Source organism: Electrona antarctica (genome assembly GCF_951216825.1).
Source record: "Electrona antarctica genome assembly, chromosome: 16".
NCBI lineage: Eukaryota > Metazoa > Chordata > Actinopteri > Myctophiformes > Myctophidae > Electrona > Electrona antarctica.
This window is the reverse complement of record NC_136797.1, coordinates 35368530-35437011: the sequence shown is the minus strand read 5'-3', so window position 1 is coordinate 35437011 and position 68482 is coordinate 35368530. Positions and strand designations below refer to the sequence as shown.

The 68482-nt window shown below is 41.8% G+C and overlaps 3 protein-coding genes across 6 annotated transcripts in view; 1 reads left to right on the top strand and 2 right to left on the bottom strand.

Annotated features, from left to right (window-relative positions):
- Window positions 1–8875, top strand: part of onecut2 (one cut homeobox 2) — a gene marked incomplete at both ends in the record, with an annotated part of 34369 nt that extends 25494 nt beyond the window's left edge. Inside the window, one exon of the mRNA XM_079524623.1 lies at window positions 8583–8875. Coding sequence (XP_079380749.1) covers window positions 8583–8875 — 293 coding nt within the window. The remainder of the gene's footprint in view (window positions 1–8582) is intronic.
- A 20566-nt stretch (window positions 8876–29441) lies between these two features.
- On the bottom strand, window positions 29442–55839 carry fech (ferrochelatase). Of its 3 annotated transcripts, none has more exons than XR_013791890.1 (12): window positions 55600–55839; window positions 52255–52348; window positions 46885–47004; window positions 46032–46180; window positions 43647–43781; window positions 43397–43503; window positions 41367–41465; window positions 40839–40946; window positions 39822–39986; window positions 37848–37907; window positions 31869–33301; window positions 29442–31686 (listed from the first exon to the last, which is right to left on the bottom strand). XR_013791890.1 is itself a non-coding variant. In XM_079524182.1 (12 exons), exons 1-11 carry the CDS (start codon window positions 55646–55648, stop codon window positions 33167–33169), a joined length of 1221 nt encoding a protein of 406 aa, XP_079380308.1. In that variant the 5' UTR covers window positions 55649–55839; the 3' UTR covers window positions 29442–31368; window positions 33140–33166. The 3 variants fall into 3 exon arrangements, 2 of the variants coding, with proteins under 2 accessions (XP_079380308.1, XP_079380307.1); XM_079524182.1 differs by having other exon boundaries at window positions 29442–31368; window positions 33140–33301; XM_079524181.1 differs by having other exon boundaries at window positions 29442–33301.
- Window positions 55840–60056: 4217 nt separating this feature from the next.
- The window catches only part of LOC306939863 (asparagine--tRNA ligase, cytoplasmic-like), a 16494-nt gene continuing 8068 nt past the window's right edge, over window positions 60057–68482 (bottom strand). For both annotated transcript variants that reach the window (XM_079524625.1, XM_079524624.1), the window contains exons 7-15: window positions 68398–68468; window positions 67885–67971; window positions 67324–67545; window positions 66541–66740; window positions 66029–66164; window positions 65538–65651; window positions 63825–63956; window positions 61981–62112; window positions 60057–61221 (exon numbers count right to left, since the gene is read on the bottom strand). In XM_079524625.1, the coding sequence (XP_079380751.1) occupies window positions 61090–61221; window positions 61981–62112; window positions 63825–63956; window positions 65538–65651; window positions 66029–66164; window positions 66541–66740; window positions 67324–67545; window positions 67885–67971; window positions 68398–68468 (1226 nt within the window). In that variant the 3' untranslated portion in view covers window positions 60057–61089. The remainder of the gene's footprint in view (window positions 61222–61980; window positions 62113–63824; window positions 63957–65537; window positions 65652–66028; window positions 66165–66540; window positions 66741–67323; window positions 67546–67884; window positions 67972–68397; window positions 68469–68482) is intronic.

Sequence of the window (68482 nt, the reverse complement as noted above, 5' to 3'; positions counted from 1 at the left end):
CAATGTTTAATATCACAATAAACGATAATAACGATTATCGCGCCATACTGTACCTATAGGTGCTATATGTTCTCCCGGTGGGGGCTCCTCACTGGCACGTGGGGTACAACAGTAGTGGCAACGCAGAAAAGGGGACAGAATTAATTGGTATAACAAGTAAATTGGGAGGAAAAAAAGGGGGTAAGAATAATTCACTTGAAGTATGTAAATAGGTCGGAGAGGCCACTCTAAATAAATAAAAAGTAGATTATAACCGTTTCCCTTCCCATCCTATCAGCATGCTAGTCGAATGGTGCTGAGTAATCATATTAGCATGCATGGGAACTCACTCTATCGGTTGGGCTCGCTTCATGGCGAGGTACACGAGAACAGGGAAAATGTAAGAATGAATGATGGGTGCATGAATGAATGAGAGAGAGACACACACACACACACACACACGCACATGCACGCACGCACACACACACGTAGACAAAAGGGCGGGAGAGACAGAGAGAGAGAAATATGTATTCATAACATGTATGTCAATGCCATCAAAGCTCATTAAAATTGAGAAAGAGAGAGACAGATAAACAGACAGACACAGAATGTATCCAGTTTAACTGATAGTGTGCAAATGTACATTGATTCAGATGCTTACAAACACACACGCTCACACTCATGCGCACGCACGCACGCACGCACGCACGCACGCACGCACGGAGAAGTGTTTCCAGTTCATGGCTCTCTCCAGCCCCAGTGTGGTTAGCGCTTTTAAGCCCATGTCTTTAAGTGTCCTTTGACAAAAGCCTGTCTGACTGTGTGAGGCAGCATTGTCCTCCCGCTAGACGCCAGGGAAGTGTGTGTTCCCAGAGAGTTGCCTCTCATGTGGACGTCACATGAGAAACAAGCAACCAGGTCTATGAAAACGAGCCCACAAAGAAGCGACTATAAGCCACATGAGCACTTCAAACAAACTGTACGTTGTGAAATAAAATGTGGAATATTCTTGAATAATACAAATCTGCTACAGGGCTCCCTGGGCAGTGGGCACACACTCGTTTCAAATGGGGGTTAGGAACAAATACATATTAAAATGTTTGAGAACCACTGCTTTAAACAACATCAGGAAGCAAGCCCAAATAAGCAAAGCTACACATTAGAAACTAAGCTACAGAAAAACAAGCCCAAAGTCGCTTATAATAACCGGACATGGCAACACTGATGATCACAGCTTATATGGGTTTATGTGACTCTCTCTCTCTCTCTCTCTCTCTCTCTCTCTCTCTCTCTCTCTCTCTCTCTCTCTCTCTCTCTCTCTCTCTCTCTCTCTCTCTCTCTCTCTCTCTCTCTCCAGTCATTGTTCAGTAACCTTGGAGTCACAGGCAGAGATAAAGAGGCAATGGAGAAAAGTGTTTTGGTGAAAGCGTTATTTTGTCTAGTGTTCTTTAGGGGGGTGGGGGGGGGATACCTGCTCTTGGAAAAGGTTTGAGAGATGACTGTGGCACGGCTGTATTCCACCGACAATACCAAAATATATTTCTACAAATGCTACAAATTGCTACGCACCTGTGATAGCCAGTCATTTGGGGGATAAACAAGAAGTTTGGGGATAAATCAAAGTCTATATAAATCGCATAAACCAGCAGATATACAGCATGTACCTACTGTATATATACTGTACATGAGGTTAGACATAAGGTGCGGAAGGTTAGATGGAGTTTTTTGTCACCCGCAACTGCAAATTCATTATCCGCCCGTTATCCAACCGCATTAATTATATCATCCTATTTGTATTAACCGCACCATCCGCCAACCGCGAGCAGCGCAGGGAAGCACATGGGATTATATACTGTACACCGATATTTTGTGCGTTTTAAAAGCTATAATAAGCCTATAAATAGATTAAATTAATTTATTTCCCGCATTATTTAACTCCTTCACCGCCACCAGGGGGCGCCAAAAGTCCCAGACCGCCACCATATATATTTTATTTTATTTTATATATTTTTATTTTTTTCAAAATGTTAAAAAACACGAAAAACACGTCCTTGGCGCTCCAGGACATCATGAAAAAGAAGTTAAATAAGTCCTTGGCGACTTAACCTGCGGTTTATACAATATTAACTAATGATATATTTGATTCACCCAAATCCATCTGCAACTGCAGTTACCCACGGCAACCGTGGCTAAATCCGCCATCCGCAGGTCTCTAGTATGATATGTATGTACACATGGAATCCTTTCAGATGGGTGTCCGTGGCCAATCAATACAATCAATTTAGGGGTCCTTGACATGAATATCACCTGTCGGGTGGGAACCTCATATGTCCATTATTATAAGCGGACGTGGCAACTCTTGCACCACATGTTGTGTTCTGTGGGAGCAGCACTTCCAGGGCTTAGAGCAGTGGTTTTCAACCCTTTTCATATTGTTTATTCTGCATTTGAGCCACAGACCACCATTTGATGAGATTTGGCCTCTCAGACCCAAGACTTATAGAATATTTTGTTGTCGTTGGATAAGAGTTTGTCCACAATTCCATGTTGTATTGATTGAGAGATGACAGGCAAATGTTGTTCAAAATAACAATTCTTCTACATTCTCTAATTGTGTAGACTTCTTGTAAATTAAGTAATGGGTTATTTAACAATAATGTAACTCTTGAGAGGGTCCATTTGGTTTCATTCTGCGCTCTCAAGAGTTAAAGATCTAGGGTGCATTTGGTTACCAACTCTCCATCGTTTAGCTGGGAACCACCTGGAACCCCCTCAAGGACCACTGGTTGAGAACCACTGGCTTAGAGCCTGGCACGGGGATATGGCGGTGCTCTCCATGGGTGACGCCAGTCGCCAGCTGGTGTCGGCAGATGTGTTTTAGGAAGTTTTATCGTCTCTGTCAGGTGGAAACCTCATTATGTTCAAAACTGTTACCTTTCAGGATTCAAGCTTGTACATGTGCTATACTTTACTATACTTTTGTGTGACTCTGTCACGTGGTCGTGTGGTCAAGTAGGAAGTTAGGAAAAACCAAAAAAAGTATAGAAATGGTGATAAGAGGTTTCTTATCATTATGTTATTTTATGCATTGATCCTAGTTATTTTATAGTTTTATCTTTTATGGTTATAATCATGCTGTTTTAGGTTGGCTTTTAGTTTTACCTTACACCCTGTAACGCACCCTGTAATGTGTATTGTCGTTATTATCATTATTGCTCATAGTGCGTCACATTGCTCCGTACCGTGGGCTTGTAGGCCAGATATTTAGGGGGTATAAGAAAAAGAGAGAGGGGAATAGGGAAGGATTGAGACAAATGGTATTTTTTTTTAAATCATAATATCGAATCGGTATGCGAATAGGTATTGAGATTGAATCGGGAGGTAATTCCATTGTCCCACCCCTAACAAATACATTCTCCTTTATTTTCTCTGATAGTGATGTCCCGATCACGTTTTTTTTCTTCCAATCCGATTCAGATCATTTGATTTTGAGTATCTTCCGATACCGATTTTTACCAATCCGAAATTTATATTTTTATCGAACACTTACAGTATGACATATCACAATAGTACAAAATCCCAAATCACAGACATTATCCAGTCTAATATCATGATATGGATATAATGTTGATACTATAGGGATGTCCCCATCACGTTTTTTTTTTTGCTCCCGATCCGATTCCGATCATTTGAAAATGACAATTTCCAGCCCCGATTTCCAATCACGTGATCGGACCTGGACAACTCTAGTTGTATTCTTATAGTAGAAGATTGGTATAGCAGGCAGGCAGGCACCAAAGAGACGGAGGACAACACAGAGGATCCATTTGAACACTCTTGGGGTAACACTCAGGATTTTGCAGTGTGATGGAAGGCAGGGGGACCAACCTGTCTTATTGATGAAATTGATTGAGCTTTAGCTTTCCCACCATCTTCTCCTGAACGCTGTAAACCCCCTAAGAGTAATATCATTGCGTTTGGGATCCTTACACTGTACACACACACACACACACACACACACACACAAGCTGTGTGTGTGTGTGTGTGTGTGTGTGTGTGTGTGTGTGTGTGTGTGTGTGTGTGTGTGTGTGTGTGTGTGTGTGTGTGTGTGTGTGAGTGTCTGCTTGGGTGATCTTGATTTTGCCCTTTTACACGTAGATGTGTCTGCACCTTTTTCTCATTTGAAGTAAATTGCTGTACCTCGATCTTTTGGCCACAGTAAGCAATATTGAGAGAGAGAGAGAGAGAGAGAGAGAGAGAGAGAGAGAGAGAGAGAGAGAGCGAGAGAGAGAGAGAGAGAGAGAGAGAGCGAGAGAGAGAGGGAGGGGGAGAGAGAGAAATAGTGCGAGAGAATTGGTATTTCTGCAAGTAATTTAGGTCAATAGTTCAGACAAATTTAACCACATGAACCCCCATAGACATAAATAGGTATACGGCTCATTGGCCACTGGGCCACACGTCAACATGTTCCGCAGGGCAGCTTGCCATAACTCCACTGAGTCCAATATAGATGCCTGAGAGTAAAACGCCTTTCTGGAAATCCTGTACAAATACATAACCACAACGTTTCAAACAAACCAAACTGCTTGTACACACCGGTCGAGAATTCAGCGACATTAACAAGTTTGTCGACAGTACAATATGTAGAGTTGAAGGTTATGCCAAAAGGATCATTTAGTGGAGTACAGTACATTTACTCCACTACATTTATTTGAAAACATACATTAACCACTTCATTTCGGCCATTTGAAATTATCCGATCTACAAGCTCACAATTGTGAGCGACGCATTGTGAGCTATTTTCATTTTGATACCAATACTTTGGTATTGGTACTTTTACTCAAGTACATTTTGAATTCCAGACTTTTACTTGTTACAGTAAAAGTAATTTATATATTGCAGTATTGAGACTTTTACTTGTAAATTGTGAGTACTTTTTCCACCAGTGTCACTAGTACACCAAGACTGAGCATTATATCCTAATCATATTGTGATATGACACACTATTTGGATATTATAATATTGTGATTGTGATATGGCATGCTTGTTGTCTTGTCCTAGTTCCTGGTTCACATACGCTTTATTTTATAATTTAAATAATTGTAAAACATTTTAAGTATTTGGTCAAGAATATTGTTATGTGTGATTGTTTCCATATATATCGCCCCAGTCTCCTATAGGCTATGTCTGAGACATTCCTGAGAATATACAAATGTAACCAAATGGACCCGTAAAGGCATCATCATTTTTGTATATTATTAATATTTTTTAAATTATTACTACCACGACCAGTTGTATTAATATTGTCATTATTGTATCGCCGATATTCTCTCCACCTGGCCGGGTTCTTGCTGTGTTGCAAGAAATGAGACCTTTGAGTTACTGTGAATGATTTGCTGTCATGTCATTGATGAAATCATATCTGACCTGCTGTTTACAGTATGGTAAACACAGGGGTCCACAGGGCAGACACATTAGTCTATAAAACCAGGCTCACATAGTATACATTTGTAACTCTGAGAGTGTACAAATGTGAGCAAATGGACCCAATTCTCTTTCAGAGAAGTGTTTTGACAGCCTCCATTATGCATTCGGAGGACAACTGTGCCCCCATTTGGCAACAAGATGTAACTGCAGCTAGACTGCCCATGGGCGTAGAAGGGAAAGAGTCATTTGTAAATGTGTCAGTGCATGTACAGTAGCGAAATGTGATGCATATATTAGAAATAAAATTCCTTCTCCCTTTCCAATTTCTTTTTACGGCATTACCACTAGCCCACCCATCAGCACCACGGACAGCTACAATACACTGCAACTGATCAGAGAGCAAGAACATGGTGTCAAATCAAATCTTAAATCCACCACTCTCTAAATTATTATAAAGGTTGATACTTATTGGTACTTGGTACTTATATATTGGCTTGTAATTGCACAACCCTTTCAAATTGATGCTTGACAAAAGATGTATTTTCAACACAAGATATCCATAACCTTATTTTACGGAGAGTGGGGTGACTACATATAATAACAACATAGATGTTGAGTATGTTCACTCAATAAATTGTGTTGTTGATATTATTGCCTGCTGATCATCTACGATGATGAGCGGATATGATACTGGTGTCTGCATTGTGGGGTAAAGTATTAGCCTATCCCTCATATCAAATCCTATTTCTCCTATAGGGAGATTTTGTTTGGTTAGATGTATAGAATTAGCAGAATATGTTCCACACTGTGTGTAGTATAATGGCTATATGATGTAGAGAAATGCTAATTAAATTATCTTTAGTCTGCCGTCCTATCTGTCTTCTGTGTCACTTAAACGCTTCGATAAGAAGCTGAGAGGAGAAGAGATACGTCGATGGCACTAAAAGCTGTGTGTGTGTGTGTGTGTGTGTGTGTGTGTGTGTGTGTGTGTGTGTGTGTGTGTGTGCGCGTGCGCGCGTGCACGTGCACGTGCGTGTGCGTGTGTGTGTGTTTACGGCGGGGGCTCCGGGATAGTTTCCTCTTACATAATAGTTTGTACTCGATTGAGTTCTTAACCTGATTCCCATCGATCGGGCGGGGTCTGAGTTGTGCATACTTAATTCAGGGCGGTAATCAAATCAAACGCAGCGCAGACTCGCTGCCCGGCGCGTTGACTGACTGAGACATAACAGCAGCAGCAGGCTCCATCAAAAGAGCACTTGTTTATTTGCCCCACCGTCTTGTTACAGATGCTTCTCATAAACACAGTGGTGTAAAGCAGTGGTTATCAAAGTGGGGTCCGGGGACATCCAGGGGCCCTCAGGGGAGGTTCCACGGGGTCCCCAGCAAAAATGAGTTAATTATGTTATCATCAAAATGGAACCGTGGGCACAGTATTTTAAATCCTCAGTGGAGGAGTGTACAACATGGAACCAAATGTAAGGGTCACTTTGTCACCTAGTTTAAAAACAATTAATTAATTATTTTAAAACACAATATATAAACATCGGGTGACCTGATGAAGGCCAGTAATCGGCCGAAACGTCGTGTTTATGTCGGTGTTTTAAAATAATAACAGCACTGTGGAGCAGAAACTGTTGTGCGGACTTCCCTTCCTTCTTCACTTTGTCACCTAATCATACATTACTTTCGCATTTATATTGATTGTAAACATAGAAAACATGGCGTTACATTAGAAAGCATAGAAAATACTGAAGGATTCAAAAGGTCTGTTTTTGACAAGGGGGCAGGCAGGCTTTCCAACGTTGAAGCTCTGGGTCCTAGTGGTAGGAGGAGGGACTACAGGCGGACCCGTGGATTCATGACCGGGAAACCCCATGCAGCTGGGCTTTAACGTTGAGCGCTCGGTTGCCCTACGTCACCCAGGACCTCAAAGTTGAGGTCCGGGGAGGGACTTCCGGCAGTCTTCCGGGTGCTTCAAAACGCCACTGAGCAACTTCCACTGACATGAATAGCTGGGGGGGCGGAGCTTCGCGCCAGTTCAGTCTCTATTATATATATACTCTATGGTTTTTGAGCATGGGACTAATAGGCTACTGGGGCTTCAGTGCTCTGTGACATAATGATGCGTTTGGAGGTGGCAGTTTTGAATTTGTACACGTGCACCAAGAAGATGCTTTTTACAGACTAATCTGTAATATAGAAAGAGCTTCTGAATGACAGAACAATAGATTATCTTTGCCGTCTCTGTTATGCCTTTTACTACGATTTTATTTTGTCATTAATAATGGTGCTGTCAGTGACAGTGTAGGAGACAGACAGTAGGAAAGGCTGAAAGACAGACGTGTGGGAGAGACAGACAGTAGGAAAGGCTGAAAGACTGACGTGTGGGAGAGACAGACAGTAGGAAAGGCTGAAAGACTGACCGTGTGGGAGAGACAGACAGTAGGAAAGGCTGAAAGACTGACCGTGTGGGAGAGACAGACAATAGGAAAGGCTGAAAGACTGACCGTGTGGGAGAGACAGACAGTAGGAAAGGCTGAAAGACTGACGTGTGGGAGGGACAGACAGTAGGAAAGGCTGAAAGACTGACCGTGTGGGAGAGACAGACAGTAGGAAAGGCTGAAAGACTGACCGTGTGGGAGAGACAGACAGTAGGAAAGGCTGAAAGACTGACCGTGTGGGAGAGACAGACAGTAGGAAAGGCTGAAAGACTGACCGTGTGGGAGAGACAGACAGTAGGAAAGGCTGAAAGACTGACCGTGTGGGAGAGACAGACAGTAGGAAAGGCTGAAAGACTGACGTGTGGGAGAGACAGACAGTAGGAAAGGCTGAAAGACTGACCGTGTGGGAGAGACAGACAGTAGGAAAGGCTGAAAGACTGACCGTGTGGGAGAGACAGACAGTAGGAAAGGCTGAAAGACTGACCGTGTGGGAGATACAGACAGTAGGGACAGATGAGGAGATACATTTCATCATATCGTATGTGACTGATCTTCAGCCTTCAATCAGTCACATCACATTATAGTTTTTTCTTCCGTCACAAACGTGTTGATATTGTTGTCAAAATAAGAAAATATTAAGAGATTTCTCTGTCTCTCTGTTCCTCCCTTCCCCTTCTCTGCTCTCCCTTCCTTCCTTCTTTCTCCGCGCGGCGCATTCTGACATCGCTGCAGCGTGCAAGCGGAAGGAGCAGGACCCGAGCAGGGAACGAGGAGGCAGCACACCAAAGAAGTCGCGGCTGGTCTTCACCGACCTGCAGCGGCGCACCCTACTGGCCATCTTCAAGGAGAACAAGCGGCCGTCCAAGGAGATGCAGCTGACCATCTCCCAGCAGCTGGGCCTGGAGCTCACCACCGTCAGCAACTTCTTCATGAATGCCCGGCGCCGGAGCCTGGACAAATGGATGGACGAGGGCTGCAGTCCCGGAGGCCAGTCCTCGGCCTCCAGCACTTGTACCAAAGCATGATAGATGAATAGCAAGCAAAGGGATTTTCTCTTTTTTTTTTCAGGAGATGCGGTGTCGGATGGGTGGGCGGGTAGGGAAAGGGGGAGGGTGGAATGAAGATAGAAAAGGGGGGTGGGGCAACTGTGGGAGATCAGGAAAGGAATGGGAGCCGGGGTCGACAGCAGAGAGAAGTTGTGGGAGATTGGTGAATTTGGGGAAGGTTTGGTGGACATTCGGCTCGTGGCGCACCCAGGTATGGGATGGATCCATGACTGTCGGAGTAAGAAAAACCAAAATGTTTTGTTTTGTTTTGTTTTTTGTTGCTTTTGTTTTTTAGGATGATAAACGGAGAGGGGCTGCTCACTGCGTGCAAACATGTCTATTGCAAAAATCACCATTGTTTTCAAAAATCCATCCATTCCAACCCTGTGAAAGTAGAGGGTGTAAACAATCTTACACAAGCAAACCTCTCTGAAACCACACAGCCTCAATCACAAAGAATTCACGCCCAGTTTCCTCTCGTAAAATCCAGTCATTCAAATCTATTCCAAAGCTATACACAATAATGCTTTATTTCTTCTAAGTAGGATAACACTAGCCCAAATACCAAAGACTATGAGAATATGTATATTTTCTATTATGCAATATAAGCTGAATGACAAAAAAAACGAACAAAAATAATAATAATAATTAACCAACCAATGAAAGCTTTACGACAGCAGAATGTTCAAGAACCTGAATCAAGATTTTTCATTCATAAAATAATAATTTCCCAATTACAGTGGTGCAGCTGTGTTGACTCGCCCACACAAAGAGGGCTTGGGAGATTGCACAACCAAATTATGAAAATCACCCTATGTTGAATTCCATGTGTTAAGAACACTGTGGGCGCTGTGGAGAGGAAGTGAATTATGTCAAGCCTGCCGGCTATCCATCAGTTTTTATAGGAATTTATTTGAATCAGACTTACTCAAGTCTTGTCCAGGCATGACAAATTAAAACTTCACAAAGCTACAAAAAGCCACCTCATTGAAGAAATAGAAGCTAAAGACCATGAACATCCGGGGTTCCAACATTGACTTGTTTTAGGAATGGCAGAACATAATTAAGACTGAGCTTCACAGGGGACAGCGAGGTTATGAGCCAGACATTGTTAGACTTCGGGGATGGCAAATATGCAAGCACAAACACACACGCACACGCACACGCACACACACACACACACACACACACACACACACACACACACACACACACACACACACACACACACACACACACACACACACACACACACACACATCACACGCTCCTGGATCCAATATACACCAACTTACACATCTGTCTTTGTAGTTTGAGGCCAGAACTAAAAGCTTTCTCAGTGTATTTAGCCGTTAGCGATGAATTGTTATATATATCTATAGATATAAATATATACGTGTATATATAAATGTATGTGAGCACAATCTTGAAGCACATTTTCTTTGCAATAGAACCGGGGTTTTCCAGCAAAAAGCCAAGTGGTCTTCACATCTTAGAAAACTCAGGATGCCATTTTTTCTAAACAGCGGTTGAAGAACACACTTATACATACTTGCCCAGTGTCTGTCCTTAGTAGTAGTAGCATGCACGCATGTGCACACACTTGCGCACACTTGCTCACTGGCACACTTTTACTGCACGTGTGTGTGCATGCATACAAACACACACACTCACGAGTACACTCAATTTCAAATAATTTTTATGTACAGAGCAAAGGACAGTGACCAATACAAATACACAGCTTCTTGAAAACACATGCTCACACACAGCGCACGCGCGCACACACACACACACACACACACACACACACACACACACACACACACACACACACACACACACACACACACACACACACACACACACACAGACACACACAGACACACACACAGACAGAGAGAGTCATTTCCCAGACTTCCTAGACATTTCAGACTTCCCTCTGACTAAACCAAAGCTGATCTCCAGTGTTGCCTATAGTTTTACTCATAGACACTTTGATCAGGCAGCATCCTAGCATTAAGATCATCTGCGTTTCTCTTTATCTAAATTGGAACAAAAACTGGTTTTGTTGAATGTGTCACATTCCAGAGAGCTCAATAATCAATCATCTCTCTCTTTCAGGTCTCATATTAGAAGAGGCAGTTACAAAAACACACAAAACACACCCAGTATCTCTGAAAATGCTGTCATCTAAAAATAAGGTACCCTGGTGAACACAATTTGCCACAAAACCAGATATTTATTTCCAGTGCAGCGCCAACATCAATCTAAAAATACCTCCTACTACACACGCTAGCCCTGACCTGACCTCCATTCACCAGACACCCAGAGAGTTTTGTTTTCCCTCTATACCGGTGGTAACATGGGCTCCCAGGGACCCCCAGTTGTCCCTGGGCAGGTTGGTTGGACCAGGGGGTCCCCAGCTAAATCATTGATAACTATAGCAACCAAATGGACACTTGAAGGTCTGTAACTCAGAGAATGTACAAATGGAACCAAAATAATGGACCCGTTCCATTTGCACACGCCGAGAGTTAAATTAACTCCAAAGGATCCTCGTCTTCTGTTTAGACTGGGGTCCCGGAGTCCCTATTGAATATCAAAGTGGGGGTCCTTGAAATGGAAAATGTTGAGAATCACATGCTCTATACCAACGACAGCATTAGTCTGTATTGGTGTGACAGCATTACCTGCTGATTATTCCAGCTGGGTGTGGAATTGCGGAGCGGGTGTGGGTGTGAGAGGTCCGGGGTTGCGGGACGGGTGGTGGAGGGCGGAGCTGTCCAGGCTGATCAGGGCCTTTGTTATAGTTGAGGACAATCTAAAGACGATGCCTGTGGCAGCTTCACTCCTACCAGGGGTCACCACAAGAGGCTGGGTGATGAGCTCCTACACTGCAAACAAGTCCATTTGGGAAGATTTCTAAGCTTGTATTCGGGCTTGGAAAAAGAGTCTCAATCTGCTGGGTGTTTTTTTTGTTTTTGTTTTTTTGCAGTGTAGGAGAAATGATGTGGATGGGGCAGATGGACAGACACACAGACGATGAGTCAGGCAAAGATGTAATAATAATGCAAGGTTTCTGTGTCTGTCTGTCAGTCTGTCTGTCTCTCCAATACACCCTGCCTAGCCCTGATACCTCACACTCTCCCACCAGGACCCTCTTAACAATCATAGTCATGCTATCAGCATCACATTATGATATAAACACACACCCCTCCATGGAGCCCACCCACCCAACTATCCACCTTTTCAAATCCACAATCATCCCATAAATCACCTCCGTCAGCTATTGAACCAAAAAAAATTAAACCAAAAAACCAAAGGAAAGACGTCGGTCAGCAGCCCCTGCTCCTGCTTTAGGGAAACCCCAGGCCTTGGCCTGGTTCAGACGCAAGCCAAAGGCTCTAAGAACGATAACAAAAATGGACACTTGAGACTTTTTCTATTTATTGACAAATCGAAACCAAAGAAAAACTTTTTCTGCACCTAACTGTTCTAACAAAAGGAGAAAAAAAGAAAAGAAAGAAAGAATGAAAGAACTCTGAAAGATGGGAAAATTATTACGGGGGGAAAAAAAGATAGGTGGCGATGACATTAAGAATGATGGAGGAGGAGGAACAGGGGAAAGAAGAAATAAAGGAAAGACAGATGACAAGAGGACATCAATGGAGCGGAGAAGTTCAGTAGCTTTGTTTTGCTTGATGTCGCATCAGGCTGTTTTTTTATGAGGAAGCAGGCTGGGGACAGAAAGGGTTAAAAGGGGGGGAGGGGGGAGGGGGAAGGTTGGGGGAAAAGTAAGTGAGCAAGGAATGAAGGAAGGAAGTTACTGCTTCAAACGTTGACCATTTTCTTCCCTCCAAAAACCCCACGAGGCAGAACATAACGTGTCTCTCACAGTTGAGGAGTGTCTTTAACGTGTGCCTATGCAGTTTTTCAACGTCAAAATGGTAAAAGAACAACGACGACCTCATCAGCTAACAAACCAAAGATACACCGTAAATGCAGTAGCAGAGCCTCCCCCCACATACATACTGTACTCTCTCTCTCTCGCTCTCTCTCAGTACATATACAGTACAATGTCACGTTAAGATGTATACTCAATTCTCACCCCAAAATATTGACTTTTGATGTCCTATTGCAATAATTGGCTGCAATTGTTTTTCTGAAAGCACAACATTCGTTTTTGGAAAGTCTCCATAAACGAGGCATTGTATAGAATAGATCACCATTGTACCAACATGTATAAGTTAACAAAATTGAAATGGAACAAATTCTTTGAGAAACCCAAACCAGACATCTTGCTGTGTATACAGTGTCTGATCTTTCAAAACGTGTTAACCCTCTCAGCGTGGCATTTTTGATGAGCTCAATGCCCTTCAGTGGCACTGTAGCTCTTCCCGAGAAGCGGAATTGTTTGTAAAAATCCCCATCAGGATCGATTCAGGGTGAGAAGAGGATACTGACTTTCACTCTGCACCCAAACACGCAAAAGTAGCACCTAAATGTAGAAACTTCATTTTAGAACCCAGATTGGTTCTATAATCTAGAATTTAGACCACTCTGTGTTCACAGACACGGCCATGCACCTGCGTGTAACAGTCGCGGCGACCTTGTACTTCTGCTATTATCAGATATACAGTCATTCAATTCAATTCTATCACTATGTCAAGACACTATACGGTACATTCTCCATCATTCTGAATCTATTCTAGGCGCCCTGCCATGGCCCTGAGAGCGTGTGACCACAGAGAAAGCAATGTAACATAACAGGACATCCCAACTGTCCCATTTAGCCACCCAATCCACTCTTAGCTCATCCTTTAAGGAAGGGGGAGGGGGCACTGCTACTCCATACGTACAACAACAATAAAATAAAGCTGAAAAAAAAAAAGAAAAAGGAAAAAAAAATGTACGGTTCAACACCCGCTGAGAGAAACTGCTCAATATCGGTCGAATAGCTTTATCTCTTTAGTTTCCTCTCTCTCTTTCTGTCTGTAAAAGCTTCTAGGCCAAAGAAGCCCCCACTGACCTGACCCTCCCATTGGCCACGCACACTGGTGGGGCGGGGCTCAGGGATCAGGAAGTGGAGGCCATTTCCATTCCCATTGCAGTTCTGTCTGAATCTAAAGCCCAGTTCGTACTTTGTCGCACGGTGGTGGCGTGCTTCAAAAATAGCGTACCAGCTACAGTATTTAGGGCGCGTGACACAACAGCGCCGTGCGACAGAGCATACATTAGGCATTACACAGGCTAAACCTGCCAAACCAAACCAAAAAGTAATGCATACAAACCAAAAAGTTCACGAGATCCAAAGAGGTTTTCATTGCCTGTCTTTTTAGTACTTAAAAAAGATTGCCAATGCCCATGTTGTACTACTACTACTACTACTACTACTACTATGATTATGTTCCTTTCTAGGTTCGTTTGCAATATATGATTTGTATTTAATGTAATTTATGTTTTTTGTTTTTAATTGAGAATTAATTTAAAACATTTTTTGTTGCCAAATCTTCATCAGAACCCTTTTTACCAGTAATGATGATTAGCTTTGCCAAAGTTTACATGGTTTGTTCCTTCTTCTTTTTTTCTATTTTATTGTATTTATTTAAGAGATGTTTTAGAACACATTAGTTTTGTACTTAATTTAATGCTATTTAATTAGGTGTAATTTTGTTTTCTCAATGAATATTTATGGGTATTTAAGAATGTTAGTTGCATCCAAGATGCAGTGCTTATGCCAGACATTGTTTAATTTATTCTTAGCTTTGTAACGTTTTATTGAAAGCGAACGAATGTTGTGTTGATTGTCTAGACTTAAATAACAGATCAATGTAGGAATGTCTTATAGATGTACTTTTGAATGTTGACACAATGCTACTCTCAACCTTTTTTAGCGATCAATTTTTTGTCCTGCAATGATTTGTATTTCTTGTTCTTTTCTTCTCCTTTCTGAAATGCCTTCTGTTCCCAAAATGAAAACAATCTCTTTATGAAGAATAATAGGCCTACGAGCAATGAGCACTGCATCGTTTTTGCTTTTTGTTTTTTCCTTTTCTTCAATGTAATTTTACTGAATCATTTACAAGAGAGTTTGCTTTCTACTGCAGTGGTTCTCAAAGTGGGGCCCGGGAACCCCCCGTTCCAGGGGGTCCCCAGCAAAATGTGTTACTATAGCATCAACATAAATTTAACTAATTTAACCCGAATGTACACCGGTTATATGGAAATATAGGCGATCTACAAGCTCACACTACACTACATTGCAATGCTATGCGACAATTTTCAAAGAATCTTGAAAAAGATAGATTAAAGATTAAAGCATAATGGGTGTCCCTGGCACAAAATCGTTTTTCAGATGTGGGTGAGCCCAGATACTTAATTCGGGGCTCCTTGACATGAAAAGGTTTGAGAACCACTGATTTACAAGAGAGTTTGCTTTCTATACCGACCATAGTTGGACAAGCAATGAATTTCAGACTGATATTAGTGACACTTCACCGGGAGGATCGAGGGCCACACGTTGATAGATGTATCGATTGTCGCAGACTACTCACCAAAGATAACTGGAATCCTTGAGAGGCTGGAAATGTGGGCGTGTTTACATGCAAACACACCGCACAATCCTCAGTGTTAAATTACCCTAAGGATTTTGCCGTTTGCCGTATTCCAGATAAGACTGGGATACACTGGGTTTAGGTGCACCTCTATGTTCACAATCAGAAGAAAAAAAACAGATCCCTGCTTTATAAATGAAAAGAATGTCTTAAAGTTAAAATGCTAACCTTTTTGTAATGAGAGAATTAGAATTTGGGCCAACTCAACTGTCTATGCGATGTATTGATGGTTCCACTTTAACCCGGATAATGTTGGTTCATCCCATGAACCTTATCTTGGATCTTCTGTATTTGGATTAAACAGGTCTATGGCATTTACACGATACAGGACATGGGTGCACCAGTGAAGGCTGGAATACGCGAGTGTCTTGAAAGGAGTGTTGGTTAACACGCTCACATGGTTTATTTGTTACGAAGTAGAAGTGAGGAGTCCCTTAAAGCTAGCTGCTTCCAAGACTGACTTTGTGTGTGTGTGTGTATAAAAAAAAGAAAAACCTTTCTATTTCAATAGTGAGAACCAGAGAGGCTACCTCACTGACTTTCCATTTGTCCTTTTAATCGTGTTGATGAAAACCAAAGAAACCAAAGATTTTTTTCTATCAGTGCGGTCTGCGCTATAGGAACCCATGCCTGTCCTACTTACAGTTATTTGTTTTTCGCAAATTTTATAACGCCACACACTTTCATGATCCTTTCTACACCCTCTCTCTCTCTTCCACTCTGTCTATTTATCTTTCTCTTCTATCCGGCTTATACTCCTAAAATAATGGATGTGAAAGGAGGACGAGACACACTTATAGGGTTGAGTTGCAGTTGGATGCAGAATGTCAGGGGCCATAGACAGCCAAATATCTATTTTTACATTCACATTTCAGCCCATTATCTGATGCCCTTATATAAAGGGACTCAACAGCGGGAAAAGCTTCTTATATCACCGCCGTTTACACATGATTTATAGTAAAGAGTCTAACGCCTAAATTAGGCTCGGCAAGCATTATTTATGACGAAGCATAACTTAGGCAAAGCCACAGTAGCCACTACTCAACTTATCCCTAAAATGATTGAATGTATTGTGTAATGAATTCTTAAAGTCATTTACCGTCCCTACGGCTACTGAACATTCATATTATCGTCAAGGAAAGTTTGATTGTTTCCTTACCATTGTCTTTGACCTGAATCTATTGATAGCTCTTGGGTCTGACCTGCAGTGACGTGATTTACTGAATCATGATGAATTTAAGAACAGCCTGAATCTCAAATTATGCTGTTTTGCACTGAACCCTTCCGTAAAGAATAACAGTGGCATACTCTGATGACACCAGCGCAGTGACCTTGTGGTTAGACACGCGTCCGCTCTGACACTGAGCAGTCGGGGGTTCAATCCCCGGCCAAGTCATACCAAAGAATATAAAAACACAAATGGTACCCAAAGCCTCCCTGCTTGGCCCTCAGCATCAAGGAGTACACACTAGTAGTACACACTAGTGTCATGTCCGAGGGGTGTACTTGTACATCAGGCTATCTCACACTACGGAAACAGGAGAAAGGCTACTGATTTATGGGCCACATGGGCCACTTACTTACACTGATGACAAATACTATTGAGGGGATAAACGTATTGGCCTTCGAAGGACATGGAAAACTTGTACAAAACCTAATACACCCACAGGGACATGATGCGAGCATCGGCTGATTGCATTGTCACTGTATTTAGCTTACTGGTGTAAGAAAACAATGCCAAGAAATAACAATATGCTGGATCAGATGAAATTATATTGTCTCCTTAAATGAGGGTGAAGAGCAACCTTGAGCTGCCCACATAATATAACCAAAGAAACAACCTCAAGGAACCAAAGTCCTGAATCTTAAGGGTTGTTCTGTTTTCTTCGGTTCAGTTCTGTGGGCCCCTGTCTGCATCCAAGTGGCAAAATAAACACCCTGACACAGACAATTGTATGAATTGAAATTACTCCATGGAGCTTGCCTTAATTGTACTGATCAACTATACAGAACCTATTTGGAAAAGCAACGTGTTGAAAATCAGCTTAGGATAATAAGAAAGGTTATGAAAGATGCAAAAATAGGACTAGCAATGGTGTAACGTAACTAATAATAATATTAAAATTGATACTTTTTCCACCACTTGCTTGTGTGCCTGACACCGGTGCACAACTATAAATCAGGCTTAACCTTCTCAGCTGTGAGGAAATTGGGCTAAACTGGGTCTGTGGACCATGAATATTTGAAACCGTACACCAAGGTTTGAACAGATGACGTGGTTTTCCCGTGAGACTACTGATACAGTATGTAAAATGGGCAGAAGTCCACGGGAGGCCACAGCTCCCTCTCTTTGATCATTGTGACATCATTGCAATGAGACTGAATCCTTTGCCCCCTGCATGAGGTCAATGGCCAGCGGTCCATAAAAAGTATATTGTCATCTGCGTTTGGCTGTTATTATGTTGCTTTTCCAAGATAAAGTTGCTGTTACAAAGTAGAGAGTACAGTAGAGACTAGAGAGCGCTTTTTTTTTGCAAAGTACGAGATAACCCTGGATGAGTGCCTTGCTTGAACCAAAGCGAAGTATAGAAAACCCTTGAGATAAAACTTTCTATTTCTGTGACTAATAATGTACCTCAGCACCTCAAGCCATTACCAATCTCTCTCTCTCTCTTTGTTTCCTCCTCTGTTCTCTGGTGCTTTGCTTCGCAATCAACGCAAAGAAACTCAGAGAGATTTACCAAAGGCTTTACTATGCTGTTTTTTCTCCCAGTTTTCTTTCTTTCTCTTTTTCTTTCTTTTGTCTTTCTGTCCTCTGAGGCATTGCAACAGGCACAAAATATGTAGTTTTGAATTCTTCGTGGTGCAGAGCGTGATGCTCTAACGACGGCCACATGTCAAAATCTGAATAGAAGCTCATGGGAAGATACGGCTGCTCCTGTGCGAATAGCATTCCTGGGGAAGATGGCGTTTGCAGCATCGTTTGTTTTGGACCACATGTGGAGTACAAAGGGGTGAGGTTTACAACACTTAGTGGAAGAAATGTATCCGATTTGTCATGTATATTGTCCCCTCAATATATCCCCTCTGGCACTACAAGTGGGCCAAACCAAACATTTTGAAGTGTTTGCAAAATGCGCCTTCTATCCAGGTGTGATGGAGACGAAGTTCTTTGCCCACTCTCTTCATTTCTCTCTTCAATTCCATTCTTTTCTTTGTCCCTTTCTCCCTTAAAACGGTTGAAAAGCTTTGTACGACGACAAAAAGAGACAAACGTTTGTGGCATGTTGAGTGTTCAGCGCAGACCGTGCTCTCCTTACCAAACTGTTGCAGATATACCTCATAGACACTAGTTGTTAGGATGATGTTATTATAGCGTATGTCATAAATTATTCACTTCCTCTTCTTCATCATTATTATTATTTTTATTAACTGTGACTTTAAAATGAAAACAAGCAAGCGTGGGTAACAAAAGAAGCTTTATACGGTTTTCATTTATGATTCTCTGTTTTGTAATATTTTAAGAAATGCGCTAAAACCAAAAATTCTCTTATGCTCTCTCTCTCTCTCTCTCTCTCTCTCTCTCTTTCTTGTTGATGTATAACTATCCCTCTCTTCATCTCATCTGCTGAGAATGGAGGTTTTGTTTTATTTATTTAATTTCTTTTTCCTTTTTCCTTTGGTCACACTGGTCTTAAGGGCATTGGGAACACTGGTGGTACAAGGCCTAACCTATACTTTACTTCTGCCTGGAATAACGCCGCCATCTTCATTCCACTGGCTTTACTTTTTGTATACCTTAATTCAACCATGTGTGAATCAATTTACATGCATCATTTTTTATATATATATAAAAAAAAGAAAAAGTCCCTTCTATTATTATTTTTTTTAACCTCTCCTGTGTTTCGGTGTAGCATTTTCAGTGAACACAAAGCTATAGCCCAGATTTTATGCATGACTATATTTACAGTTAGCTAGCTCTGTGTAATGCATTGTGATTATGGTTATGGTTACTATGATTATATTATGATTATGAAAATAACTTCCCCGCCATTTAAAAGTCCATGCACTACACCGTTCAAAGATAACTGCATGGCATCTCCCACTTTGTGTGATAGGCTATTTGATCAGTTGTCATACAAACCGTATAATCTGCTAACACGGAAACAACTTCATGAAATTGGCTGCTTACACCGTGAACGTGTTATCTCTTTATTAACTCTGGGAGAGTACAAAGTATGACCCTTACGCGTCCATTTGGTTATGCTTGTACTCTCTCAGAGTTATATTACAAATATTTTCTGTGTGATTCTTGCTCCCTAGAAATTAGAACATTAATTTGTATACGCTAGATACCGGAGGCAAGTTTTATCGGTTGTAAATAAATACCAAACAGATCCTCCCAGATCAATTGAGATCATTTTTAATAAGTATTATGTCCCCAACTATATCACATAAACCCATTGACCCCAAACCCCAAGAACTGAGGACTATTTTACAAATGTATTCTAAATCAGCGAAAACAGTTTTCTGAAAAAGGGTTGCTATATCAGTGGTGCTCAAAACCTTTTCATGTCAAGGACCCCCAAACATTATATGCAATTGGCCACAGACCCCCATCTCAAAATATCCCAAATTATATGAATTCAAAGATTTGCACATGTTTTTAAGATCTTTGAATAGCCAGAGTATAAAATATGGTTTATTGATTAAAATCTAAAATTACACCCGGTTTTATTGGATTAAATTACTACAATGTGCCCAACTATATTATTGCAAAGTCAATGACATGATCAAGAACACACACTCAGAATTGCATTATGTTCAACTAGCACTATTCACACACGCGTTTGATGTAACTTGCTGAATACACATTGATGGCTTACAGTGTTGGGTGTTGTGACAGTCAATGCCACCCCATATCAAACACGGAACTGTGAAGGTTCCCCCTGCACAATCAATACTGCATACTGATACAGTAGGCCTACAGCAGTGCAGGGTGGTCCCCAGTTCCCCACATGATTTTTTTGTTTGTTTTGTTTAGTTTTTGATGACAGTGAAGGGACAATTTATGGCTTTTAAAACTTTTTTCAATACTGTACCTCAACAAAAAACTAAGAAATAAAATAAAAAGACCATTACTGCATCAAAAGTAATCAACAAAGTATACTATAAAAACTGCCAAAACATTGCCCAAATTGTCAAATAATATAAGAAAGAGGCAGAAATTGTGGGAAATATCCAAACTACATGCATTGCGAGGCGTTGTGAGCTTGTAGATCAGCTATTTTCACAATATTTATCTGTAGAACCGAGTTAAACAAAATTGAATGCCTGGGGGTTCCCAGTTCAAATATGATCATTTTGGGGGGTCACGGCCTGAAAAGGTTGAGAGTGGTTGCAGTACAGGATATTGATATATCTCGGTAGAGTCGGTGTAAATTCTACAAGTATGCAGCCTGATAGTCTGAGACATGTACTAGTGTACTAGTGTACTAGTGTACTAGCCTGGCTTTGGCCAGACTCATATCCTCCCGGAAGCGTCAGGGAATCCACGTTATGAGTCTGGCCAAAGCCAGACTACTATAGTGCAGGGGTTCTCAACCCGTGGGTCGCGACCCCTCGGGGGGTCGCCAAATTATTTTAGGGGGTCCCCAAATTATTAAAAAAAAAAAAAAAAAAAGATTTTTTTTTTAAATTTTATTTTCACGATTTAAAAAAAATAGCAGACCTACAAGCTCGTAGCGCGCCACTCGGTGGCGCGCTATGAGCTTGTAGATCTGCTATTTTTCAATAGCTAAATTATAACAATGCTTAAAACACCAAAAGGGTTTCCCGCCCAAAATGGTTTAAGGTTATTGTAGCAGTCAATTTATATTGGGGGTCGGGAGGGGGCGGGGCGGGGGTCCCGAGACGTTGCCAAAGCATTTCCGGGGGTCCCCGGCCAAAAACGTTGAGAACCCCTACTATAGTGTACCTGTAGTGTGTCTTGGCTCAGCGTCCTGACGCCGTGGCTGAGTGGGCAGAGAGGCAGTCTGGTGATCAGAAGGTCACCGATTCGCCTCCCGGACTGTCCATCCTTGAAATAAAAATAAAAAAGTTTGAGAAGCACTGAAATCCAAAGGAGGCGTGTGTTTGATCACATTGCAATCTTTTTGAGTTGTTGTGTGCTGTCAACTCATAACGCCGGAGTTGATTCAAAGGCACACAGTCCAATCAGGTGTGACGTCGATTGTGAGTTGATTCATTGGGGTTTAAGCCACATGAAATGTAAACAATTCACCAGCCACCGTCACTTGCTTTTGACAAAACAGATGAAGGAAGGGCCAAAATATTAATACCTTCTGACATTCTTAATTGATGGAATACTTATTTTTAAACTTTTCGTTTTTTAAAGGTGCCAAAGAACTTGAGTCAAATCACCATTTGGGGGAGCGGGGAATCACTTTCTTTTTCTTTCCTTTTATGTTTACATGCCTCCAAAAGCCGCCAAAGTACACAATTCTTCTAAACGAACTGCCCCACTACTGCGGATGCAACTGAATAACTGTGAAGATAGCGCTTTTTTTATTATACGCCAAAAAGAAGCTTTATTCCAAAGACCAACAACTTTGACCAAATATCCAATAGTACACTGTCCCCTTAAGACCCCAACTATCCTTTCATTTATTTCTGCTTTGATTTTTTTTGTTTTGTTTTGTTATCTTCTTCTCAATCTTGCTTTCTTTCAAAGTTGTCGTAATCATGTCTTAATAAAATGATGCTTTTTTTGTTGCATTGGTTGGAACAGGAAAAAGGGAAGTGATTGAATACCTGTGATGTGGAATTAAACGATGATCAAAAACCAGAAGGCGATACCTGGAGAATTCATGTTGTTCCACTCTGTGTATAAATAAAGAACAAAAATAAAGAAGTCACAATGGTCTTATCCATGTACCACTTGTTCCCCTGTCTCATTCAATCCTGAATCCGTCCACTTCCATTATACGCGCAGTCTAGTAGGCCTAACTAAAGTTTTCAAATAATTGTAGTGGAGTAAAAAGTACAATATTTGTCACTGAGATGGAGTGGAGTAGAAGTATAGAAAATTGGAAATAAAAGTAGGCCTTTACCTCAAAATGAACTAGGCCTAGATGGACCTTGAGTCTGCAGTAATATTCATTCATTTACAAACACCACTGTAAATAGCTGCAGCCCCTTTCTGTTCCTGGACACCAGAGGTTCGCAAGATTTTTCAGATCGAGTCCCAAAACGTACATTTAGTGACTCCTCTGGACACAAACGTACACAAATACAGTATGAATAGCTGCACTATGTGACCTTTCCTCTTCTACCCCGGATTTCAACCCCACGCAGGGCTGTGCAAAGAGCACTGAGGCGGCAGGGGCTCAAACCCCAGAAAAGGTGTGTGTCTTGAAGGGCCAATGGCCCTTATTGGCCTTCCACATAAGCACATAATATGTGCCAATATTATTGGCCCCCCACATAAGCCTTATTGGACCCCCACATAAGCCCTTATTGTCCCCCCACATGCCCTTATGTGGACAGAAGAATATAAAAATAAATTATGATTTTTAGGGAAGGGGCACTTTGAGTAACCTGTGAGGTTAGATTTGTGTGGGGAAATAAAACATTCACTTTTTACTCCATGTAAATACATTAATATGTAGGCCCAAATCATTTATTTTTCGTTAATCAGCCATTGTTAGGACCTACATGTACTCATTTGGCAATTGGCTCAAAATGGAAGGCCAATAGGCCATAAGATAAAGGATGAACACCACAAAAAGGAAAAGGTTTAAGGGGTTTTATTTTCTTACCCCCACAGGAAGTAAGGCAAACCAGGACGATTCAAACTGAGATCAATCGCTTCAACGGAATAAACTGGAACTCAGATCAATAAGATACCAGCTCAGGAATGGATGAAAATCAACCTAGAAACCTGGAGATCCTGGCCAGGGCAAATTGAAAATAAAACAAGTCCAACCCCTATAAAGGCTGTCAAACCAGCCCCCCTACTTAAAAAACAAACAAAAACAACCTCTAACTAAAATCTACCGAACAAAAATGACAGGATTATCGGTCATCCTCACGTCAAACTACGATAAGACTGTGAGCCGTAGCCCTGGCTGGATTTATGTCTGACTGTATACTGAACTGAGCAGCTTTTAAAGTTTGGTGGGGTGGCAGCAATCAGAGATGAGATGCAGGTGTGCCAGCCTGGTGAGAGAGGAGAGCAGTGTTGCCAGACCGGGTCTATGAAAACCAGCCCAAAAGAAGAGATTAACACATAAGCACTACCTAATATATTATTTAAAAATAGCTGAAAAATATCTTGCGTAAAAAGTGAATCTGCATGGTATGGAGTCCCTGGCACAAAATGTGCCAGCAGGGATGGGGATACGTGTACAATTACATATTCATTTTGTGGTCCTTCACCTTGATATGAAAATGTTTGAGTCACTGGTTTAAACAACATTTAGGAAACAAGCCCAAATAAGCAACTACACTTTAGAAACATGTCAAAAAAAGAAAAGCAACACGCAAACTAGAAACTATACCAATATTTACAAACAACTTTAAGGAAAAACAAGCTCAAAGTCGCTTATAATAACATGGCAACACTGGAGGAGAGGCAATTAAATAATTAAAGACAGACCTGTGTCACATGATCTTTGACACAATATAAATGTAGACTGCAGTCACATCCAGTCAAATTCAATTCAAATGTATTTCTCAAATCTGATCTTTTGGCCCGGTCGTTGGGGACTGCATAAGTCCGACATCCCGTTAGTCCGGTCGACCTAGCGGACGGTTAATACTTACTGAAGTTAAGGTTAGGGTTTGGGAGAGTGTTAGTAATCGGTCGGACTAACGGTAAATCAGATTTGACTCGGATTTGAAACCACCTCTGAATTAGGCTCAAGTCACATTAAAAATCAGATTCCATGGGAGTTGTTTGTTTAGACTTATTTAAACAAATCAGATTCAAATCTGGCACAGATCTGATTCAGGCTGGATTTGGCTGCCAGTGTAAATGGGGTATTAACATTCTCTACCATACAGATTGGACAAAATTACATTTTATTAATTAGGTAAAAGTTATATAGTGCCACTTTAAAATAAAGAAATTCACATCCATAGCTATGTAAAATAGGAATACCAGGTTGAAAGTTGTATATTCTTTGAGACCCACATACGGGTATTTTGGGGCGTGTCCAAATTTGCCATGGGGTGAAAACAAGTTAAACAACACGACATTAGAGAACGTACACTTGGTGCAACTTAACCACCGATGCAGTGGAAAATTAAAACGGGACCTTGATCCCTTTCCCTATTCGCTCATTGGACACGACGTATGTGTAGTCAGACAGACAGACAGACAGACAGACAGACAGGCAGGCAGGCAGGCAGGCAGACAGGCAGGCAGGCAGGCAGGCAGGCAGGCAGGCAGACAGACAGACAGACAGACAGACAGACAGACAGACAGACAGACAATTTCATAACCTTCTGTATAGTGTAGACAGTTGTATATATTGTGGTTGTCATATGAAATCCTACGGCACACCTGGACTTGCGTGTCTTGGCAGTGGGCACACCGTTTGAGAACCACTGCCAGCTTCTTCAAAGTCGTGTTCATGTGTACTTTGGCAGGGAGTGCAGTGTGGTGCTGTGTTGCTCTCAGCAGTGAGTTAGCTTCACACTGTGGTGGCGTATTGCTGGATCAAAGTCTTATTGATGGTTCCCACTGAAGCAGCCTGGTCTCCTGAAGCGCTTTTTGGTGAGATATGATGTTGACACCTCAAAGAGACACACGCACGCACGCACGCACGCACGCACGCACGCACGCACGCACGCACGCACGCACGCACGCACGCACGCACAAAGAAGTATAAGAAAGAGAGAGAGAGGTAGGTGACAGATCAGTCAGCTTGTTAGCGCCTGTCTCTCTCTCTCTCTCTCTCAAGCTCATTTATTGCTCCAGTCTCATTGACAGTGTCGCGCCTAAATAGCAGACCTACAAGCTCACAATGTGATCATGCATGCCAAGCATTGCGAGCTTGTAGTTGTGGCACGTGACACATACAGTACCGTCAAATCGGGCATCACACCTAGCTCACATCCCTCTCTCTCGCCATCTTTTCTCCCCCTCGCTCCCTGTCTGTCTCCCTCCCCCTAGCTCCCCTTTGCTCCCTCTGTCTCCCTCATCCCTCTGTCATGCAGAAATCAATGGTGGTCTTCTCTATTAGAGGTCACAGGGTGAGGGGTGCCGCTGTCCCCAGCTTTTCAATTACCAGCAGGAGCCTGCAGTCTGCTGCTGCTGAGAACACACGCACGCACGCACACACGCACTCTCTCTCTCACACTCACACACACACACACACACACACACACACACACACACACACACACACACACACACACACACACACACACACACACACACACACACACACAGAGAGAGAGAGAGGAGGAACATGTCATACAAATACAGGGGCATGATGTATATATAGATACAGTAAATGTGCACACAGCCACACACTGTCTCTCACACACACACACACTGTATCTTGTACGGACAAATATCTGCACATACTGTACATGCACTTTGCACACACACACACACACCACCACACAGGAGGAGAGGAGAGGAGAGGAGAGGAGAAGAGAAGAGAAGAGAAGAGAAGAGAAGAGAAGAGAAGAGAAGAGAAGAGAAGAGAAGTCGAGAGGAGAAAAAAGAAAAGAGAAAAACAGAAAAGAGATTAGCAGAGTGGAGTGGAGTACAGAATCACAGGGAAGAGAAGAGAGCAGAGGCCGTGCGCCCCCCAGGGGGCTGTGGGGGTCGCAGACAGCCAATCTCTCTCAGCTTAATCAACACAAGCAAGAGGTGATTGGAACACTGCGGGGGATGGGCAGAGAGGGGGGCAAACGGAGAGGGGGAGGAAGATGGGATGGGGGGCAGGTGGGGTGCAGGAGAGATGGGAATGGATAGCGGGAGAGGTAGAGGATGGGCAGTAGATTGGAAAAAAGATACGAAAAGTGGTTGAGGAAAAGAGGGATGGGAAGCGGGCGAGGGAGGGAGGAAGGAGAGCGGGACGGCTGGAGGGGAGGTGAAGGGGGAGGGGGTGAGAGGGGAGAAGAGGGAGGGATGTGTGTGAACCACTGGAGGCACAGAGAGAAAGACAAGAGAGAGAGAGAGAGGCCAATGGAAAGATGAGAGGAGGATCTCAGGAATGGAGGAGATGGAGAGAATGAGGAAGAGATGGATGAGGCAGAGAGAGCTGGGATACCATGCTGACAGTCATACTGCACTGTCTGTACATGTATAGGCCTTCTGTACATACAAATAGAGAAGTTACCATTAAATAAACACACAGAAAAATTGCTGCTACGTTGTTCTTTGTTCTCTCCCTCTCTGGCTTTCACTCGCACACGCACGCACGCACGCACGCACAGTATTAATTTATATACTTATTTATATCAATAAATATAGTTTTGTAACCTATATACCTGGCTTCAAAGTTGTAATGTAAATAAGCTCTGTGTATTTCCTTATGCTAGAGGGTTGTGTATTTTACTGCACACACATTTCTTATTTTGTAGTATATATATATTTGACGCTTTCTCGGGCAATGAAAAACGCATGTTTCCCATACAAAAAAAATGAATTGAATTGGGTGTGTGTGGGGTGGGGGCAGTGGGAACCAGTGGTCCAGAGAAGGGAAGGTAGGTATAGAAGATTGGAAAAAAAAAGATGGAAGGAGGAGGAGACAGGAGAGAAGAGGGGGGAAAAGCAAGGGAGAGGGGGGAGGGGTGGAATTGGGGAGAGAGGACAAGGAACGAATATGAGGTCAGTTGGGGGGGGGGGGGGGGGGGGGGGGGGGGGGGGGGGGGGGGGGGTACTGTAGGAAAGGAGGGAGGACAGGAGGAGAATTTGGGTGTGTGTGTGGGGGGGGGGGGGAACTAGACTAGAGGGAATGCAGAAGATTGGTTGAGGATGAGAAATGTGTAGGGTAACAGAAAACAAGAGCCAGGGATGGGAGGGGTGGAGGAAGGGAAAGAGAGAAACGGGTATAGACGCCAAAAAAGTGAAACAACAAAAGAAAAAAAGACATCGTTTGCGAGGGGCTAATAGAAGCAGAACTAAACTGGGGAATGCGATAGGAAAAATAAATAAAAGGTTTGGCCTCCGACAGGGCCTGCGCATTGTCACCCGTCGTGTTTCTGATTTTCATGGACAGGATCTCGAGACGCAGTCGTGGAGGAGAGGCTAGGTGGGCTGAGGATTGCATCGCTGCTTTTTTGCAGATGCTGTGCTCCTGATGGCATCATCGGCCTGTGACCCTCCAGCTCTCACTGGATCAGTTCGCAGCCGAGTGTGTAGCAGCCGGGATGAGGATCTCCAAATCTGAGGCCATGGTTCTCAGCAGGAAACCCGGTGGATTGCTCGCCCCAGGTATAGTTAATGAGGTCTTGCCCCAGGTGAAGGAGTTCAAGTATCTCAGGGTCTTGTTCACGAGCGAGGGGAGGACGGAGCGGGAGATCAGCGAATAAGAGAATCTGAGCAGCGGGAGCGGTTTTGCGGTCGATGTACCGCACTGCTTTGACCAAGAGAACCGAGCCATGAAGGCAAAGCTCTCGACACTCCAGTCAATCTTCATTTCTATACTCTCACCTGTGGTCATGAAGTGTTGAGTCATGGGTTAGACTAAGATTGCAGATACAGGCGGCCGACATGTGTTTTCTCAGATGGGTGGCTCATTTGGTTGAGGACTTAGTTCAGTCATTCAGGAGTGTCAAAAGTAGAGCCGCTGCTCCTTCACGTGGAAAGGAGCCAGTCAAGGTGGTTGGGGTTAGTCAGGAGTAAAGGACACTTCCTCTAGTCTGGACACGTCTCACTGTGAGGCCACAAGGCAGACCAAGCACCAGATGACCGGATTATGATCTCCACGCTGGCCTTGGAATGCCTCGGGGATCCCCCAGGATAAAGTTGTTAATGTGCAGTGGTGGAGAACGTTTTACCTAAGTAAAAGTATCAATACTGCCATAGAAATTCTCTGTTACAAGTAAATGTCTGGAATTCAAAATGTACTTGAGTAAAAGTACAAAAAGTACCGAAAGTAAAAGTGCTCATTGTGAAGAATGTCTCATTTCAAGTTTTAAAATGTCTAACGTGTCTAATGGTGTTTAATTGTGCCGAGCAGGGAGAAAAATGTAGCAGTCGAACACCAAGATGAAATATTATGCACTTATAATAAATATTGGTTAAATCTATTCGTGAGTTATCCGACTAAAATGCATACAACGCTGTAAGTGGTTACTGTATGTGTTGTAATAATACCGGCAATAGAAATCTACAATGTAACTAATAACCAAAGTTTTCAAATAAATGTAGTGGAGTAAACTAGAAGATTTGTCCCAAATCATAATAACCTTAACCTCTTAAAGGAGCATTCAGTGATTTGGGCGATTTGGAAAAAAAAAACGGTCCACCCGGTAACAAGATGTGCACATGCACACGCTCTACAGTGGGGGAAGTACAACAGACCAACAGCACGTGCACCAATGCCCGCCCCACTCGATCATGATTGGAAGAAGGCCCCTCTCATCCTGATTGGATGAAGGCTTTGCCACCCAAAGCCCAAACCGAAACTAGGGTTTTTTGACCCCAGGGGCTCACTGGGGACAGGGAGGAACTCCTATGGTCAGCACACTTTATAGTAGGGAGGATTATCCAAAAAATAAGAAAAAATAAGTGATATTTGAATTAAGTGAAATCACTGAATATACCTTTAAACCCTATTATGCCTTGTCTTTGTTGTACATCAAATAGCGGAAATAGCCAATATAAGAACTCACAATGTGACGCGTTTGGAGCTTGTAGATCTGCTGGTTTCTCCACATTAAAATAAATGACACAAACAGTTTAATTATTTTCACTGTAGCCACTTTAATCTCTCAAAAGGAAGACTTATGCTGTGTAATTCCACTGATACTACCAGAGATATCAAATGTAAAAAGGAGACATGGTTTGTGAATTCTAAACAAAACGAAAAGGAATAAATAAATAAATTCTCAAAAAAAGTTATAATTATGCTAATCTGTAACACAGTGGTAGCATGTCTTTATGGTTATATGTACAAACAAAGCACTTTATACATGACAAACCCAAAACCTAGTACAGAGAAAAGCTGGTTAAAAAATAAATTAGAAAACAATGTTAAGTTTACATAGTCCTTGGTGTTCATTTCAGTCTGAATAGAGAACAAATGGAACCAATGATTTTGCTGTGTGTAGAGGGTATAGTCAGTTAAAAGGACGTGGAAATGTCTCCTTGTTTGGAAATGTAGGCATTTATGCATTTGTAAATCCCAAACCCTGTACAAAAAGTCAGCCCAACCCATTCATTATCAATGGGACAACTCCAATGAGAAAACCTTTGATATGATAGTAGCCTGGCCCAGCCTGTGTGCTTTCTGGTCTAGAGGGGCGGGTGCCGGTCGAAAACAGGCAGTGAATCCTATTGGTTCACCCATCTGAGCATGTGACACGTTGCAAGCTTGTAGATGTGCTATTTTCATTTCATCGTTCCATTTCAAGGATTCACCCGACACATTATCCACACGGCCACAGTGTTTAAGCAGGAAGGGCTGCCTTGCTCAGAGGCACGCGTGATTGACCACTGCTGTGGGCATTGAACCTTTGACTTTACAGTTACAGTTACTGTATGTGGCCACCATATGGTATATCATACCATACTGCCAGGCTCTTATCTCCATATTTGAACTTGTTTTTCTTTTTTCACTAAACAGATTTTAGCCACAGATGGGGTGATTTAAGCTTGTTTCAGGAAATGAAATGAAATGATTACTATATTTACCCAGGGTATCTGGGCTAAGCTCAAGAACTTGTTTCCAGCCAGGCCCTGCTCATAGAACACATTTCATCGTAGTGGTTCAATGCCTTGTTCAAGGGCACTTCAGCGGTGGTAATTTTATCGTGTCGGACCGCTGATTCGAACTGGCGACCTTCCGGTATCAAGACCGCTCCGCAATCCGTTCTGCCACCGCTGCCACTAGGACAAGATGAAGTTTCAAAAAGCAACCCAGATTACCTGATTCAGCAAACTACACTAGGCTATTTCACATTGTTAATTTTGTCTCATGTGTATTTGTAACCAACAACTGAATTTGTGGCAGTTAATATTGCAGAAGCTATCAATATATTCAGCCACACTAGCCAATCCAACTTATCTTTCATCTTAACGCCAACTGCTTAATATACTTTAACCAAATTCCAGTGAAATCACCAGCTGAAGCCATTTAAAAACAAAGGAAGTGGTGCCGCGGGTTTGATTTCTAAACGAAAGGAGACAGCTCAGAAAGCAAACCCTGGCACTCATCCAGAGAGGAGAACACACATTCAGCAGTTTAGTTGTAAAGACAACGGCTTATGAGCAGCAAAGACCTCCCAACACAGCACGGTTACAAGAGGTGGGGCAGGAATTATTTAACTTCCAGAGGGCTAATGCTATGAATGATGATGTAAGGTGAAACAAAGTCTCACTGCTTCCCTTAATTCCGTCTCTGTGTTAATTAAGCAGTGTTTCCTATGCAAAGTGCAAACTGGGTTTCCTATGCATGCTTACACAGGCAGAGCATAAAGGAATGTAAGCAAGGGTGTAGAAAAAAAACGAAAACTGAACAAATATAAATAGTGCAATGTATTTTTTCCTGTAGCTTTGATGAAATTGTGAAATCTGTGTTTGTTTGTTAAAATATTCTTGTCCTAATGGAGGGGTGGGTCGACGTAGGACCAGGGACGAAGGCCATGGCTACACGACACTGGGCTGGCCATCTGACCATACATGAAAGAAAGAAGAAAGGGGTGGGGTTTACAATTAGGGCTGCAACAGTTCAAGGTAGGGTAAGTGATATTTTTTTGGTTAAAACAAAACTTTTTTTTTTTGTTAAAAGTTTAAATCACTATATTCTGATGAGTGTCTGTTCAATAACAGCGGTCTCACTGTCTCTCCAGCTCTTTAGTAAACAGAAAATAAATTTGAGGTAGATGGCAAAATTTCAGCCAATCAGGAGAAAGTAGCCATTTATCAGCTCAATTGTTCCAGATCCAAATTTGTCTGCTCATTTCTTAGAGTCATTACTTAAAATTCCACTTGTTTAATCTGTATCCTGACTGCGTTCTCCATCCTGAAAATGTGGTATCCAGACCTGAAAATGATTTTCTGTTTAATAAAAAGCTGGCGACATGGAGACATGTTACTGAACAAACTCTATAGCAATGAGTACTATCACAATATAGAGCTATTTAACACTTATTTAACCAAAGAAAATCACTTACCCTACCTTTAACCAAACAAATCGATTTAATCAATAAAAAAAAACATTGATAATCGATCATTTAATAAAATAATCAGTCCCAATTTTGGCCAAATATGTGAAAATCTGTTGCGCAAAAATAGTGAAAATAGCAGATCTAGAAGCTCGTAGTTGCGATTCGTTGCATCGACGCATTGTGACCTATTTTCAAAATGTTTCCACGACACCATTGTATGAAATAGGGCATAAGTCGTTAATCGGTTTTCTGAAATATACCGTATATATATATTTCTTTAAAGATTATTAGAAGAAAAAAATGCTGCTTCCAAGTAATCTACAGAATAATCTCTAAGGAAATAATCGATAGTTGCAGCCCTATTTGCAATTCAGCCCAGAGCCGGTAAGAGGTGTGTAAGTCGATGTACAGATTGTACAGTTAAAGCAGACGGGAAGAATGGGATTCCACTTGGCGGCGATGCAGCGGGTCATTTATAACACTCTCAAACAGCACATGACAAGATGCTTTCCAGCCTCCGGCCTTCCTCAGCCAAAATGGATCTATGATTCACTCCACCACTAAGCAGGGTACAGTGCACTGCAAAATCCCAGTGCTTCTCAATGCGGGGGTGCAACATATTTTCAAATGGGGGTCCGCAGCAAAATACAAATTTAATCTGGGTGATTAATCCAGACATGAAAAGCGGTTGAGAACCACTGGTTTTATGTGGTTAACTCTCAGAGTGTTAAATTACCACTCTGGATTAAGCAGGGTATGTCAAAAGTGAAGGCAGAGGGAGGGAGAGAGGGGAAAAACACGGAGCAAATGTCTACACATATCTGCCATCTACATAAAGAAATGTGCATCATCATGAAGTCGTTGAATAATGGTTTTGTTTTGATTTTAAAGGGAGGGTTGTCAGTTGTGAGTCGTGTGTCTCGGTCTGTGTTGCTTACATATGTTAGTCTGTTTGGCGGGCACGGCAGTATATGCATGAGCTTGAATGTGTAAAAGTGTTTGGGTGTGTGTGTGTGTGTGTGTGTCTACTGTATATTAGAGCAGTGGTTCTCAAAGTGGGGACCAGGGACCCTCTGTGTTGCTTGAGGAGGAAAGGTCTGCAACTCTGAGAAGGTACAAATGGAACCAACACAGGTCCATTTAGGTTCCATTTGCACACTCTCAAGAGTTATGGAGGGTCATTGAAATTTAAAAAAAGGTTTAAACCTGGAAAGCATCCGTGCCATTTTTTATTTTATTTGTACATCTGCTACTTTTTTTTTGTTTTTTTAACCTTGAAAGTGTGAGAAGACCTAGTGCGTTAGAGTTTCTGGTTGGCGAAGAAGGCCTTGGCAGCTCCACAGGTGGGGTTGGTGCACAGCGGGCAGCGCAGCGTCAGCTGGCGAGAGCACGGCTCGTTGGCGCTCAGGTGCGTCTGGACCAGGTCTGCCAACGCCTGCAGGGACCACAACAAAGACTCATGATGATGACACTTGAGGTCTTTCTGACCCGTGAAGCTCTCAGAAGGTTCGCCTTCCATGACTTTTCCTAAACATTCGATTCAAATCATCTGTTGGGTTTTTTTAATTTTTTTATCTGAAACATTTTCTAAATATGAATTTACTACATACTGTACCATCTCCACGGAGTGGACTTCACTCCTCCAGACAGCCCATTGGTCAATTTAAATTTAACTTTATTTATTTATTTAAGCAATATTACACAAGAGGGTGTGCTATACTGTCAAGGGTCGGAACTTGCCGACCCTTGAGTGTAATATTGCGATTAAACAACAGTTTTTTTTTTGTTTAAAAAAAACAAAAAAACATGTCAACTTAATTTCATTATAACTAATATATTCGCTAAAAAAACAATATTTTTTAATGATGTTGTAGTCACTAGACCAACAATGTTCCAAGAAAATCGCTAGCATAGCAACCCAGTCGACTCCGCTCTGGGACATCAGCACAGCTGATTTTTATGTTTTGACTATGTGGCCCATCGTACTCGTTTAAGCACGGCTAGATGGCTACTTCAACCAATCCAATGTATAATGCTAGTTTGACCACTTCAAATATTCTTTAGTTTAACCAATACCATAGCCAAGAGCCAGACACCTATAGAAATAGTGCAACGGTAGTACTAGTAATCAGTAATAGAGTAACAGGAATGTGTGTAATCAGTAACAGGGTAACAGTATTAGATTAACAGTAGTAATACTGTAGTAATGTGTGTAATAATCAGCAATGGTGTCAAGAGTGTTGCTGACAGCTGTAGATTGATGAGTTTCACAGAGACAACAGAAGCTCAAACCTCACCAGGAAACAATCCCTCAGTAACTACCAACTAATCATCCCCACCATATTGATTTGCACGCACGCAGGCAGGCGCACACACACACACACACACACAGGCGCACACACAGGCGCACACACACACACACACACACACAGGCGCGCGCGCACACACACACACACACACACACACACACACACACACACACACACACACACACACACACACACACACACACACACACACACACACACACACACACACACACACACACACACACACACACACACACACACACACACACACACACACACACACACACACACACACACACACACACCAAGCAGTTCAGTTCTACTGTAGTCAGCTCAAAGATTTCCATTGATCTGGAACCTTCCTTTAATAAACTACACGTGCGTGCGTGCACACACACACACACACAGTTACTGACTGTGAAGAAGCAGACCGGTGGTGGGAGAGGTTTCAGGGTTGAAAATAGAGAGAAAGATGGCTGAATGGATGGAGAGAGAAGAGTGGAGTGGAGGCACAGCAGGATGGAGGGATGGATAGAGACAAGATGAGGTAGAGAAGGATGGAGGGACGGAGAGGAATGGAGGTAGAGAAGGGTGGATGGACCTCCATCATAGGGTTTTCCGGAAGATTGAACATGTATTTTATTTAAGCAATATTACACGAGAGGGTGAGCTTTAGCGTCATTAATGCACTTCTGCGCTGCTTACGGAACTCGCCGACCCTTGAGTGTAATATTGCGACTATACAACAGTTACCCTTAAAAAAACCCACATCAACTCAATTTCATTATAACGAAGATATTCGCTAAAAAAAAAATCATATATTTTGTAATGACGATGTAGTCTCTAAACCAACAATGTTCCAAGAAAATCGCTAGCATAGCAACCCAGTCGGCTCAAATGGAAGAGTGCCGGTAGAGAGGGGGCTCCGCATTTATTGACAAGCTCCTTCTTCTCTAGAGCTTTACATCCTTCTGAGCAACACATCCACTCACCTGTCTGTCTGTCTGTCTGTCTGTCTGTCTGTCTGTCTGTCTGTCTGTCTGTCTGTCTGTCTGTCTGTCTGTCTGTCAGTCGGGAGTCATGGATAAAGGTGAACGTTTCCATCATACACATGATGAAGCCACGTCGGTAGGAAGGGAAACTAATATTTGTAAACTACTGATAGAACAGGCTTTTTTTCCCTAACAGTATGAAAATCAACCGATAATCACTTGCATGTTACTTAGTATCATCACTTGAATGCAATCGAGCCAGCAGGCTCGCCTGGAGCCTACGGGCTGCGATTAGGAAACGTGGAAACACGTCAATAGCATACATGCAGTAGGCTCCAGGCCAGCCTGCTGGCTCAATAGCATTCGAGTGATAATTAACCTACTGGTGATTATCAGTTGATAAGTGATAACATTCGAAGCGGGTGTTCCTTTTTTCCCGTCCCTTGGAAATGCAGGTGCCACAGAGATTGCAGACTAATATCTACACCAGGGGTTCTCAACCCGTGGGTCGCGACCCCTCGGGGGGTCGCCAAATTATTTTAGGGGGTCCCCAAATTATTTTCAAAAAAAAAAGAAAAAAAAAGGGGGGGGGGGTTTTCACGATTTTTCAAAAATAGCAGACCTACAAGCTCGTAGCGCGCCACTCGGTGGCGCGCTATGAGCTTGTAGATCTGCTATTTTTCAATAGCTAAATTATAACAATGCTTAAAACACCAAAAGGGGTTCCCGCCCAAAATGGTTTAAGGTTATTGTAGCAGTCAATTTATATTGGGGGTCGGGAGGGGGCGGGGCGGGGGTCCCGAGACATTGCCAAAGCATTTCCGGGGGTCCCCGGCCAAAAACGTTGAGAACCCCTGATCTACACAGTGATAGTAGTCTGGCCATGCCAGGATGCTTTTCAATGTGTTATGGATGAAATAAATATCCAATGAAAAAGTGAACACACACTTGTAATTCTGGTGCAGTGCTGAACACGGGCTACTAGTACAAAATCATTGTCCAGCGGAAACCTTGCATGTCCAATTATCTGAACAAAAATCTTTTAACCCTAGAACACTAAACACGGGTGATTTTCACCCAGACAATTATATTTTTGTAATTTTCATAATGTTGCTGATGTCTGAGGTGGGACTGGGTGGGTCTTTCAGTACCTTCATGATGCTCAGTGACATCATAGAAGGTAGGTTTGTTTCCCTGGGAATAGAATTCAAAAGGAAGTACGCCGGTTCTGAACAAAAAGATACGTACAGGGAAAAGGAAGGTATGGGTACACAAAACAAACAAGGTTTGTTACCCCCCCCCCCCCCCCGTGTTTAGTGATGGTTTGACAAAAGTTATGTTTAGTGTTCTAGGGTTAAAATAATGAAAATAGCCAATCTACAAGCTCACGACGACAGATCGGCTATTTGTTTCCACTACGTTTGGGCGACACTCTTGTATGATGAAGTGGGGACATCAACTTACAACAAAAACAATGAAAGATTGTGCTCTTTTTGGGGAATGTTTTTTGAAAATGTTTTGAAAGAATAAATTAAAAACAAATTGTAGGAAACAAAAAAAATAAAGGGACCCATAAAATTGTGTCTGTGACCCACAAATGGGTCCCGACCCAGGGTTTGGGAATCGCTGCTCTAACCCAGTGGTTCTCAAACATTCTTGGCTCAGCTCACCCGGACACGAGTCCACTGCACCGCTGAACTGCATTGTTACTTCATAGCACCTTTTGTCATATTAATGGTACAGTAGATATGTCAATCTTTCCCCCAAAGATAGCTCAAAGATAGATGTTATGAGGAAAACTGGAGAGAATATATTTTTTTCCATTAGGACAGACTGAAAATAACTTTTATAACTTGGCGTTGCAATTAAACCCCAGCATTCCAATACTGGGGGAACATTCACCAAAAATAGCCGATCTACAACCTCATAACGCAATCTGCTATTTATGGTGAAGAGACTGTACTGTAGGCTGAAAAAAGAAAAGAAGAAAGAAAAGTATAGGCTACAGTTTAACTCAAAGTTTTACAAAGTACAGGTATAGAGGGTCTAAACTGGTGGTTAAACTGATACAATGCAAATATGATCACAGTATTCTGAGGCACCCCTGGTGCCACGGCACACACCTGCTCTAACCCAGGGGTTCTCAACGTTTTTGGCCGGGGTCCCCCGAAAATGCTTTGGCAACGTCTCGGGACCCCCGCCCCGCCCCCTCCCGACCCCCAATATAAATTGACTGCTACAATAACCTTAAACCATTTTGGGCGGGAACCCCTTTTGGTGTTTTAAGCATTGTTATAATTTAGCTATTGAAAAATAGCAGATCTACAAGCTCATAGCGCCACCGAGTGGCGCGCTACGAGCTTGTAGGTCTGCTATTTTTGAAAAACCGTGAAAAAAAAAAAAAAAAAAAAAATCTTTTTTTATTTATTTTTTTTGAAAATAATTTGGGGACGCCCTAAAATAATTTGGCGACCCCCCGAGGGGTCGCGACCCACGGGTTGAGAACCCCTGCTCTAACCCAGTGGTTCCTAAAGTTTGTCATGTCAAGGACCCCCAAATTGACACTAACCACTGCTCTCTAACCAACACAACTGGCCATGTTCATGATGCTGCAATAGTGACTCCTAGTGGTGTGTGTGTGTGTGTGTGTGTGTGTGTGTGTGTGTGCGTGTCATCATACCCTCATGAAGAGAGGGTCCCCGTTCAGTGACTCTGCTCTCCGAATATTTTCCACCCCACACTGAAAAGAAAAAGAGAGATTAAAGAGATTACATTTTTATGAATACATATTATCACTATTATCCACTTCAAACTAGAAGCATAAGAGTTTAAATTGAACACCTTACACTTTACAGTGTAAGGTTCCTGTTGTGTATTATTTTATACTTTGGCCATATAAAAATAGCAGCTATACAAGCTCACTTCAATTCGTGCCACGCTATGAGCTTGTAGATCTGCTATTATTTAAAGATTCGTGAACATTTGTTCTGGGGGCGACTGTGGCTCAAGAGGTAGAGCAGGTCGTCCAATGATCCATGGGTCGGTGGTTCGAATCCCGGCTCCTCCTGTCTACATGTCGAAGTGTCCTTGGGCAAGACACTGAACCCCAAATTGCTCCCGATGTGCTGGTTGGTACCTTGCATGGCTTCCGCCGCAATCGGTGTATGAATGGGTGAATGGATAAAGGCGCTATATAAATGCACCATTTACCATTTATTTTTTATTTACCATTTTTGTACAAATGTTTGAATATATATTTTGTAAAGCGGGGCGGGGGGGGGTCTTAATGGGCTAATGGAGTTTGAGCGGACTCTCTGATAGGTATAATGGATAGTTCTACTGTCTACATACAGGTTCTACATACGAGCACTAGGGAAGTGGAGTAGACACTGTGTGTGCGTGCATGTGTGTGTGTGTGTGTGTGTACTGGCTAGGCACCAGCATAATTGATCTGATTCTGTGGTCACCCCACCGGTGCCCTCAGACTGTCTGACACACGGACGGACGGACGGACGGACGGACGGACGGACGGACGGACGGACGGACGGACGGACGGACGGACGGACGGACGGACGGACGGACAGACAGACAGACAGACAGACAGACAGACAGACAGACAGACAGACAGACAGACAGACAGACAGACAGACAGACAGACAGACAGACAGGGCACTGGACTGGAGCTGATGCAGCTGCAGTGTTGATTTCGTCGACTACCTATTTTCACTGAGGAACGCTAAATAAAAACCATCTAAAAACTATGACTAAATTTGACAATTGAATGCCACAGTCAATTTTGACAACAAATAAAAACTAGACTAAAATGTTAGGGAGGGACTAGTGGAGTTCTACTGGATCTCTTTGGTTGCGCTCTAAAAATAGCAGATCTATCAGATCTACAAGTGAGCTTGTAGATCGGCTATTTTCAGCATAGCCTCGGTACCCAGGCTTTTATTTTCGTTCGTAACGGCTCAGAAAATGATAGCCTGGGGGAACGTGAAACATTTCCTGGTCTAGTAGTGGGAGTGAACTACAGTGCAGAGGGGCGTCGCTCTCAATATAGTGACGTCAGTTTCTTCCGCTGTCTTCTACCAGGGAGGGGAGGGCGGAGGAGGGCAGGGGGGTGAGGCTCTGATCAGTGAACCAATATTTCTCCCCTCTAGACGAGAAAGCACTTTTCAGCATGCAACCAAGTCATACATTTTAGTCGACCAAATCAACTTTATATTTAGTCAACTAAAATTAGACAAAAAGGAAAACATCCAGCAGTTTGACTGCGGATCAGGACATTCCCAACTTAATCACCACATTCCCGTCTTTTGTTTTCATTGTTTAATTTGCTGTTTTTGATCACTTTTAAGAGATACATGGTTTCCAGCGGACACAGTAGGACACGCCACACGTTTGGATCACGTGACCGGAAAAACAAAATCAGTCAGGGCTTCTGGGAAACTGTGGAGCAATGCAAAGTCAACGGGTGGGCAATGGCCGCGGCACCTTCTCCTCCACAAAGACAAACTACCTATAACAGCCGAAACAGAGCAGTATTTGACAAGTTGGTTGGCTCTGCTCTTTGTCATGCCAGCTATTGATAGGCCACTAGCTCGTGGTGTCACACACGCACGCACACACACACGCACACAGGCTGACTCACCTCTTCCCCCAGCACCTGGCTGTATTCTATGTCCAGTTCGTGCAGTGTCTCGATGTGGTCGGACGTGAAGGCGATGGGCACCAGCAGCAGGTTCTTCTTCCCACGCTCACACAGGCCCTTGATGACATCGTCTGTCTGTGGTCCAAGCCACGGCAAGGGGCCCACCTGGAGGACCGAGGCAGGGGGCGGGAGACAAGAGGAGATTCAACTCTGTTCTTCAACAAACAGCCTGCAGTGTGCTACACCGGCAGAAGGAGAGCACTGCCCCCTTGTGGTGATGTAAAGTAAAACAAAGCCCAAAGAACCAAATGGACCCTTATGGGTCTGTAACTCTGAGTGTACAAATGGATCCATTTGTACACTCTCAGAGTTACAATGACATTGATTTTACGATATAAATTGGGGTCTCAGAGATAGAAATGTCATTAAATGGGGGTCCGTAGACTAATGCATGTCAAACTGGGCCCATTGACGGATTGAATTATTGACAAAACCTGGGTGGTTCCTCACCATCTGAAGGTTACAGTTGTAAAGCAAACAGAAGCCATTCATTGCAACAGAGTGGATCAATGGCAGTTCTCAGCTCCTGCGAGAACTACCATTGAGAACAACTTATACCTTCAACCTTATGCAGGAAGCATGATATAACCAGTAACTACAAGAATAATGTTCTTAATAACCATGGAAAATGTTTATTATTACTAGATAATATACTTACTGTACATCACTGTAAATCTTATATAATATATCAAGTACTTATTTTCTCCATGGCATGAGCGCTCCTATGCAGTCATTTGTTATTGAGGTACAAAAACGACAGCTATTCCTTTCAGTGGTAGATTTTCGTGAGGTGTCATGTCTATTAACAACCACTAGATGGTAGAGTGTGACAACTTATAACTTAATCAACATGGTTAACATGGTGTGTGTAGTGTGTGTGTGTGTGTGTGTGTGTGTGTGTGTGTGTGTGTGTGTGTGTGTGTGTGTGTGTGTGTGTCATAGATAGAGAAGTCTTACCTTAGACTGCCAGACCAGCCGGTAGGGGTTGCAGTGTCCTAGTCTGTCCATCACTCTCTGTACCGTAGCTCCTACTTCCTGAGGGTAGGGGTCTCCTCTGTTCACCACCTATAGTAAACACATGCACAGTGAGTACAGTAGCACAAGGACACTTTTTTTTATGTTTAAACACGAAAATGCTACTCAAACATCTGTTAGTGTAGCTGTTGTAGTACTAAGACAAAACAACTTTATGTGTAAAGAACATTCACAAGTCAAAGTGCTTTACAAAGTGCTTTACATAAGGCACCAAAAGTGCATTTAAGAGCATATACAATGCATTTAAAAGAGAAATACAGAATAAAATTAATAAAATAAAGAAATAAAATAGCATAAAAATAAAGGTTTTAGTTTTTCTGCTGGGTCAGGTTGTAAACCGGTATTGATCAGCAGTAGCATTTATTTCTAGTTTCTTATGGGTAATGAATATATATAGTTGATGTTACTTACAGACATGGGTAATGAATATATATAGTTGATGTTACTTACAGCCATGGGTAATGAATGTGCAGAGAACAGAATGACCACCTCGTCTCTCTTGTCCTCTGGGAACTTCAGCAGCTCATTACGGACATGTTCTGCAAAACACTAAATATACAATATATTCAATGTATACATGTTCTATAAAACAGGGTTCCCACAAATGATTAACAATGAATTTTCTAAACTTTTCCGTAACTTTTCCAAAGCATTTTACCCCATTTCAAGGCCTATAGCAATGGTGCAACTAGTAAGATGCAATTATGGGAAAGTGCAATTGTGGTCGCGAGCCCTGTATCTTTTCATGTATTTCCTCATGTATTCCTTCTTCATGTGGAAAGCCATGTAATTCATGGGTTTATATTTATACTAGAAAGGTCTGTTCTTGATGAATTCTGTCTTGCCATTTATATTAAATATTGTCACTCCTGTCTTATTGTTATTATATTGTCAAATCAGAAAAGGGTCAGGAAATTTACTTTTGGGGTTACAGAAAATGTTACAAAAACATCCATTGAACTCAATGAACAAAAGGTTTAACAAAAAACAGGTTGACAAACTTGACATAAAAGTTATCTGACCTAGAACAATCTTAAACATGTGTCCTATCAACGCCCCCTGGCACAGAAAGACTCCAGCAAAGTTGTCATGTGACAAAAAGAACAGTTCTACAACTAAACTAAGAACATATCACGGTGCACTGGCATGTTGTTAGCTTGTAGATCTATTATTTTTGTCATGTGATGTCCCGCATACATTAGGTCACACGTATGCGTTTGTGACACGTTTTTACATACATTTTTTTTCTGAATGTTTTTACATCAAACAATGTTTTTTATATTAGGTAAACATAAGTCCCTTCCCTTGTAGTAGTGAGCTGACATCCATGTGTGGAGGGAAAAAAAGTCGAACTTCAAAGAAATTCCAAGGTACTCAGTTGAGTATTAAAAAGCCTTTATTGTCGTCATGGCTTAGAGCAGGGGTTCTCAACCCGTGGGTCGCGACCCCTCGGGGGGGTCGCCAAATTATTTTGGGGGGTCCCCAAATTATTTTCAAAAATAGCAGACCTACAAGCTCGTAGCGCGCCACTCGGTGGCACGCTATGAGCTTGTAGATCTGCTATTTTTCAATAGCTAAATTATAACAATGCTTAAAACACCAAAAGGGGTTCCCGCCCAAAATGGTTTAAGGTTATTGTAGCAGTCAATTTATATTGGGGGTCGGGAGGGGGCGGGGCGGGGGTCCCGAGACATTGCCAAAGCATTTCCGGGGGTCCCCGGCCAAAAACGTTGAGAACCCCTGGCTTAGAGCTAGGCAAAAGGTTTTGCCTTTTCACACTTGGATGTCAGCCCACTACTACAAGGGAAGGAACTTAAATATGTTTACCTACTATTGAACCCTCTCCAATGAGCACCTGTTTTCAGTTATTGATAACTGCGGCCCACGCAGCGCTCGATCTTCTCTCTGTTCAATGTTTGTATATATTTTAAGACGTGATGCATTAGAAACTGAAAGGGAATGGGCTGGCAAATATGTTGTTGCGCTCGCTTGTGGCTGAATTTCGTTAAATTGTTTGTATACTGCAGTTGTAGTTGTATTAGAGCACAGGAAAGATGACTCCGGAACTATAGTAGTACAACATTTACTAGTGTACTATATTACCTATTAGACCTGAAAGGGATCGCCACCCGTATTTAACTGATTTAGAGCAAACCAAAAAGTAAACATGGCTGTTCTGGGCTATAAATAACAGGCGCAAGGCTAGGCAGTTACCATGACTACCATCCTTAGTTATTACTAACTAAGTCACTACAGTACTGATCAATCATTGGTGGGTGCTTTTATTTTGTTAGACGTTATGACTGTCTGTATGACTGACAGTGTACTTTACCGCCATTATTGCCATGACAGGAACAAAGGGCATGCACAGAGTTCTTTAAGCTTCACAGAATGTTCACTCTAAACTGTGTGTGTGTGTGTGTGTGTGTGTGTGTGTGTGTGTGTGTGTGTGTGTGTGTGTGTGTGTGTGTGTTCCTAACCTCAACCAGTAGGGGGTGTGTGGGCCACCGGTCGATGACACTCCAAGGCATCTTTGGACTGTCGCCTCTGTTTTTGTAGTAGCGATAGATGGCGTTCAAGCTGCTGCCTGTTGAAAACAACAACAAAAACAAACAACTATTAATCTACAGATTTATTTTTATTATATTCATGAAATGCTTTTGAAAAATGTCGGAATTGTTTTAAATTGATAAAGAGTTTTGATTTCTTTTAAACATTTGAAATAATGACCTGTAGTGGAGCAGCTGTACTGGGGGTACTGTGTGAAGGCTACTGCTCGCTCTACCCCGTCTTTCTCCATCTCCTCAATGGCTTCTTCTGTCAGTGGATGAACGTACCGGAAACCTATATAAAACTTATGAGGGGCTGAGAGGAGAGAGAGAGAGACAGACAAAAGTATAAGACAAAAGTGCAATGGAGAACTGGAGGCATTTCTGTGGCTGCTAGCCTGCTACTGATTTAAAAGAAAACACACTTGTGTGAAGTGAGGGGCGCATCGACTCGTGAGGGCAGATGACGTCTTACGTGTAATTTACTGCCCTAAACAAACATTAAAATCCATAGACTTGGCTGGCAAAACATTACATCCTAACTGCCCTAAATAAACATTTAAATCCATAGACTTGGCTGGCAAAACATTACATCCTAACTGCCCTAAATAAACATTTAAGTCCATAGACTTGGCTGGCAAAACATTACATCCTAACTGCCCTAAATAAACATTTAAGTCCATAGACTTGGCTGGCAAAACATTACATCCTAACTGCCCTAAATAAACATTTAAGTCCATAGACTTGGCTGGCGACCAGGTATTTATAATTAGGCTGTAGTTATAATTATGAATGAATTCATAATTAGGCTGTATGACCTAACTTAGTTCTGAACACACACACACGGCTGAGCCACACCACAAAGAGTGGCCAAAAATGATGCAAGGACCCAGACAAAGGTGTTTGTTGAGTTTGGTCTTGGTTGATAAGGGTGCATTGGTGTTATCAGCGACATGTTATCGAGGGCGTATTGCGAGACACTCCTCCATGTCACTATCAGCTGCCACACACACACACACACACACACACACACACACACACACACACACACACACACACACACACACACACACACACACACACACACACACACACACACACACACACACACACACACACACACACACACACACACACACACACACACACACACACACACACACACACACACACACACACGGTCTGGATAAATACTTGTTTCTGATCCGCTGGAAGGTGTGGGTTAAAACTGTTTGCCCATACATTCAAAGATTTGCACACATTTTCACAATTTATCAAAAATAGTACAGAGAGCTCCAGTGAAAGCAATACCAGTGAAATTGCAACAATGAAACTAAAATCACAAATCAAGTCAATACTAACAAAATTGACTGAAACAGGGTTATAAACGCATCACAAACACTCACAGTTGAAGACAGTATTAATGAAATCCACTGAGAGGGGGAAGTCAGGTAGCGTTAAGTGGTTGTCTGGGAAACGGAGTGGTCAGAGGTCTAGGAAAGCACTAATGTCTACTTTAATAAACAGCATTTCCAGCGGGTTTCAAACTAGCCAACATTTATGAAACGGTATGCATACCGTATTCCACACTCACTATTATTCATTAGCAGTGGATATGGCCTAAGCCACCTGAAAAAAATAATGCGTCGTCTTGTTTTTTTATTTAGAGGCCCTTTAACCCACTAAGATTATACGAATGCCTAAATTAGTAGGCCTTTATAGTGGTTAATTGGAGTAGTCAGCTGTGGGGTGGGGGGGTAGGGAACTGTGACGGACATTGTGCATTTGTTTGTTTAACTGTATGTAATGTGTTTTTTTGTTATTATATTTTTTTTTAATTTGTTCTGTAAATATGGACATTTCCTGATGTTTCTTCGAAGATTTTGTTTGTATTTGTGCTGCCATGGGGATGTGGGGGGGGGAAATATATGTGAATAATTGTTTTGAAATTACTAAATCAATAAACATATGTTTAAAAAAAAAATCTGCTGTTTTTGAATAGCCAACGTCAAAATCTAAAATGACAGATGCTTTCCTAGTTTCTAAAGGAGGCTCTGTTAGAGGATAAATGGAATACACAGTCCTGTGACTCCCATCCGATAAAACATTATCGCCATCAATGAAACACTCAATGAGGAGACTTTAAAAGATCTCTGCAAACGCTTAAATGAACTGCCCCAAAGCTGTTTCTAACCACAGATGAATGGCAACTATAAATTATTTTCGGTCTGGTGCTGTGTCTGGTGGAGTGTCTGTCCTGTTTCTCTGGTGCTGTGTCTGGTGGAGTGTCTGTCCTGTTTCTCTGGTGCTGTGTCTGGTGGAGTGTCTGTCCTGTTTCTCTGGTGCTGTGTCTGGTGGAGTGTCTGTCCTGTTTCTCTGGTGCTGTGTCTGGTGGAGTGTCTGTCCTGTTTCTCTGGTGGAGTGTCTGTCCTGTTTCTCTGGTGCCGTGTCTGGTGGAGTGTCTGTCCTGTTTCTCTGGTGCTGTGTCTGGTGGAGTGTCTGTCCTGTTTCTCTGGTGCTGTGTCTGGTGGAGTGTCTGTCCTGTTTCTCTGGTGGAGTGTCTTACCTGTTTCGGGACACATGTCGTCCAGCAGTTTGACCATGCCTTCCCCCTGAATGGAGGTCCAGTGTTTAATAGGAGACCCTCCTCCGATCCTACTGTACTGCTCCTGGATTTTAGGGGTCCGTCGTTTGGCTATGAGCGGGCCCAGCGTACTGCCAACAGCAGGGAAGAGACAACGGGAAAGCATCTGTGTCATTTTAGATTTGAGCTAACGGAAGAAAAAAATAACATTATTTTATACTTTGGCTATTCAAAAATGCAAACATATTTTTATACTCATAGTTTCATTGTACAGATATTCTACTGTTAGACGGATGTTGGGTTCTTAGCTTACTTATGATCCTTGATGACTATTTCTAGTTATTTGATGTATTACCATGTGTTGTTCTTGCTTACCGTAAATCGCTCTGGATTAAGAGTGTCTGCTAAATGCCTAAATTGTAAATGAGGGAAGGTGGTCAAATGGTAAATACTTGTAATGTTGGGGGTCCTTGACATGAAAACGTTTTGCAAAAAACTGTTTAGGAGGCATTTGTAGAATCAGCCTCAGGTCTTAATGGGTTAAAGCCTATACTTAGTTGAATGGAGTCTCCCAGGTATCTCCCCTCTACACCAAATCTCTTGAAAGATGAAGTCCAAGTTGAAAATGGACATAATTATTTATTATCCTCATCATAATGTAACAGAGTTTAGTGGGTTCCACTGAGCCACACCACAAAGAGTGGCCAAAAATGATGCAAGGACCCAGACAAAGGTGTTTGTTTAGTTTGGTCTTGGTTGATAAGGGCGCATTGGTGTTATCAGCGACATGTGTGTGTGTGTGTGTGTGTGTGTGTGTGTGTGTGTGTTCACATACCTCTGCACAGGAAGCTTCATCAGGTCTGTGTCCAAGAAGAGTCGAAGCAGGAAGTCATGGACGTCTTCCAGCTTCTCTGGTCCTCCCATGTTCAGCATCAGAATGCCTGTCTTGGGTCTCCTACAGACACACAACAGTGATTAGACCAACACTTAGTTTCTAAAGGGCGGCAGTGGCTCAGAGGTAGAGTGGCCGATATAACAGCAGGATGGGAAAACCGTGAGGTTCCCAGTTCGAACTCGGGCTCCCCCAGAGTTAGTGTTGAAGTGTCCTTGAGCAAGACACTGAACCCCTAATTGCTCCTGATGTGCAGGTTGGTGCCTTGCATGGTTTCCACCCCCATCGGTATATGATTGTGTGGGTGAATGTAATGCACAATCTATGTAAAGCGCTTTGGATAAAAGCACTATATAAATGCACCATTTACCATTCTTCTGACCAACCCATTTTACTGGAAAAGGGTAAAGCGCTTTGGATAAAAGCACTATATGAATGCACCATTTACCATAGTTCTGACCAACCCATTTGACTGGAAAAGGGGAATTCCATAATTGCGTACGAGAGCATTGAGTTTAAATAAGACCATGATATCATTTTAGATTTGAGCTAAAAAGCATTATTTGACTTTGTGAGTTCCTAGTGCTGCACTCGGAGCTTGTAGATCCGCCATTTTGTTTTAAAGTCATGAACATGTTTTCAAATCTTTGACTTTGAAAAAAAACTTTGATATTGTACACTTTTAGAGCGAACATTTTATTTACTCAAATCCTTGCTTCTGGGGGTCTCTGGAACAAAAATCTTTGAGATGGGGGTCCGCGGCCAAGTACAAAAAGTTTGAGAACCACTGATATAGCAACATACACAACTTAAGGGATTCTGATCAATGAAGTATGTTAGGGTTTAATCATTAAACCCTAACATACTTCATTGATCAGAATCATCAGAGTACTCCCTGGGCTCCATATTTGGCACGGAAATAGCCAATCTACAACATGGATTCGTTGATTGAGGAAATTAGTATACTAGTAAGATCGTTGTTGTGCACATTGTCGGACTAGGGGTGCATCTATTTAATCTATTATGAAAAAGAATTGATCATCAAGTATAAGTTAATAAAATAATAAATTAATAATCAGGTCCTAATTTCCTATTTTGGCCATGTCAGTAACCAGAGGCTACACACTATACTAGACGGACCAAAATATACAATCTTTATTGGAAAATGCTACATATAAAATATAGAGTTTATTACGAGCAATTTATCCCAAGGTTAATAATAAAAGTGGAGACAGGTTAAATCACACAAGAACATTAGCTTTCCCAATTACCAATAAAACCTACTCGGAATTGTTACAGGTTAATGTAGTATATGGCTATAGCAGTGACCACTCGTGAGACGTGATCACATCAAAGACACAAACTGCTACAGATGAGTGCACGTTGAGTCAATGAACACATGGTGCGAGTTCCCATAAAGCATGTTGCTCAACGTTACTGAATGACTGCCTCAGCGTGGAGAACAGAACACCACTACAATGGCAGGCACTCTGATCTCATTGCATCACTTTGCAGCGCGAGCTGCTAACCCACTGCTTCCTCCATTCCTCGTCGCAACTGCCTGCTGTTCCCAAACACTTTAGAACTGAAACACTGCTCGCAACTCTCTCTGTCGTTGCATCGCTCTCTCTCTCTCTGACACGGTTTGCTGCAGCCACATACGGAAGCGTTTGTTCCAACAGCCTTCTGGCAACACAGTCATGAACATGTTTTCAAATCTTTGACTTTGATCATATTATATGTACCCTTTTAGAGCGAACATTTTATTTACTCAAATCCTTGCTTCTGGGGGTCTCTGGAACAAAAATCTTTGAGATGGGGGTCCGCGGCCAAGTACAAAAAGTTTGAGAACCACTGATATAATAGAAATAGCCAATCTACAACATGGATTAGTTGATTGAGGAAATTAGTATACTAGTAAGATCGTTGTTGTGCACATTGTCGGACTAGGGGTGCATCTATTTAATCTATTATGAAAAATAATTGATCATCAAGTATAAGTTAATAAAATAATAAATGAATAATCAGGTCCTAATTTCCTATTTTGGCCATGTCAGTAACCAGAGGCTACACACTATACTAGACGGACCAAAATATACAATCTTTATTGGAAAATGCTACATATAAAATATAGAGTTTATTACGAGCAATTTATCCCAAGGTTAATAATAAAAGTGGAGACAGGTTAAATCACACAAGAACATTAGCTTTCCCAATTACCAATAAAACCTACTCGGAATTGTTACAGGTTAATTTAGTATATTGAAAGAATAGTACTGCCTGTAGCAGACAACCCGCAGCACTCCAGGTTCAAACAAAATCCTTATAGGTGCAAGGCTCGAGGATATAAGTAGAGATGAAGAATGCCAGCACTCATTGTATGTCCTTTTGCATGATTTTATTTACCTCTGACTGAGACTGACAAACGGACGCGTTTCGGCCTGTATGGCCTTCCTCAGCGTTTGTCAAACGCTGAGGAAGGCCATACAGGCCATACAGCAGTGACCACTCGTGAGACGTGATCACATCAAAGACACAAACTGCTACAGATGAGTGCACGTTGAGTCAATGAACACATAGGTGCGAGTTCCCATAAAGCATGTTGCTCAACGTTACTGAATGACTGCCTCAGCGCGGAGAACAGAACACCACTACAATGGCAGGCACTCTGATCTCATTGCATCACTTTGCAGCGCGAGCTGCTATTAAACCCACTGCTTCCTCCATTCCTCATCGGAACTGCCTGCTGTTCCCAAACACTTTAGAACTAAAACACTGCTCGCAACTCTCTCTCTCGTTGCATCGCTCTCTCTCTCTCTGACACGGTTTGCTGCAGCCAAATATGGAAGCGTTTGTTCCAACAGCCTTCTGGCAACACTGAAATTCATGTTGACGCCAGAGACACGCCCACCCTACTCGTCATCACCTCAAGCTGCCACATCAATATGGGCAAAGAGTTTAAAAAAATGACTGATGATGAATGATGATTGATAAGTAAATAATCAATAGTTGCAGCCCTATGTCAAACAATTGCATTCTGCTTGATGTGGAGGCAATGAAACTTACATGTCCAGCCTAATAAAAGCATACATCCCCCCACGACCTCTACGCTCCCAAGATGCTGGAAAACTCAGTCACACACCACAATAAAATAACAGTTGGGGGAAGAGCATTCACACATCGTGCTCCCCGTCTACCACAAACAGTTAGAGATGCCAACTTACTAGACATTTTTAAATCTAGACTTAAAACCCATCTTTTCCCTGCATTATGGTTCCCCCTAGTTTCACTGAAATCACTATATTCAACGTGCTTTGCCCCGTGGTTTTAAAACCCTATGCTATATTAATGGATATTCTGAACGCATTTTTACCTATCTTTAACTGTATCCTATCGCATGGTACTTATGTCAGACATGTGTATTGACACATCCTATTATGCTTGTTATTGTGCTATTGTATTTTTTGCTGTTTTTAGCTGTGTATTGTTGTGAAGTGCACAGAGACCCCTTGGGGTGATGTTATAAACTGAATAACTGAATAAACTGAAACTGAAACTGGCTCACTGAAAGATTAACTCTCTAACATCCCACATTTCTGGAAGAATTTGCCATCTCATCGCAGCACATTCATTGGCTTTGAATTTGAAACCACAGATAACTCAAATGAAAGAACCCTGGCTGAGAAATGCAGCTGGTCAGATGGATCTGCAGTCTCATTTTGTTACCAGGAACACAATAGTAGAAGAGACGGACAGTGTAGTGTAGGAGAGATAGACAGCTGGAACGCTGAGAGGGAGACAGTGTAGGACAGACAGTACGAAAGAAGTCACACCTGTGTGAACTGAGCGGTGCAACTATACTTTTATAGTTACTGTGTGTGTGTGTGTGTGTGTGTGTGTGTGTGTGTGTGTGTGTGTGTGTGACAGCAGGGTCAATAGGTCATAGTCTCTAACAGCAGGGGTGAATGGGTCATGCTGATAAATACATACAGACAGACCTACAGACTGGCTCACTTAATGTCAACGGGTGGTGCTCGTATACATACAGCCATACACACTCATACATACAGACATGCACACAAAGTCACTTAATGGAGGTGGTTGGCACCCCTCAAAAATAGATGACAGACAGTGTAGGAGAGACAGACAGCAGGAACGCTGAGAGGGAGACAGTGTAGGAGAGACAGACAGTAGGAACGCCGAGAGACTGACAGTGTAGGAAAGACAGACAGCAGCAACGCTGAGAGGGAGACAGTGTAGGAGAGACAGACAGTAGGAACGCCGAGAGACAGACAGTGTAGGAGAGACAGACAGCAGGAACGCTGAGAGGGAGACAGTGTAGGAGAGACAGACAGTAGGAACGCCAAGAGACTGACAGTGTAGGAGAGACAGACAGTAGGAACGCCGAGAGACAGACAGTGTAGGAGAGACAGACAGTAGGAACGCTGAGAGACAGACAGTGTAGGAGAGACAGACAGTAGGAACGCTGAGAGGGTGTGTAGGGGAGTCTGGGGAGACTTCCACATAACAGAACAGAAGTTTATGATTCAGTACAACTGGAATGTTGGGAATGTCTTATCAATCAAACAGACTCATAGTGAATTACATTTTTGAGTCTTTCCTGTCTTTGCCAGAAGGACAGGGGTCTGCATGCTCTCAGGTTGGACAGAAGGAGAAGGCCTTATCCATCTTGGGGAAGGAAGAATACCAACTTGTCTAAAAAGCTGTGGCCTGTTCCAAGTGAAGTTGTTTGACATGGCAAATGCTCCGAGACTAGAAGTACATGTAACATCCACTTCATTGCATAATATGCCCTTGACAAATGTTGCTCGTCATTTTTGCCAACACTTGCCAAATGCGTCTCGTCTTTAAATGAGTAGGACGAACACGCACTGCCAACACTATTGACTGCTGTTAATTGGCATTATCACATTGGTACACATATCGGACACAGCGGCTGTTATTCAGTTTAATAACTGCCGTAATTAATGTATTGCTTACGTCAAACTGCTCCAAGGTCAACCAGGGTGGTGACTCAATGGCCGCGGGAACTTTGTGGGGTGGGAGGGTTTAACATACTCCTTTTTGCATGGTATTTTGTTTTTATTTGACCCATATGTGATTTGAATAATGTTAATAAAGAAACTTTGAACAAAAAATAAAAACTGTACCAAGGTCAGTCAATCTCTTGGGAGTTTGATAATACCTCTGTTTTTTTGGAGCTCCTCTTCTGAGTGTGCGTGTTTGTGTCCATGCGTATACGTGCGTGTGTATGCACATGTGCGTGTGTGCATGCATATGAAGAATACATACCTGTTTTCCTGTGCTTCGGGAGCAGCCGGCTGGACTAAGGCAGCAGCTGCTGCTGTGGACTGTCGTCTACACAGACTGCTCCTGGTCCTGCCGACTGGAGAGGAGACACACGGATAGCACATTAAGAGACATGGTGTATCAGTGTTGATTTCGTCGACTAAAACTATGACGAAAGTTGTCTGTCTTCACTGACGAAAACTACATAAATAAAAACTATAGCTATGGTGATTGGTGACTAAAACTAAGAGTAAATATACTGACCTTTTCATCAACAAATAAAAACTAGACTGACTTGTTTGGTTGCGCTCAGGTGTTGCACTCTGAAAATAGCAGATCTACAAGCTCACAACTTGTAGATCGCTAATGCAACCAAGTGTAAAATCATGTACTTCATTTTTCACCCATCTTATACTGACTTTGTGATCTGTTTTGTGGTTTGCCCTGTCAGCTCAACACGTCGCGATGCAACATGTTCATGTTGTGAGCTTTTAGATCGGCTAGTATATTCGAAATATCTTGAAATAAAATGTAGAAGTTTTAAGAATTTTTTTGAAACATTTTATCAACACAATCTGGTACGGGCTCCCTGGCAACAAAATATTTTCAGATGGGGGTTAGGTTCAAATACATTATATGGGGGTCCAACCATGACATGAAAATATTTGAGAACCCAGGAAGCCCAAAACTACACTTTAGAAAAAAAGCACCCCCCCAAAAATAAAATAAATAAATAAACGCAACCACCAATATGTAAGCTACTTTTAAAGAGAAACAAGCCCAAAGTGGCTTGCATGGCAACACTGGTGGCAAGGAGTCGCAGCATAGCTTACTGAGGACACTATTTCAGAAGCACGTCACTAAACATTCAGAGAGGTCCTCCTGGGAGGAGTTGGCTACTCTCTACTGGTCTGTTGGTAAACAACAAGTCATCCCACTGGAACAACCACACCTTGCTAAATGATTGTGTTTTTGAAAGGTAGCCTATTGTTTAAAAATAATAATAATAATAATAAATAAATACTACTGTTGGTCTATAATAGCGTCAAAATACATTTCTGATCTTGTATGATATCCTGAACCATCCAGACCTCTCAGGTCATCTGGGAAAGGTGAAGGTCTGCTTTCTGACTGTCCCGACAACCAAAAACAAACGTGGGGAAGCAGCATTTAGGTTTTATGCACCACATATCTAGAACAAACTCCCAGTCTGATGCCACTCTTATTTCTAAAGGCAGTCCTTTTTTGTTGTTTATTAGGATTTTTGGTTTACAAAGACTGGCCTTTTCTGTTTGCCGCTGACGTTGATTGAGTTACTTTTTCTATTTTTCTCTTTTCTTTTCTCTTCTGCCCTGTAACTGTATCTATTACATATTTTGTTTTATTTGATTAGCATTAAATTATCATGTTGATTTGCACAACAGAAACACATATGCACATGCATAATACACTCGTTCTTTCCATAGATGCCGGGTGAGGTTAGAAACCCTAGAGGGGCTCACCGTTTGCATTACATACACTTAGAATGTATTTATTTATTTTATGCATCCTGATGTAACGTTATAATTGCTTGATGTTCTGTGTAAAGCACATTGAAGTGCCTTGTTGTTGAAATGTGCTATACAAATTGCCCCCCTCCCTGTCTTACAGATAGGCTACCAATGTGTAATAACGCCAATTTCTTCTTTTTTTAGACATGCACAATTGTGTCTTGTTTATTGTAAATCGCTCTAGATTAAGAGCATCTGCTAAATTGTAAATTGTAGAGAGAACATTAAAGGAAACTTGTAATGTAAAGTGTTTAGGATATCTAGGCTGCATGTTTTATCATGTACCATAATTATAAGAATACAACATAACTTAAGAACCAGGTCAAATTGCAGGTTGAAAAGGAAATCTGCCCCTGGCTCGCTGATAACAAACTTTCACTACACTTCAATTCTCTTTGGATCGAATAGTAATCTCAACAAGGCCGACGGCTTCTCAGTTAAAGTGGGGGGCAATATTATCACAAGAAAAGACGAAATTACCTACCTAGGCTCCATCCTTTCCTGTGATAAAATGGCTACCAATGCAATCAAAAGGGTCAACCAAAGAACAAGATTCCTGTATAGGATCTCCTCACTGGTCAGCAAAAATACTTTGAAGACCCTAACAGGAGCCCTCATACAAGGTTTATTCAACTAAATATGCATGCGTCTCATGGTACCTACTACCAGAGTATCTCAAAGGCCCTAAAAACAAGGCTCCAGACATCCAAAAACAAACTACTTGGCCTAACTCCCAGAACCCACCTCACCCCTGCTCATTTCGATAGGTTGGAAATGGTTTAGGGTTGACGACAGAGTACAGCAACTTGCAATGGGTCTGGTCTACAACATTCGCTACACCACTAAGCTACGCATATACCTGTCTAAATACTCCCTTAATGTCAACGAAGTCCATGATCACAACACCAGATGGAGTTCAACAAACATGTGCAACTTAGATTCGTCTCAAACAAGGGGTTAAATAAAGTTTGCTCTTATGCCACTAAAATGTGGAACACCCTACCAACAGCCACATTTACTGGCGACTGCAATTCAAAACTGGCCCCTGCAAAAAAGTTAATGTGCCCCCGCCCTATATTTTTCTATACTGTTCACATATTCCCTTTTTCTATATATGTATTTGATGATTTGAATTTCTATTTTGCATAGATGTGTATATTCATATGTGTTTAAATGTCTTGATGAATTGAAAATGGAGGACCCTGATGTAAACAAATCTTAAATTCAGGTTTTATACTACTTTGAAATGTACCCATTCTACAAACTGTTAAAAATGTGTTTTGTGTTTTGGGTGGTGGGGTTTACAGCATTAACACAGCCAACATAAATCAAATATATCACTTAATGGTAAAGTTTATTGTCAAAATGATCAATCAGGCGTTATTTTGGTCATTTTGGCCTTCAGTACTCCCACGCCGCCGCTGGGTGGCCCCGTTGTGATAATTACGCAAGTGGAGAAATGTGAAATTGTGTATTGTGTAACCTGTAAACGTTTCTATCTTGTGCTCTCTTTAAACGATTTAAACAAAAACTCATTTCCTTCAAGCTGACACGTGTAGCCAAATAATTAGAGGAGGTTAATAAAGAATACCCCTTTTATGTAACGTTTGGCTACATATAAACGTCCAGTAGGCACGTGCATGTTTACAGTTAAAAGGTTAGTGATAAATCATCAATAGAGATGAAATGGCAGATCTACAAGCTCACAACGCGTCGCGGACTCGTCGATTTGCGACGATTCTCGGCTATTTACGATTAAAGTATGGCATGTCACTAGTGTTGTAGAGAGTAGACTTACACAACATAAGTCGAGTGGCTTGGCCCAGGAACGCCATACTGCTGCACATCCTCCTCTCCAGATATATTTAGGGTCAAAGAAGACGCAACATCAAAAGCAAAAGGAGGTTTTGTTGAAACGGCTTTCGGGGAATGACACTAAAATGTCACTAAATTCCTTCAACCAACACACGACTGTCAGTCTGACACTGAATGTGTGTGTGGCTCTCCCATGGTGGCTCAGGCTCTAGTCTGCTGTAAGGGGTTGTTGTAATGGGAGTGGTTTGCCTGACGTCAATCTAAGCGGTTCCGTATACGTCACGGATCGACACGCCCTCCATCATCTGCGACACGCCCACCGACACTGCACTCACTCAGTCACCACCAGTGGTGGAACTAGGTAGCCTATATTTACTCAAGTACTGTACTTAGAGTTGCCACCTGTCCCTTAAAATACAGAATCATCCCTTATTGGAGAATTAAATGATGCGTCCCTTATTGAACCAATAAGGAACACAGTTTGTTCCTTATTTTCCTAAATAGCCTCTACACGTCAACACTGAATTTAACAATAATGAACAAAACAAAACACAGGAAATATTAAAGTCAGCACAATTGTTCTAGCAGGAGGCACACAGTACCTAAAGTAGCCTAAACCAGTGGTTCCCAAAGTGGGGTCCGGGGACCCCCAGGGGTCTTTGAGGGAGTTCCAGGGGGTCCCCAGCTAAATGATAGTTTGGAACCAAATGGACCCTTATGGGTCTGTAACTCTGAGTGTACAAATGGAACCAAATGGACCCTCAGAGTTAAATTAACATTGATTTTACAATATGAATTGGGGGCCCAGAGATAGAAATGCCATTAAATGGGGGTCCGTAGACTAATGCATGTCAAACTGGTACTTGAAATTAAATGGGTTGAGAATCACTGCGTAAAAATCCTCTCTTATGGGGGTCGCTGGCATATATTTTCTAATGGGGGTCCGCGGGCTCCTAGTATAGAGTCCTGTAGCCATTCCAGCCAGGTGGATTCGGGGAGTGAGGCCAAGTAGTAGCCTGACCAGTGACCAGTTTGTTTTGGGAAGTCTGGAGCCTTGTTTTAAGGGCCTTTGAGGTTCTGTGGTACCGTCCAGGAGGTGCATGCATAGTCGAGGAAACCTTGTACGAGGGCTCCTGTTAGGGTCTTCAAGGTGTTTTTGTTGACCAGTGAGGAGATCCTGTATAGGAATCTTGTTCTTTGGTTGACTTTTTTGATTACGTTGGTGGCCATTTTATCACCGGAAAGATTTGACTCCATGATGGAACCTAGGTAGGTAATTTCATCTTTTCGTGTTCTTCATGTTCAGTTCATTTTCAGTTCTTCATGACCCAAACATCCAGTAAGGGCGAAATCCATTTGACATTTGACAAACATCTCCTGAGATCGATTCGGTATGGGACCTTATATTATTTATCATCTTATTTATCCGTGTTTTTACAAGATGTCATGTCAGTAGTATTTCTAATACCTGCCCAATAGCCCACATCTTGGCTGCTGATGTGGGGATAGGTTAGCCTGCTATTTCAGTAGACTATTATAGTTGATAGTTTAATAATGTTGAGTTTTAAAGTCTAATATAAATATAAATCAATATAATTAAATATTGTGCCCATTTAAAGAACCACTCAGATTCACAATCAGAACTCTTTATGTTGTTATGCTCATTTGGACAAAATTCTACTTCAAAAGTTGTGGATAGCATTAACAATAAGTTGAAGGGAAACTTCAACGTATTGCTTCAACTTATTGCTTCAACTTATTGCTTCAACCTATTGCTTCAACTTATTGCTTCAACCTATTGCTTCAACTTATTGCTTCAACCTATTGCTTCAACCTATTGCTTCAACTTATTGCTTCAACCTATTGCTTCAATTTATTGCTTCAACTTATTGCCGGCCTTGCCGCACACGCCTGCCGCAAGGCCGTGGCAGGCGTAAAGAGTGTCCCTTATTTCAAGATCTCAAAGGTGGCAACCCTAACTGTACTTTATAACCACTTCAACCCATATACATTTCGGCCATTTGAAAATAGCAGATCTACAAGCTCACAATGCGTCGCGATGATGAAGATGTTTAAACTATATGGGACATTCTGCATAATGAGTACTTTCTACTTTTGGTACATTAAAGGACAACTTTAGTTTTTTTCAACCATGGTTCATGTTTTAGGTTGTTATTAGAGAAAGTAAAAGATGAGTGTTCATTTTTTTTCATTTGCTGCTTTCTTTCATTTTAGGGATTTTAGCTCTTTTTGACAGGGGGGTGGGGGCATTCGAGCATGGTCCTAAATATGTATTTTTGTACAAAATTTGATGGTGATTTATTTTTATATTATTTACTATAGTCCTACTAGACGTCAGGAAATTACATCTGGCCACAGAGGATCACAGGATCTACTGAATGTGAAGGTAGCCTACTGGGGGAAGGCTTATACTGTGTGTATAAGGCTCAATATGTCAGTTTGTCAAAAACCCCTGTCAAAAACTGCTAAAATCCCTAAAACGAAAGAAAGCAGCAAATGAAAAAAAATGAACACTCATCTTTTACTTTCTCTAATAACAACCTAAAACATGAACCTTGGTTGAAAAAAACTAAAGTTGTCCTTTAAGTAGGCTACATAAGTCAATAATTTTGTTTTGAATTCCTAACTTTTACTTTAACAGATAGAGTACTTCTACATTGCAGTAATTGATACATTTACTTAAGTAAAATATGTGCAGTACTTACTGTCAGTCACTCACATCACAAGTTGGTTGTTTGCATATTTTATTGTATTGTTAAAAATAAACTGAGTGCTGCATGAGCAAGCCTTTCTGTATTTTATGTGCGTGTGTGCTTAGGGATAGTTCACCCTCAAAATGACTTTATTTCTATTGATTACTAACTCACCCTATGGAGACTTGAATTCATATTGTTTTGTTTTGTCGCATTCCTAAGCCAATGATTTGAGTCTTTGTGTCTCCATAGGGAACCACTGCTGGTCATCACAGGTGACAAAAGGTGACAAAAACAAAAAGAAAATCCATGAATTCTCCATGGGGTTAGTAATCGATAGAAAAATATTTTTGGGTGAACTATCCAGATTATTGTTTGTTTGTTGTGTTGATTTGTTTGTTCGATTCTCTCTCTCTCTCTCTTCAGTTCAGTTCAGTTCAGTTGAGTTCAGTCAATATAAAATATATGAAAGATAATAGCCCTACTGCAATACAGAATGTGCAAACAGAGCTTGGTAACATTGTTACAATTAAAATAGTAGGTAAACTTAAATAAATCATACAAACAGAAAAATGTGTGCTTTTGCTGTAAAAGAATCCTGACACACCCATCGAGAAGCAGGTGGAATTATCTTGTTTCTGCATTCACAGATATCTGGAGGACACAGTCTGTACTATAGGCTATGCTGGTTTATTGGTGTTCATGAATGTAATGTTTGAGAAACAGAACATTACTCAGGGTAAAAATAGCCCATCATGAAGTTAAAATAAACCGATAGGCTATAGTTGAATGAAGCATGATTATGTAGTAACTTGGATGACAAAATGTGGCATATAGTGGCTGAATAATTTATAATGGGAATTATACATGATTATGACCAGACCACAATGAGTGGAAAGGAAACAAATAATTTTGTAGCAGTTAGGCCCTAAGCCCCCGCCCACATAATAGAAATGTTGTGATAATACTTGAAAAAAGTGAACTTGGGAAAGAAATAAAGTGCTACCATGATGACACATCGGTTGTGTCTTAAACAATATAGTACTACAATGTTGTACATTTACTAACAAGGTTTTATTATTTATTATACAAGCCTACCTAACTTTAGTGTCAGCATCGTGTCATTCCTTTTATGCAACATATTCTAACTGATCACTTGTTTAATGAGTTTAAAACGAGACAAATCTCTCAACTATCTCCCTCTCATTCTTCAGTGAGTCTGTCAGTCCGTCCCACACTGTCCCTCTCAGCTGTCCTACTGTCGGTCTGTCCTATACTGTCACCCTCTCAGCCATCCCGCTGTTTGTCTCTTCTACATCGTCTCCCCCTCTGCTCTTTTAAATGAGCATGCAGACAGTGAACTCAGTCTGAGTCAGTGTAGTGTTGCAGTCGTTGCTCAAGAGTTGTCAAGCAACATTTGAGTTAAGCTGTGTTCTCTTTCTTGTACTGAAATACAGTACAATAGTACAAGGAAATAGACAAGTTAAAAGGAACAAGGAAGTTATAACAAAAAAGAAACATGTTTATGGTTATGTATGTTATATATGTAATTAATGTATGTACTGAAAATGTTTGTATGACAAAGTCGTAAATAATGTTCGATTTGTGAAACGGTATGAAAGGAGATATATCCATTGTTGCAATGAAAACAAATAACTTATGGGAATCAAATGGCCTACATGAGTACTTTAAGACGTAGTCAAAATAACTCAGACTTGTCGACTCGTAGCGCATAAATACATTTATTGAGGACGTACATGTTTTGGACAGAGCGGAGCAGTCGGGTCGTTTAAGGAAACAACATATCAACTTCTGAATTGTATTAATTTATTGTATCTTTCCTAATATTTGAATGCCATTATAGCCTACAATGTTTAATTATTGTGGAAACACGTAAGCTGCATGTTTCCAGGTATAACTAAGAACTAGTGTCTCCTAACATTCCAGAGTACACATCCATGCTGGAGCTGGATAATAAAGTCAAACATTACCTTGTTTTAAATGTCAAATGTTCATTCTTTATTGACAATCGTCAATGGGAAAAAAAACTCTTAACTAGCAGGCTATCAACTCTCTGCTACATTGTCCAGCTGAAAATATACAATTGTTGTACACCTTCCTTGTTAAACTTAATTTATACTCCACTAGGACTATGTATAAATTAGGCTTTACACCTGCCAGGGATGCACAGATTAAAGCTCACTGAACAAAGGCAAAGGTCCTTCTACAAGGCTTAACCACTCTCTTACATTTTTCAGCATCACTTGGCTTGTCATGTGATTAAATGCATTTTGGTCACCCCTGACCTTGTGTGAGGTTTATGGAACACAGAGGTATCCAATAAACTAACTATGAGACAATCCTCCTATAACTGGCAGGGATAAACAGTATAACACAGGAAGAGATTAAGGTGGAGAAAGGTGTGTGTGTGTGTCTGAATGTCTCTTGAAATAACAATTGTTATTGAGATGCCTCTGATTTGGTGACTGTAGTCTGTTTCCACAGTGCAGTAGCACTGTTCATGTGTTCTGTAGGTACGTTTGGATTCATGGTCAATTCTTACATATACCCGTACACTTACGGAACACACACACACACACTGATTCACGCTGAACTGTGCATGGGCTACTGTTATGTGTGTGTGTATGTGTTCACGGTTGGCAGCTTTGTATAAAGCGGTAAAGACATCTCTGATGTGGTTGTCTGTTGTTGAGCAGCAAGGGGTGTGTGTGTGTGTGTGTGTGTGTATGTGTGCATGCTCATGGTCGGCAGCGCTGTATGAAGCGTGGGTACAGACACACGTCTCTGATGTGGTGTCTGTTGAGTAGCCAGGTGAGGAAGCGCTCCAGGCCCAGGCCATATCCACCGTGGGGACAGGTACCGTACTTCCTCTGTGTAAAAAGACACCAAACGTACATCAGTGGTGGGGGAAAAAGGACCCCGAATGTTTTACTTTACTACTAACTAAAGTTTTCAAATAATTGTAGTGGAGTAAAAGTACAATTTGTCTCTGAGATGTAATGGAGTAGAAGTAAAAGTATTATATAATACTCAATTCAAGTAAAAGAAATACTTGTACTTAAGTGCAGTACTTAAGTAAATGTACTTAGTTATTTTCCATCACTGAACATCCTCATAAGCATAATTTAGATTGGTTTGCACGCTCACATAAAATAGTGGTTAATCAGACTAATCAAGTTAGTTTATTTTAAAAAAATCTATTCGCTTTTTCACATTGATATACAAGATGTACAAGTAAAAATACATTCTCGATTATTCCGTTATAAGTCGGCTATTGGTTCTAAATATCGGTTTCGAAATATTTTCGGGTAATTGCCCTGGCAGCCCTACGACAGAGTATGAATTGGTGCTGCACGATTCTTGCTCAAATGTGAATCTCGATTCTTTAGTCTGTAGTTGCTGAACATTACTACATTCAAAATGTGGCACGTGGAGCCAACTACTGTGGCTTCTTGACTTAAACCTCTCTTAAAGTCTCTCTATTGTAGCAAAAACATAGGAGTAAATAAAATGATTTGGACAGCCAAATTTAGAAATGAGATCGCATAGACTTGTGTCTGAATCTAGATATAGCACATATAGCTAGAAACATGCACAGCTCATGCACTGATAGATACAGTAGACAGTACCTGGTCATTGTACCAGTAGTAGGGTGTTGGGTCGATTCCTTCTCTCTTGAATCCCTCTAGAAGCTCTTCTGCATCCCAAGTACGCATGGAGCCTCCAACGATCTCACCCACATTGGGCATCAACACATCCACCTAAAACACACCAGACACGCCAATTAGATCAACACATCCACCTGAAGCACACCACAGACCAGACAGTCAGTCAGTCAGATCATCACGACTGCTGAAAAACATTTACAGACAAATCACCACATCGGCAGATAGAAATACTGATGTACACGTACCATGTTGTGTGTTCCTAGATGTGTCAATTCAGGAGATATGCACAAGCACAGCCACGCACCAATGTGACAATAATGCACCTATATTCATGTCAGTGTATGTGCTTTGTGTGTTTGCATGGATGGACATGGTGTGCCGTGCCGTTAGTTGTTAAGGACATTCACAAGCCTGTCTATTGACACCCGGGGAGACATCAAATTTGTCTTTTGGGTCTCAGGCTAAAAGGCTCTAACTAATGCTGTGACCATTCATGCGTAGCACTATCCGCAAGTTCCGCAACACTGACATGACACTGTTCATCTCTTTAGCAGGTTACCATAGCAACAATGAGTCACAACTCTCTTCACCCTCTGTTTCATGTATTTTCTCTCTCCCCCCGTTCACTATATTCTTCCTGTCTTTTTTGTTCCTTTTGTATTTCTGTCGGTGTCTAAACTCTGTCTCGTTTTGTCTGTGTGCTTTACGTTTTATTTTGTCTTCCATTTGTAAACTGTATGTAAATGTCCTTAATGTGTTTATTAATGCTTAATGTTTTGTATAAAGCACTTTGAATTGCCCTGTTGAAATGTTCTATACAAATACCCTTGCCTTGTCTTACAGTCTTTCTCTGACATCTATAGCTCTGATAGATCATACTTGTGGACTCGCGGCTTCATATCAAACGTTTACAAGGAACACGACTGTGGACTACTTTGCAATATACATTTATTATAGCTGATATTATTGTTGCTGCTTGTATGTGATTCAGCACTATAATAAAAATGAGGTGAAGATCTTTCTCCCTCTCTACTCTTGCTTCTGTCCACTTTTATCTCCTGTCTCCAAGTCTGTCTGTCTGTAGCGTGATGGCCGGAAATAGCAGATCTACAAGCCCAAAATGTGCCACTTCTGTGACACCTTGTGAGCTTGTAGATAAACTGTTTTCAGCATGCAACACTGTCATGCGACCGAGCATAAATTGCATATCGGTCTCCTTGACACTGGCCCAGAACAGCCAGGAGTGGAAACCCTTTGTTGCTGCCCTACATGCCAGCTGGTATGAAGGTTGCTGATGCCCTACATGCCAGCTGGTATGAAGGGCAGAAAGTAAGTCTCCTTTGTATTTGTCTCCCGCCCTCTCTTTTTATCCTTCTCTCCTCTCCAGCCAGGTAGAGAGGTAAGAGTTGGTACCGATTCGGTCAGGCGCCTGTAGAAAGTATAGTGAGGTAAGAGTTGGTACCGATTCGGTCAGGCGCCTGTAGAAAGTATAGTGAGGTAAGAGTTGGTACCGATTCGGTCAGGCGCCTGTAGAAAGTATAGTGAGGTAAGAGTTGGTACCGATTCGGTCAGGCGCCTGTAGAAAGTATAGTGAGGTAAGAGTTGGTACCGATTCGGTCAGGCGCCTGTAGAAAGTATAGTGAGGTAAGAGTTGGTACCGATTCGGTCAGGCGCCTGTAGAAAGTATAGTGAGGTAAGAGTTAGTACCGATTCGGTCAGGCGCCTGTAGAAAGTATAGTGAGGTAAGAGTTGGTACCGATTCGGTCAGGCGCCTGTAGAAAGTATAGTGAGGTAAGAGTTGGTACCGATTCGGTCAGGCGCCTGTCGTCAGCACAGCGCTGCATGTAGAAGGACTTGATCTCGGCGGGGAAACGGCACAGAAGGATGGTCTCATTGATGCTGTCTGTCATCAGCCTCTCTGGAGCCTCTGGGATGTCCTGAAACCAGAACACACAGTCAACTCTAGAACAGTACCTTTTCAGGCTGTGATCCCCCAAAATAATCACATTTCAACTGGGGACAACTTCACCCTGACAAGCACATGCAATGTAGGATTTTAAGCATTTCATTTAGTTTGACCCGGTTCCACAGATAAATATTGTGAAAATAGCCGATCTACAAGCTCACAGAGGCTAGTTTCACAATTTCGGCTTCTTTCTTCATTATAGAATTTGACAATTTGGCCAATGTTTGACCAGTTTATATAGTATAGTTTGATTACTTTTGATGCAGTAATGGTATTTCTTTGTTTAGGTATTAAAAAAGGTCTTAGAAGTCCTTAAATTGTCACTTCATGTCCTCTGGGGACCCCCAGTGGGTCCTGACCCACATATTGAGAACCACTGCTCTAGAACAGTGATTCTCAGCATTTCTTTTTCATCTCAAGGACCCCCAATTTGATAATGTAGTAAGCCAGGGACCACCATTTGATACAATGTTCTCTCTCTGATATCTGAGACTTGACCAAATGGAACCAAATGGACCTGTAAGCCTGTAAGGGTTCATTTGGTTACAACTGGATGACGCTAAATTTGGCAGACAAAAACCTGTGCAGAGAAGCCAATGGCTCCATCTAGTGGTGAGACATGATTGGTACTACTACAACTACTGCAGGACCTGTTTCTTAACTGTGTGCAGGTTAACAACCAAAATCAAGCAAATACCTCAATATAAATTGCATTGGAGAGAGGAGTCATTAAAGAGTATGACATGTGACATTAATAGTAGAATTAGGAATAACAATATATTTAAGATTTTATAGCGGTTCGTTTGTAGGGTGGAAATGTACCAAGAACGAGGAGATGCCACGATGGCAATGGTATTAGTACTAGTTACAGTGCTATTATTAGTGGTGTAGAAGTTATAATGTTAGTAATGTTTATAGTTATCTAACATTTTAAGCAGCTTTATTAGGCAGAGAAGAGAGAGAGACAGGAATGACATGGTGGAGACTAACAGTAATTGTAGTAGTTAGGGCTGTCATGATGACAAATTTAAGTTGACGATTAATTGTTACACAAAATAATTATGATTAATGATTTAATTGTGTTTATGGCACTAACATTGGAACATTATGAATACATACTTTAATGTCTGGCTTCATAATCACAAATTGCACAGGGCAGATACAGTATGACAAATAACTTTCTATCTAAATTACTGACACATGTATTATACTTTCAAAGATTTTTTTTAATAGCGAAAATAGCTGATCTACAAGGTTACAGCACAAGCTTGAAGATCAGCTATTTCTGCTATTTTTGGAAAATGTTTGAAAATGTTTCTACATGGAAATGACGATTCTGCCAAATGATTGCGCTTATCTCAAATAATTGCGATTAGGTGATTATGTAATAATTGTGACAGGCCAATAGTATTTAGTGGTACATTACAATTTATTTTAATGACATTGGGCTGTGGAAAAACTTCACTGAGGACATTCTTAAAAAACATAGCTCGGAAAATAATCGTACAACTTTAATACTGGTCTGATCGTGAACTAAATGAATTGTCCTTACCTCTCCAAACTCGTAGTATGTGCCGTCATCCTTTTTGACGTCATGTTCTTTAAGCCAATCAATGGCTTCAGTGTATTGCATCCTCTTAAAGGGTCTCTTGGGGGGCTTGAAGTCCTGAAATATAGATTATTACTATTATTAATATCATTGATTGACGAAAAGAGAATGTGTCAGGGGAACGCAATGTTGAAGAGCACAGTTGAAGTTGTACAATAGGGGCGCACATTATATATTTAATTGTCCTAGTGCTCACTGGCAGGTGAGCCGGTAGGATACAACAGCAGCGACAACAAAGAAACGTGTGTAGGCAAGAATTAATTGTCTTTCCAAGAATGAATTGGCATAACAACTAAATTGTGGGAGGTAAAGGGTGGTAATTGCTAATCAAAATTTAGTTAAAAAAAAAAGATTTGTAATCAAGTCTAATGTAAAAAATGTTGGAGATTCAAACCCCCTAGTGTACAAGGTTTGGACAGTGTGTGTGTACATACTTTGTTCAGATCATAGAGCAGGGAGGCAGCAGGGGACTTGAGCACACGGTCGACCACATCACACACCAGGTCCTCCAGTCTGGTCAGCAGGTCCTCAAACGTCATGAAGGGACATTCAGCCTCAACGTGGGTGTACCTGAGAGAGACGGACAGACAGAGAAAGAGAGACAGTTAACAATTTTTAATTTACATCGTCTACATATTTTACAACTTTCAAAGTTTCAACATGGCGTCCCTATTTTGGGCATAGACAAAACATTGGGATCGGACCCAAAAATGTATCATCGGGAAGATGCTTCTATCATCATCACCTCCTCTGAACACTCTTTTCTGCCCAACTGAATTCTATAGAGTTAGTGTCGAAGTGTCATTGAGCAAGACGCTGAACCTCTAATTGCTCCCGATGTGCAGGTTGGTGCCTTGCATGGTTTCCTCCACCATTGGTGTATGAATGGGTGAATGTAATGGCTTAGATAAAGGCACTATATAAATGTACCATTTACTCAACTTACTCAGCTAGATGTCTGCGCGTGCGGGACTGCTCAGCGCGGTATGACTGGGAGATGCAGAATGTGTCTCCCAGCGCAGGGATGCAGGTCTCCAGGTAGAGCTGGGAGGACTGGGTCAGGTACGCCTGCTCTCCAAAGTAGTTGAAGTTGAACAGAGTGGAGCCGCCTTCCACTTGGGTCTGGACCATGGTGGGAGGGGTGATCTAGAGAGGGGGGCGGGGGTAAGGAAACTAGGAGTTAGAGACCACCAGACCATTTGTAAAACCAAAAATGAAATGTTTTGTCATAATATCGTAACACACTGGAGAAATGAGGGAAGGGTCCACGGTTAGCCATTTATTTAAAAATATATTTATAGGCTTATTGGTTAATTTGCATAATAAATACATGTATGTTCTGCATAAAATGCAATTCTGCAGCAGGAGGTCTAGATCAGAGACAGTCAGAGAGTGAAGGAAAGGGATGCACCGAATGGTAAATTCTTGGTCGAAACCTAATACTGAATATAGGAAACAGCTGGCCGAAAACCGAATAGCCGAATATGATTACTATTTTATATATAAAATATGTTGTTCGTGGAACGACATATTTTCAGATGGGGGTCGCGGCCAAATACAGATATTCTGTGGGTCCTTGACATGAAATAGTTTTAGAACCACTGCTATAGTTTTCAGAAAACTCTCATGATTTAGAACTTAGAAGACATTTGTAGAATCTGGTCTCAGGTCTTAAAGAGTTAAGCAAAACATGGGAGTACTTTTCCCCCACCCAGCGCGGGTTCCTCACCTCACAGTATCCGTGGCTGAAGAAGTGGTCCCTGAAGCACTGTGTGACGGTGGAGCGCACCCTGAGGATCTTGGACAGGCTCTCTCCTCGGATCATCATGTGCCGGTTGTTCAGCTGCACGTCCACGTCAGACTCCTCGTTGACCAGGTTGTCTGCGCCGCCTGCCGGGGCTAAGCCAATCAGCTCCCAGAAGTCACAGTTCAGCTCGTGGCCGCCGGGGGCCTATTGGGAGGACAGGGGCGGCAAGACGTACGTGAGCGTCGTATTTCTCATGGAGGATACGCCTGAACTATTGCCGCTGTCGGGCAGAATCCTTGTACTGCATCTCCACATTTTTCCATGTTCTTTTAATTTGTTTTCAAGCAAAAGTAGTGAAAATAGCTGATTTTAGAACAAGTTAATATTAGCAGATCTACAGGCTCACAATGCTCACTTGCATGATTCTGCACTTATGCAAAAAAAGATTACCTGTCCATTATCCACTAGCGGAAGTCATTTTTAACCAATCTTTTATCAGATGGTTTATCGTTTAGTGCTGGTGCTTATCTTATGTACATGTACCTGTTTGCCCTCTGGTACGGGTTCTACCGTTCCATACAGAGCCACTGTGCTCTCTGTGGACAGCACCAAGGCATCATAACACTGACACTGAAACACAGCAAGGAGGAACAATCTTGTTATATACTAATACAGTAACAATCTATAACAGTCATTGATCCATTTGTTCTCGTGACACATAAGGAAGTAATGCAAATGAGCACCCAACAGCTGAGGCAAAGGGGGGTCAGAACAAGTCAGAATTACAACCCCTGTTGTAGACTAGAGGCAACACAGGGAGTAACACATAATGACAATGATATATAATGATAATATATTTCAACGTATAGAGACTCACAATATAAATATGACCACATAACAATTGGGAAATTATATGCATCAATGTTTATTTTATATATTGTATTCCAATTAAGATGGTGGTTAGGTCACATGAATGAAGTAGTTACAGCTCTAATCTTTAGCTAATAAATAAACAAATTCAAATCAATTAGTTTAATTAATAAAGGATGGAAATACCAGGTTGTCATTCAGAACACACTGGAGGTAACCAGAGCCATCTCTCAGTATGATGAACAGCAGGTTCTTTCCTGAGAAGAAAGAG

Bases quoted from the DNA above. Each gene is read 5' to 3' on its own strand.
- fech (XM_079524181.1), bottom strand. From the start codon at position 55,648: ATGTGCAGCAGTATGGCGTTCCTGGGCCAAGCCACTCGACTTATGTTG. The intron at 47,005-52,254 runs GTATGTATTCTT...GTGTGTCTGTAG, and splicing joins CCCGAAGCACAGGAAAACAG to GAGACCCAAGACAGGCATTC. The intron at 39,987-40,838 runs GTAAGACTTCTC...TCGGTCCTCCAG, and splicing joins GGCTGGTCTGGCAGTCTAAG to GTGGGCCCCTTGCCGTGGCT.